A 72,089-nucleotide genomic window follows, 5' to 3' on the forward strand; every position below is an offset into this window, starting at 1 on the left:
TTTTTACAAGGGCAGATCTGTGTGGCAAGTGCATAACACTTGTTTTTTGCTTTTTCAGGTGGTGGCTGTCCTAGTTATTATTCCCTCTCTGCTTTTTGTCCACTAGCATTCCAATCTTCTTATAGTCGCTTCGACAGCCTTGACCTTATCTCCCTCTGTTGTATCCTTAAATCCAAGGGATTCTGGAAGGCAAAGACTACCCTCTTGAAGATTTTGATGGATGCACTCACATAGTTGGCAGACTATGTGCTGCATGCAGACTACACGCAGACTACGTACTGCATAGCATGCAGACTACATGCAGACTACGTACTGCATAGTATTTTATTTTCCCCGCACGACGCAGAACCCATCATTGTGCGCACACTTCCCCACCAAGCTCTTAGTTCTCTAAAGCAACCTGCTCTTGCCTCAAAAAGCAATGCACTGCCCTTGGAATTGTAGGAGACATTTTCCTTTGTAGTGTCTAATTTGTCTTCCCTGTGCATCTTTAAAGACGTTTCAACTTCCAATTTGCTCTCCACGTATTCGTTTCTATCTGCCTTGCTTCCGTTTTGGCTACCTTGATAGTATTTCAGTCTCCACTGTTCTTTCCGTATTTCGTGCCGTGAGCCGAAGCGCCTCATCACTGCAGTTGAATTTTACTCCACCCAGCGCAAGTAGCGCGTCGCTGGGAACATCATAAATATGGCACGTGCAGTTTTCGTGGTTTTGTGTGCTTAATATATATATAAACTAATGCAATGACGACATGCAAACATAGTGAATAAAGCCAGATATCACGCATTCACAGCAATCTCCTTACAAAAAGCGCACGCGCGTAGAAATCCCGTTCCGTCGCAAAGGAAGTGTGACACCGCATATGAGCCGTTGCCGTTCATAACTTTCTCCGGAGTAGAGGAGTGTGCAGACTCGCAGAGAAGCCACTCAACGGAAAGTTACCCCAACAGGCCTCTTACGCAGTACAGATTCATTATGTGGCATGCCTTGATTTATTCGCGCTTGTTGGGTACAGAACAGGCAGCAAATGACATATAGAGAATATTTTACGCATGGGCGCAACCGCAAGATGCGTCTATAATAAACAAAGTTACTCCGTTCAACTCTTGCCTAGTTCTACGCTTGAGAACTTTGCAGGGGCTAAAATTCCATGGAAGTATTCTTAGGTAACCGTAATAAAGAAAATAGTATCATACCTAATAACATAAAGCGATGTGTGATTTTACTTTCATAAAGGGTGTAGGCCATTTACATTGTGTCTTGCCTGAAAATAGAACAAGTGCACATTAGTTGTTTTAAGGGGGGCGCAAGTAAATGTTTGTCTTTTTTTATACCTTTCAATTTAAATATACTCTTTGTCTTTTGTTAGCATGCGCGAAACAAAAACACTTCAAATATAAATTTTATGACGGTTATGTAGCCTTTGACGTAAGGACCATAGCAGTAATGTGCAAACATTGTTCATTGAGTATGGCTTCGCGGCGTTGCAATAGTAATAGGGCCTGCAACCTCTCACTCACGCAGAAGTGATACCGGTATCCGAAGATGTTCTCTCGTTCTTCGGTACTTCAACTCTGCCAGTTGGCGGTGTCTGAGATTTGTCAGCGAGAGTGTCTGAGATTTGTCAGCGAGACTGCGCGTCTGCAGCATCGACACCCCAAAATATTCGTTCGCAGACCTTGCCCATGCCCCTTCGGTAAACAAGAGGTATTGAAAGAACTTGTACCAGTACCCCAAGCCGCCTTATTTTCAAGAAACGTTAAGCTGAAAAGTTTTTTTAGTGTGTGCTTCTTTATCCTGAGATGCTTATAGACTCGTCATTGTTAAAGAGCCGATCAATTTTATTGCAGCTCATTTTCTACAAATGAAATCACCGTCAATAAGGGGGGAGCTTCTTTTTACTTGAGATGCCTCCCTTATAAACCTTAGCTCCCAGCGTAGATTGTGAAGCCCCGTATCGCGTAGACGCAGCAAAGAAAGTCGTCGTGGTCGAGTATTTGAAGAGCGAAAAATAACCGGCGTAACAAGCAGCCTTACGCTTCCCGGAGGAGTGGCCAGTGCAGCGAAGGCATTAACATGACTTCTGCAATTGCAACGCTGTTTAGGTGAATCATGAAAATAAGCCACCAGGTTTAAGAAAAACGTTCAGAAGCCTTCATTTTGTTGCAACATAAGAAAGACGCTCTGCGCTAAAGGCGCGACAATGGCGGGGGAATAAAAGAAGGGCACAGCCTGCGTGCTGGCTATCTCCAGAGATTTTTACACGGGAATTTTATACAGACGCAACGTATATAATTTAACAATTCATCGATCGATTGATTGATTGAATAAATAGTTGATCGGTCGATCGATCGCTTGATTGATTGATTGATTGATTGATTCATTGATTCATTCATTCATTCATTCATTGACTGATTTATTGATTGATTCATTGACTGATTGATTAATGGATCGATGGATTGATTGATTGATCGATTGATTGATTGATTGATTGATTGATTGATTGTTCGATCAATTGATTGATTGATTGATTGATTGGTTGATTGATTGATTGGTTGGTTGATTGATTGATTGATTGATTGATTGATTGATTGATTGATTGATTGATTGGTTGGTTGGTTGATTGATTGATTGATTGATTGATTGATTGATTGATTGATTGATTGATTGATTGATTGATTGATTGATTGGTTGATTGGTTGATTGATTGATTGATTGATTGATTGATTGATTGATTGATTGATTGATTGATTGATTGATTGATTGATTGATTGATTGATTGGTTGATTGATTGATTGATTGATTGAAGGGTTTAACGTGCCGACGCACGTCAGATCTGGCGCGCCGTAGGGGAGTGCTCCAGAATAAATTTTTCCACCTGGCTATCTTTAACATGCGCCGAAATCTTGCCTAGATGGGCGTTTTTGCTTTTCGCATTCATCAGGAAAGAGGCCGCCGCGGCCGCAAGGAAACTGACGATCGCGCACAAAATATCGTTTTCTTGCACCTACCGGCCACAAAAGACAACGTAAGTAAACTCGTCACGCGTGTACGGTGCTAATCAAATAGAAATGGGACGGAAATTCACCTCGCTACCCTACCCTTAGACGGAGCCCCGCCAACGCAATGAAAATTACTTGCAACGTGAAACACTACCGTTATCTCATACGTAAGCTGAAAACTGAATTTTGAAACTACAACCTTGTCACTGCAGCACGGTACGCATCCGCACGCTCTGCCGTGCGGTAATTAACAGTTGCTCGTGTAAGGAACTTCAGAAGCTGTACTTGTGCTCAGCCAGGCGTGAAATAATGTAATGGCCAGTGTGGCCCCAATACACCGGTACACGACATAGAGGTGTGCAGCTAACCACGTGGAGCCTGGATAGAATAAAAGAAAAGAACTTTAAAAGAGCGGTTGTAGCAATGGCTTTGCCCTCCGCCAGTGAGAAGTCCTGCCTCAATCCGATGACGACGGGCTTTAACTAGCAGATACCCAGGCTGCCTAACGCCTGCACACGAAAAGCATCTTCGAGGTAGTGTGCGAAAGCCTGCTAACGCACCTAAAAAGGTAGGAACAAGGGAGGAGAAGACGTGTAATGCACGAAAGCGAATACGGTTGTGATTGCCTGCATAAATGGCTTCGCCCACAATGTTAAAAATTGCAGCCAGGCAAGGTGTGTTGTTTTAATGTGCGCACGCGTAAACAACCAAATGAGAATGCAAAGATGCACTACGAATCATCAAACAAGATACGCGGAATGCCAGACCGAAGTAATGTATAGCATTCAATGACCATGCAGGAAAGTCTAGGTAGAGAAACCGGCCGTGTTGAAAGGAATGCCTGCCCGGCACCACGCGCATGACGTCAAGGGCATGGCGCGAGGTGCGGGTCAAGAGAGCGCTTTATCTTCACTACGCTACACGTGCGGGTGTAGCAGATTGTCCCACATCCTCCCCTTTTAAGGAAGGTTACTGCTTGAACCCTGACGGAGCCGCCTCTCTGGATCGGCTGGCCGCGGCACGGTTCCAGGTTGGCCGCCTCAGTCGAAGCGATGGTATGGACTTGGTGTCGGGCCGCTTCTCGTCCTTGTCGCCCTGGTGAAAGATGTTGCCTCCGCTCGTGTCGTCGTCTCTTCTCCTGCGAGCGTCCCCTCGCTTCTACTTCTTGGCCGTGGCTGTGGGGTCCGGCAGGAGGACCTCGTTGCTCGGAGTGTAGTGTGAAATCTGCATCGTACGCGATGGTCTGTGCTGCTGCTCTGATGGTCTGTGCTGCTGCGTCATAGACGCCCCTCGCACGGCGGCACGGGCCTCTTCACTATTTTCCAGCATCGTCTCCGGGACAGGCAGTCGGCGTCGGAGTGTTTCCTGCGGGATTTGTAGACAATTGTAACGTCGAACTCTTCGAGGCGCAAGCTCCACCGCCCAAGACGGCCGAAGGGGTCCTTCAAATGGGCGAGACAAAACAGCGCATGTTGGTCTGTCACAAACTTGAATGGTCTACAAAACACGTGTGGGCGAAATTTTGAAATGGCCCATATAATTGCGAGGCAATCTTTTTGAGAGGCTGAGTAATTTTTCTCCTCCTTCGACAGACCACGGCTGGCAAAGTCGATTAATTTTCGCAACCGCTTTGCTTTTAGACAAGAACGGCTCCCAGGCCTATATCACTGGCGTCGGAGTACATTTCCGTTCCGGCGTTTTCGTCGAAATGAGCGAGCACGGGAGAGTATTGCTGGCGTTGTTGCAGCTCGCAGAATGCTTTTTCTTGGGCGTTTTCCCAGGCGAAGGGGGTGCTATCTATTGTCAGGTGCGTGAGTGGCTCTGCAAAGCGTGCGACGTTTGCGACGAAGCGCGGATAGTATGCGCACAGTCAGAGAAATCTTCGTACGGCCTTTTTGTCCTTCGGTCTGGGGAAGTTCGCTATGGTTGATGTTTTCACTGGGTCAGGGAAGACTCCTGCGGTGTTGACGACGTGTCCCAAAAACTTGAGTTCCTCGTAAGCGAAGCAGCGCTTTTCAGGCTTCAGCGTTAACCCCAACTTGCGAATAGCCGCCAGTACAGACTCTAATGTTGCAAAGTGTTCGTCGAATTTTCGGGCGAATACCACAACGTCGTCGAGGTATACGAGACAGGTGTGCCACTTCAGGCCAGCTAACACAGTGTCCATGACTCTTTGAAACGTTGCTGGCGCCGAGCACAGCCCAAACGGCATCACCTTGAACTCGTATAGACGATCCGGGCTTATAAATGCAGTCTTCTCTCGGTCTATCTTGTCCAGATCAATTTACCAGTAGCCAGTCTTAAGATCAATCGATACTTCGCATGGCAGAGGTCAATACTTCGCATCAATACTTCGATCAATATCAATCCCTATTGAAAATGTGGAGTTGATGGAAGCCATCAAACATCAACATGGTGGATTATGGTAATGGAAGGCATAATGGCATGCTGGATAATGGATGTCCGCAGGGTAGTTGACGGCAGGACGGTTGACGGCAGGACAGTTGACGGCAGGACGGTTGGCAGCAGGACGGTTGGCGGTAGGGCGGGTGGCGGCAGGGAACAGGGTGGTTGGCGGCTAAACATAAATTGTGTGCTCTCCCTGTGGCCTTGACAAAGGTGACAAGCCACACACGCGCATGCCAATAACTTGAGTGTCATGAGTGTGTTGTACAATAACTTACACAAATACACAGCCAGACCGCATTACTGTCAGCTTCTTACAATGAATGCAAAAAAGCCAGTGCTTACTCATCCGCTTTATTTTTTTTTGTGTGTGCCCCGCTTGCCCCGCCGACTGGCCTCAGTAAAAAAGCTGCGCAGGTGCTTGCGGACTTGTCCCAACCGGTGTTCCGCCAGGGGCCCCGCAGGTCGAGGGTGCTCCGCTATGTACTTGGCCAGGAAGTGTGAAAATATATACATATATATATATATATATATACATATAAAGTTCCTAATCCACACAAATGCAGTCCATAACTTGTTATTTTACACATTACTGTAAAATGAACAATTTTTTCAGTGCTAGCTTGAAGCTAACTATAATTCGAGAAGTATCCAGTACAGTGTACTCGTCCAAAGAGAAAAATTTATTCAAGAAAGAAGTTTGTGCACAGTCCTTCCTGCACATGAATTGGGTGCACCTAAGATGCTAGCACGTTCTGCAGCTGCAAAATGGGTTTTCCCACAGCTTGCATCTTTTTTTGCATCACAATCAGTGACTGAAAAATTACAGCAACTAAACTACAGGCATTTTTTGCTATCAACATTACCAAAGCAGAGCCATGCCTGCTTACACAAGTGTCACAAACACATTCCAGGGTTCCCACAGCTCAACGTAGGGTCAAGTTGCACTGTTTAACATTTTGTGTTAAACGGACAAACAACCGATTTTTGTCGTGTATATATTATCTATCCCAACAGAAAGGGCATCACTTAAAGCACCTTGACGAGAAACGGTTTTGCTGATAACGCCCTAGAACTTTTTAAATTCATTTTTTTTATCTACGAGCCGTATGTGTCCCTCCCAAAACTAGTGCTGGCAACCATTACATAGAGTAGCTCGGCAACAAACTTTTGTCTGTATGCGAAATAAGAAACAATTTTTAAAAACTTGTTTCCAGCTAAAAAAGTTTGAATCGCAGGCTTTCCTGTTCCTTTATGTGTTTTTTTAATGCAACGGTCTATTTTGCACGAATGCGCCATCTGTTGAGATAGACGAAGGTAGAATTTGGCTTCACGTTGTGGAGGCGGGAAGTTCGATCCTCCCCGGTCGCGACGTTTTTTTTTTAAGCTTCCGTTGGCGTATTTGAAAACTGAAATCAAATATTTTGGCAGAACAAACGCCTCTGCCTCAGGCAGAATCGTCAAAGCTCCTTCGCTGGGTCTGTTTACTGAACGCTGCCGTTGATTCTGGGCATGGAGGCTCAGTGAGCCACACTCAGAGCAACCCAGCGGCGGCGGGCGGCGTTTCTCAAAAAATTTCAAGATAATGCTAAAAAATACATATACAATTTAAGCTTGTACAAATACTTGTGTTAAAAGGTTTCCAATACCTAAATAAACATTTAGGCACTTAGCGTAGCTGCTAGGTTTGCGGGTCACGTGACAGGGACACATATTGTAGTGCCAAGTTTCGACACTACGAACCGCCACCCCTCGGTTTTCAGGAAGTTTGCTGCCAAATTAAAATTATTTCCGCCAGTTTGTTTAAAAATTGCTTGTGGTTACCGGGCTATATAAAACGCTGGCTTTCATACGAGCTAGAGAACATATACGCGCAAAAATCGGTTGTCTGTTCCTTCAAAAACTGGCAATGATGGAGGCATGATGCTGAGACTAATATGTGCTGCAGAAAAAAATATGCATTTAGTCAGCATGTGTGGGCAGTATGAGCCGGAGTTTCACAAAACGTACCTTTCGTATTTTGTCGCTGCTTAAAATGGGCTGTGGCGAAGGAACAAAAACACGAACAACCAAGAATGGCTGAGTATATTTATTTACACCATCACAATGCAATTTGTGCTTCTTATCTACCCTCCTTCATTAATGTACAGTTTGTTTCGATGCCCCTGTACCTGAGTATTCAGCGCACACTAAATGTGGTTGTAAAATTACCAACTAGCCATAAAACTTTGGTAACCTCCTTAAATGCTTTAAGGCAGAGGCCTTTTATGCGTCAAGTAAAAAAATCTGGCCTTGTTGACCACAGGTAGTGTAAAACCCAATAAAGCGCAGTGCGTGAGCACGAAACAGCTCAAGGGAGTAGGCACGCTTAGCTACAGAGAACAGTGATTCTGACAAAGTAGTGATGAGAAGTGTATGCAAATGTGCACTTTTATAAAAGTAAAAAAAAATTCTTCGGGACATTTAAACTCTCATATTGCCAGGTGAAGACGTAATGCCCCTTCTGCTGCAAAATGCTGTGCTGGACAAAGACTTACTCTTGACAATGTGGACCTTCTCTGGTGTGGCGACACACTTGCCACTTGTGCCCAAGAGGGTGCGGGGAGCCTGCCCGGTCAGGATTCTCTGGGCTGCTTCTTCTTGCAGCCACAAGTGCCGCGATACGTCTAGCACACACCGGGCGTCTGACGTGCTGCGCATGATGAACGCGAACTTGTCGACGCTCATGTAGGTGGCTGGCCCAATTTCCACCTGCAGTGGTAATCCATTTTCATGGTTACTACACAGCACAAAAAAGAATGATGTGAACACAGGGCCATTGTGGTAGAGAAAGGGTCCACAAAATGGGTGACAGAGCAAACAACATAAAGCATGTAAAAGATGCTTGAATGAAGCGATATGAGGCCACGTCAGGGCGACTCGCCTGTCACCCTGACGTGGCCGTGCGCACAACGCATACCGAGCCGGCCTGCACGCGATGCGGCCAGCGCTGCACCATGGCGCTAACTCCGCTCGTAGAACGACGCCAACAGGTGCAGCTACAGTTTTCTGGCGCTTGCCCGAATGGAACTTATCGTGCAAACCAAGTTATGCATGCGAGAAAGGGGATGATGCTGTGGTGAAAATTCCCACAATATATAATCATGCGCGGTAGTCGCGCCAGCGACGATCAGTATTCTGCCACGATGTTAAGCCTAAAGTTCCTTGCGGGTGCCAGCTGCGGACAGAGCTGGCTGATCCAAGCGCTTCGAAGTTGGTGCCACAGAAGCATTCTCTCCTGCTGGCACAAAGGTCAAGTCCCGCCCACACGCCGTGTAGAGATTGGCGCATCGTGAGCTATCCTCGTTCGCAGACGCCTAGCATGCCTCGAAAAGGGCGCCTTTGATAAGTGCGCCTTAAGGAAGGTTTGTGAAGCGCAAAGCAGCCTTTTCTCATTCTGGTCCTTTCCGAACGCTTACGAAAGGCCTCCTTATGGCATAATTTAGGTATGCTTTCTGAATACAGGGGTAAGGAGCGTCTTTTCCCAACCAACGTCACGACAGCTTAGCTAAGGTGGCAAATTTTGTGCATTATCATGAGAAATTGATACAGCTGTAAAGGACGAAGCGCTTTCTACACACAAAAAAGGATCACATCTGCATTCAAACTGGGTGACATGTGATGCGCCCAGTGCCAGTACCATGGCGCTCCCTCCCAAGGAATGAGTGATAAAGGCATGTGGGGCAAGTTTGTTGCCACTTGGCAAAATGTAACCACCCGCAAGAACTAAGTTCAACATGCGAAAAAGGGGATCATAGTGAGGTAGAAATTTACGTAACGAATAGTCATTCTGGCTAGTCGAGAAAGTGCCGATCAAATATCTTCCATGATGTCAAGCCGGGGACCAGCCACTGACGCCTCTGTGATTCAAGGGCTTCAAAACTGGCAGCACAGCAGTATCCTTCCCCACTGGCCCACCCAGGTCCCACCCACACGCTATATGCAGATTGGAGAGTTGTGTCAGCCGTGTTTGCAGGAGCCCAATTTGCTCAGGAAAGGGTGCCTCTGATAAGGATGCCTTTACACTTTCGTGACGGCGGGAAAATTGACATTTTTAGGGGTCCAAGAAAACATTTTCCTGCTGCAAAAGAAATTGGTTAGGCACTAATTACAGGAACAAAAAATGCACATTTCACGGCCTTTCCAATAACACAAGTTTTTAAAATGTTTTCATGCATCATAGTTGCAAAAAAATATCAAAATCAAAATTTTTGCCAGGTTGTCGAAGAAAATAATAAAAAGGAGTTGTTTATAACAAACCACCGGTAGCACAAAAAAATAATGTATTTATTATAGGGAAACATTTCAAAAACATGCCCCAGAAAAAAATGTAGACTTGCGCGCAATTGTTTGTCAGATATTATAAAATTTCAGCACGCGTGGCGATCCTGCCTGGCAGTGAAGCCCAACCTCCAATTTGAATGTGCAATTTCGGGTGGTTCCCTGGAAAAAATCTGGCGGTTTGACATTATCAAAGGCACGCATTCGCCCCCATGTAACGTAAAAACATCTTGTCAATGACTGACTTTTCATTTACGGCAAGCACAGTATTTGGGAAAAACACGCAATGCAGAAAAACATGCATGAAGTTGAAAACGAAACTCTGTGGTTGGTGCTTGTTGCCGTTCACTGTCAGTTATCGTTGAAAACATAAAGTTACACTTTATCTCCCAAGGTATCATACAAATTGAACGAGTCTGAATAGGCACAGTCTTGAAAGAGTTAAGGAAAGTTTTCGAAACTTGTAACGGCCTCTTCTCATTCTGGTTCCTTTTCAAACTTGTACAAAACCCTGCCTCGTAGCATAGGTTTTATTTCTGAACACAAGGGGTCAGACAAAGTATCAGAGTGAAGAAGCAGAGGGCACAGGGTGACTTTGGACACAGTCGCTTCACTGGACACATGCAGTTACAGCCAATAGAGAAAGGATGATATTGAAAAGGCATATTTGGCAATTCGACAAAAATGTTTTTGCATTTTCTACACCATGAGGAGTGATTAGGTGCCCTTGGAGACCTCTATTGGCCACACAGTTCAACAGTGCAAGTTAATGCATAATTCGAGTCCAGTTTACAATATTTGCACACGCTTTGCTCCTTTTTCTTTGTATTCATATGTGCGTACAGTACAAGTTCTTACAGCAGCCTACAAAAAAAAGTGTCAGTCAACTTGCCAGTAAACGAGCGTTGAAGAGGTGCAATTGAGCTCTTGCTCTCCAGGCCAGCGCCAGCGCCACCCCGTACCGCAGCTGTGGCTACAGCAGCTACTGCAAACACAGAAAGAATGAATCAATGCGTATCATCTCGTCTCACTTTCGTCAGATTTAAAGCATGCCCTTAGAGACACAACAGTTAAGCTACTATGTCACCAACATAGTAGCTGCAGATCATTAAAAAATACTGCACAGTATTATCAACGCTGGTTTCCCAGAAAAAATGACTACAATGCAAGTCATTCATACTAAGGAATGTTTAAAAAATAAATAAGTGCAGCAAAAACACAACTACTGTTTCTTCAGTGAAAAAAAACGAAGTCAAGAGGGTTTTCTCTGATAAACTTAGCTTCACTTAGCATGTAAGAATTGCAAGTGCCCGTTAACATGGTTCCTGCATCCAATGTGGGCGCTATGCTATGGAAGACAACTCCTAGTTCAACATCTGATCCCGCCTTTTTATCGCCTGCTTCTGACCGCACAGGGTTTTCATCCAATAAATGGGCTAGCTGAGCAAATTCGTTGACAAGCTCCAAAATGCGCTCGTCACTGATTCCCAAACATTGGAATCATCCACCGATTATTTTTAAGAAAGCTGATGCTTTTTCTGGAAGGCCAGAAGGTTTCTTTTATTTTCTTTTTCCCTAGCAGAGGTATTGCCGACAATTCTTGAATGGCACCAGTCATTCATACTGGTTAAATTTTAGGTGAATTCGACACCATCTTCAGATCTTCAATTTTCGAAGCTACCACCTGAAATCATCAGTTCACAGTACCTCATTTCTCACACAAGTGCAGCAATGGCCTACAAGTTCACTATTGTGGTGTGCATAAACAGCAAATAATTCATTGTTCCGAAGGCTCAATTTCGGCAGTAATGTCCGGGGGCAGAGAGTTCAACACACCTTAAAAACTCGTACCGAGTGATATTAAGCATTGCCCAACTACAGATTCACCTTTCTCTTGGGCGAGCTAGTATCACATAATTGTTGCCCTTTTGGAGCTTCACTGGCACCACACTGCAGCCCTTTTGCAATACACATTTCGTTCCTGTTTAGCTGTTGAAGCCCGAAAAAAGAAATGAACGGAGGAGAGTCATAAACAATATAGAAATCTGAGAATGCACTGCAGCCTTTGTAGACATTTTTTTTACAAGTGTCCACAGTAATGCAATGGCAATGAATACACTTAGCCATTCATACAAAAGACCATTCCTAGTTTGGACTGCATGTTTCAACTAATGTTATGAAGCGTAACACTGAAAGTTTTGTCCACACTGTCAAGTGCCCACATTAATGAGACAAGGCCACAGGATAACATAAGTTTGTATAAAAGACTATTGATGGCTTGAAAAAAGTTTCAAATTCAAAAATAAAAAAAAGGCTGAACTGAATAAAACGTCTGAACTCATCCACCTGCAACACTTTAGAAAAACTGATTTGAACAATCATAGATCACTGGTACTGAAGATTAAGAGAATGCCACAACAGAACATCTTCAATAAATTAGTGACCAGAGAAAAACACCCCTGTAATGACAGTTGGCCTCATGCCACAGCTACTCATGATAAGTTCCCAACCCTAGCTTTTTGAAGTGAAAAATAGACCTTGGCCTTAAACTCAGAGTAGTAGCAATAAAAGCACAACTAGCCATGATTCATATAACTGTCACTAAATAGATGATGTTTGGCTACATGAACTACATTCAGCTGATGACCCTAGCTTGAACCTAAATGAGGTGCCCCAACTAAAATTGTACCCGAGTGAAACACCACGCTCACCTGCTAGTCCCCGGGCCTCGGGCCGCTCGGCAAGGCTGGTGGGCGGAACTGCCGCAGCACCCCGACCTGCATAACATAATGAAGTGGCCCCCCACGACGTACGTTAAAGGAGTACTGACACCAATTTTCGGCGTTACTATTATTGCACAGTTCGCTTCCTTTACTCAACAGAATACCCTGGCTGAAATATGAGCGGCCTGCGACGCGAAGAACCCACTATGGATCTCATTTGTCACGCCCACGGAGACGCGCGCGGAGCGGCATTCAGCAAACGGACATCAGCGTGACATCACCCCGTGAAAGCCAAAAAAAGTGACGCGACAACGCTCGTCAAAAAATGACGTCACTTCACGCACACGGCCCCGCGAGGGCCGAACGGGCACCGGGCCATTCACAAACGGGTGCACATAGCCAGAGCTAGAGGCATAACTGCTGCCCAGAAAGGCACTGTTTGAAAAAATGTTCCACACATGGGAAAGGAAGCGATAATATAGCCCGGAATCACAATAGAAGTCGCCATCAGGAGTTTTATTGAAAGCAGTCATCGAACTTGTGCTGCAATGGTAGGCCTAGCACCTTCAGGCAGCTCAGCCGAAACAGCATCCCCACCGGCCTCCCCAGTGTTTTGACATCCGCACAAAGCGGTTAGGTCATGCCGGGATTCTGTCATATGCGCAGTTCTGGATGAAAGTGCAAGAATTTAAAACAAGCAGTTTTCAGGCCGTTCAATGTAATTAATTATTGCGCGCTGAAGTATTTGAAGCGCTGTTTCGGGTTCGCCAGACCATTAAGCATCAATAAAAGCAATAAAAGTGGAACATAACATTTTCGTGCCAGTTCCCCTTTAAATTCTGTGCATGAGCGTAACATCACGCTCACCTGCCAGTCCCCGGGCCACGGGACACTCGGCGGGGCTGGTGGGTGGTACTGCTGCAGCACCATCACCTGCATAACATAATGAGGTGGCCCCCCACCAAATACGTTAAGGAATTCTGTACATGAGTGAACCATTAGGCTTACCTGCTAGTACCTGTGCCTCGGGCTGCTCAGCCAGGCTGGTGGGTTGCACTGCTGCAGCACCATCACCTGCATAACATAATGAGGTGGCCCCCCACCAAATACGTTAAGGAATTCTGTACATCAGTCAACCATTAGGCTCACCTGCTAGTACCTGTGCCTCGGGCCGCTCAGCAAGGCTGGTGGGCGGCACTGCCACAGCACCATCACCTGCATAACATAATGAGGTGGCCCCCCAACAAATTATATGTTAAGGAATTCTGTACATGAGTGGACCATTAGGCTCACCTGCCAGTCCCCAGGCCTCGGGACACTCAGCAAGTTTGGCGGGCGGCACTGCTGCAGCACCATCACCTGCATAACATAATGAGGTGGCCCCCACCAAATGTGTTAAAAAATTATTTCGATAAGCGAAACACCACACTCACCTGTTGGCCCTTGTGGCCAAGGGCACTCGAAGTCGCTGCTCACTGGCACTGCGGCCGCACCACTGCCTGCAGAACACACCACAAGCAATAATAACAGTAAAATATGTACTGCGAAAGTAACAGATACAACACACCACTCACACAAAAGTGATGGGCCGTCTTCATGCGCAACCGAAGTGCTCAAAGGCACACAGAATTCGATGCCTGTAGAGCGAAAACAAAGAAGCACTTAATTCAGCCCCACAAAAGACTAATGGTTATGTTCAAAGAGGATTCACTAAAATCGAGCAGCGCTATATTTCATTCCTCTGCAAAGGTTGAAGTTTTAGTATAAAGCTCCAGCCCCAAAGGGGGTTGAAACCAAACCACTTGAGGACACATTTTAAAACCAGCCTATGTGAGTTTTACTCACACAGTGGGCTAATTAAGCTACTATTCGGATGTACTCCTGGAAACGTGCACGGCCGTTTCATTGCTGCAGCCAAGGCATCCAGCTCTCATTTGTTAAGCTTTTCAACTAGCAAAGCGGTTTCAGACTATATTTTATGACAACACGGGACAATGTTACAGGACCAAGAATAAACAGAACCAAATATGGCTGCAAGTCCTACACATGGCATATGAAGCTTAAAAGCTCTGTTTGTGTGTCGTCTCTTCGCTTGCAGACTACACCTGATGGCAGCTTCCTAGTGAAACAAGCGACACCTTTGAAAAGCAATAAGCAATCATTTTGTCAGAGGTGAAAGCACCAATTCATGAACACAAAAGCCTATAGTTCATACCGCAAGCTGCATGCAGTACTGTGGAGGCTACATTGTTGTCAATAGAGTGCCCACTGAGGGTGCCTAACTCACCGCGAAGGAAAGCGAGAATAGGTGCCGGTGCCTTGTGTTACAGAATCCCACGCAATATGATCTACCGAAAATATACCCGCTCGGTCACTTTCAACAATCTGCAGCTGCTAGTGGGTGTACACTGCACACGCAAAGCATGCCTTTCAGATGTCTTTCACCAGAAATAATTCAGATGAGTTTTGAATTGACAAACATACCTCGATCATCATATGGAGGCTCGTCCAGCTCCTCAATCATCTCTCTTGGGAGACCTGAGGCTGTGAAAGTTGACACAAAAGGTTAATACTAGATCTCAGTAGCCACAATTACCAAAACATTACCTGCATCCAGTGATGGCAGAACAAACTCTGCCACCACCTCGCCGGCAGGTTGTCGGCATTGGCACGCCGGCACATGAGAGCTTGTACCAGCAGCCTCTGCAGTGACAACAAGAACAGAAATTACAGTATGCGATGAGCAATTGCATAACCAGAACTAATAGAAAAATTGAAAAGAGCACATAGTAAAATAGCTGTCCCTGGTAATTGTAAATGATGAAAGCCCCATTACTTTTACACTCCTCCAGTTGGCTTTTCATGGCCGCTGACATGCACCAGTAACCGTATTAGCAGGCTAACAGTCATAGGCGTGACCCCCCTTAATCATCTTGGGGGGGCGCCAAATTTGCCCCATGCCTTTACTCAATCGAACCTGTTTCGTAAGGGTATGACCACGCGTGTTTTCACGGTAATGGCAGCCGAAGAACTCTCACGTTACCTTCCAAAAGCTGTTTACTTTCAGTCCGGGAAAGGTGGGGATCGACCTGACGCAGGCTGTTGTGAGAAACACGTTATCACATAATTTTAAATTTTCAATCAATTGCGTAGCTTGTCCTTTTTCTACTTTTCCTCGTAAATAACGTGCGCAGCACTGATCAAAAGAGCCACGCAAAAGCGAGTTTCAGAATAGACCATATTAAGTTTATAAATTCATACGCATTTCTTCCATTTCTTCTCAATGGATCTTATAAATTCTTACACATGGGAAGAGGTCAGGAGTTGGCGGTGAGGTAACGGGGGGGGGGGGCGTGCGCTGCGGTAAGACTTCGCCCCCCCCTAATCTATAACCCTGCGCACACCTATGCTAACAGTGACCTGCCAAAGGCAAACGCAAGAGAAACTAACAAAAATAACCAGTCAAGCTTAAATAAGTGGGGCTATTTAAAATGTAAGCCCTTGTGTACGGAATAAATATCATTCAGGTTTTTGCGACCACCAGTTCACTAACCACAAAGCCGAAAGCCTGAATGCAACACTGGCGGTCTTTTGGCTGGCTCACTAAAAGACCGGAGCAGCTGGTGTGCAAGAAAGAATTGGAATTTGGCATGGTACTCCTCTTAGACTTGGCAGTGGAAAATAAAAAAAACCTTTTCTCGTTCACATATAACTACAATCACTGGAGACCGCAAGCTACCACCACTTGCCGAGTTGTCTTAACCTGAATCTTTTGCTCTCAGTGAACAAAATAGCAGGTAACGCATTGTCACGTTTTTATCATGTTCCGCCAGCACTTTCAGTCACTATAGCATCCCGTTGATTGTGGGGTATAATGCGCCAACGCTACTCAGGCGATGATACGCGCTGTAGTGGAAGGCTGTGGATTAATTTTGACCACCTGGGGATCTCTATGTGCGCCGAAATGTCATACACCACTATAGCATGCTTTCTTCTGAAAGGCAAGAAAAAGCACTCTCCCTTTAAACAAAAATGCAGCTCTTGTCCTCTCTACTTTGTAATCACTGTCCAAAAGTTTTCACTGCACTACATACCAAGAGACTTCAACTAGTATAGCACAAAGTCCTGCTTGGCCAAAAACTTAAACTTCGTCTATGAATAGCAAAAATATCTCAACAGCAGCTGCAAGAAAAAACAAAATCCCGCATAAGGGTTGTGTGAATTTCAGTGATGTAAAGAAAGAATGCATGAGAGGTTGGTTGTACACACGGGGTTGCTTGGACATCTTTTATAAGCAATGACACTCGAACAGTCGAACAAGATGCATGGAAATGCGTAACAAAATTTTCAATGCAGAAAAAATAACACCCAATAAATTGTGACAGTTTAAATTTAGTCATGCTACAGATTAACCAAGTGGCAATCCTATGCATTGTCTTTATAAGTACAGTGTACTGCAGAATGGCATTATGCTTCAATGTGGGAACATTACCAAGATTTAAGGCATAGTTACCTATTCTATCCAACAGCACGTTGGTTAGCCGTTGAACCTGTGCCTCAGCTATGTCCAGCTTCTTTTGAAGCTTTTTCATAGCTTGTCTGTCCCGCCGCAGTCGCGCACCAAGGCGAGGTCGTTTTGGCTCTGCTGTAGACTGTAAAATATAAAAGCAGACGCAACTAAAGCCCAAATGGTGTCCTGTAATTCAGTTTTACTATTTGGTTTGCGATTATACCTATTGAGACACTGAGTATTTGTGATAATAAGCATGGCAATCAACTGTACTTTTGCCAATGTAACCACCACGGCTTCTTCACGAAAAAGAACATTGGATCTCACTACTTGTTGCTTGATGAGGTTAAAGTTTGCAGCTGCAATTATGTAAATTTTTTGTTGCCCATTCCCAATGTTACCTAGAATTTTTGCCTGATTTGCTGGTACTCGAGCAAGCCACTACAACCTGAACTGCCATGCAATATTCAATCAACTGATCCAAAATAAGTGTATGTAATAACCATGGCTCAGGCACATGCAACTCCTCTTTTTGTTGTGTATTAAAATATGTTATGAAAGAACACATACCCTCGCATCTGGGCTTCGGTTCAACTCTGCCATGATATTTTAATGGAGAGCTTCAGTGGCCTCCTTTTTCATCTTCTTCGATTGCTTCTCGGTGTCCTTGGTCTTGAAAAACAAGCAATAACTTTGCACTGATACTAACATTGTTTCCTGGTTGGTGCCACAAGTTTTCTTAGCAATCACCCACGTCCTGATAATTGGACACCAGCATGTCTATAACCGTTTTTAGTCACGCTTTTTAGCAGGGGAAGGAAAAGGATAAAAGAGGCTCTAACCAGCCTTCACGTGAAGTTTCACGTGATGTGAAATGTCATCTTAGAAGGTCTCCCAGTCTCTTTTGTATTTTGCTCACACTTTACACTTCCTTCACCTTTACTCACATCTGTCACTGCTCCAAACAACCGGTGGACATCGGCTCAGCCTTACTGCAACATGAGTTTTGGTACGCCAGCCTTTCACGACCACTGCTACAATGTTATTGCTATCGACCCCCAATAACCACTAAAAGCCCCACAACTTTGTTGAGGTCGCCCGTGAGCGGCTATGCGTGGAGAACAAGTGGATCAAAGTTACCGTGCTGGGCATGTCGTGATCGACACTTAATTTAAGCAAGTCCTCATGGTCCCAAGTCATGGCCTGTTCGTAAGGCGGTGCGTGGCAGCTGCCAAATCTCTATAACACATTTACTCTGTTTTCTAATGAAGAGCTTCTCTCACTGCCACACTTCTCACAACCAATGTAGTGTCTACAATCCTCTCCCGAGCCTTTCTTCGCGTTAAAGAAACAAGTTTTCCAAGTGTAATTTGCAATTACACATTGTTAAATTGCCTTGCAGAGCGGCCAGCTGCCCTTTTCTTGGATGCAGCTGGTGTGGTCGTTTCTGTTATGCCCACTCGAAGAACCCTCGGGAACGGCTCCCGCATGCCTTTGGCCTTCAGCCGAAGTGAATCCAGGTTTTCTGGAAACATGAGGGCATCGACTAAGAACTAAAATCACACAAAAAACCTGAAACTCACCCACTTATATTTTCTGAAAGGTGACACTAAAGACAAAATGCAAGTTGCTTTAGACCTCACTGAGAACACTCTTATGAGCAACCTTTCTAAAATAAGGTAGCAAATAGCGAAAAATGAAGACAGCTGTGGCTGCCACTGGGTATACCATGCAACTTACACCGGAAATGGTTGACATTGCATGAGAAGTATTTTAACAATACGTCTTCAGAAATTTATAAAATCTCAACTGGAAGTTTTTGTAGTGCTGTGTTTAATCATCGAAGAACAAAATGAAAGCCAGAAACCAATAGAGCCCACAGCGACTCCAAACACTTGTTTTGCTAGTTTGTTTTTGGTTTTGGTGCCATACCTGCAGCAATATGCAGCCAGATAATTGTGCAATCTTTGTACAGTATTGTGGGCACAGCAACAGTATTGTGGGCACAGCAACAGTTGTTTTTATATCGCTATACATTGTTGTTCCTTCCTTTTTCGTGGCTGCATACATAAGCCACATTTTTGGTGCAGTGCGATTGCACAGTGAATACCATGCTTAAAAGGGACATGACAGGCCACAATTTATTTTATTAGGTTCCAGCAATGAGGAAAGCCAAGGAAGCGCATTGTTAAAACATGGGTAACAAGATGAGTGAAAGTGAAATAAGATTCTGGTGAAATACCAGCTACAACCTTTTGAAAAATCCAACACTAACCTTGGCTAGTTTTGTACATTCCCGGAGTTTCGAATCCTATATGCGTTGTACGAGGGGCAGACTTCCGGATGTGGAGTGAAGAAACTGCACGAAGCTGTTGACCTTCGCCCACACATGGCACCGAGGCGTACACTTTTAAACAGCATATGCAAGTGCTTGAACACTATGTCACAACATGTCCATTTCTTTCAAAAGTGCATAATGCACACGACTTCAGCCTGAGACGACGTGCTTGAACATCAAAACGAACGCAGTGGGCACGGGCAACTGCTTTGACCATTGAGTGAACCTGTTTCTACACTGATCGATGACAACGTGAACCCGGCCAATCCTAACTGATCACGCCGGGCGACGTATGAAATAAAAAAAAACAATTCACACTTCATACAACGGCCATTCTTCCTTCTCACGCCCGGCAAACGCTTCGCGAATTGAAACGCGAACAACCTCCAGTGACGAGAATGCAAACCCGCGGCTTTGTGCTTAACAAACCACAAGTTGTTGTCAGGATCCAAAGCGCCGAATAGGCTTGACATCAACGCACAACAATCTAAAAATCTTGTATGCTACGACATCTCTGCTTTTGTTTGCACGAAATGAACGCATGAGAAGTTAGAAGTAAATCTGTGGCATTTGCGTTAAATGTATGAGAAGGCGAGAGTACTTACCGGCGAGGGCGATGACGCGGCCGGGATAATACCCTTCCACGGAACCGTCTTCGTTCATCCAAAAAGCTTGAACCCTCTTCATGCTATCGAAGTCGGTGTCGTCATGCGGGTGAAAATTCCTAAATAAATGTACAGGCACTATTGCACGTAGCTTATCTTCATATTTGATATACGCCAGCATGGCTGTTCGATGACTACAAACACCATGAGATTTCAACGGATGCGCTGCGGGGGCTGGTGAGGGAACGAATTCGCTGCAGGGGCTGGTGAGGGATGGTTAAGGGGGCACCCGATGGCTATATATGGTTATACACTGCTTTTCTAAGAATTGCCAGATTTCCTTGCTTTCTTTTTCATTTTTTCACTAAACCCCACAGCGCTACATCTATTATAGAGGGATGTTACCAATGTCAGCGCCGCAGTACGCAGAGTAAGTATGTCTTGGTGCGCCACTGCTACCAATAAAGAGAAGAAAATTAACATTTGTTTTGGTCATACTTCAACAATAAAACTATTTAAAGCAAACAAAGTAATTAATTTTTGTTGCTGAAAAGTGCAATGGCCCATTGAGACGTGTGTGTTGGCATTGATAAAACGCGTTTTAGTACAAGAACTAGTGTGGAATAATTGATATTTCTGAATGTTCGATACAGCTTGTGATTCATCATTAGAACATGTCTTTTGAAAATTTGTCTGCCTAAAGTAGCTTTGAGCAGTTCCTGGGTAGCCCAAAACTGCTTCCCCCATAGAAATGCAGTGAAAAATACAAAACGGAGTTGCTCAGAGCAGGCAAATGTCAAAAACCGATCTCCACACCACCCATACAAAAGACACTCGAGCCCTAACAACTCATTCTGCCAATATATTCGGCTCATGGTGCAGCTTTGAAGCGTTTATTGACACCAGACTTGCGCAGAAATGCCGAAATATACAAAAAAGCAGATTGTTGTGTCCCAAGGGGGATAGTGGCAAGGCCAGGTACGTGCGTATGTGTGCATCGAGTGGTAGGTGTTGATACCTTTATCTCCTTTGCTAGGTAATATCAAAGTCCCTTAATAGGACTCTGGTAATATCTAGGTATGCGTGGTTTCTTCACGAACCAATTACTTGGTTGCAGCAGTTTCATCAGTATGACGCAAGGAAAATAGCTGCTCTCTAGCCGGAACGAAGACATATATAATATACATTGAACACAAAAATTCAGTTCCAGGTTTCTTTTCTTGGTGATTGGCGTACCCGAGTGATGAGGTGATGGTCACCTCATTCATCAGCCAGATGTGGTCGGTTTGCCCTCTAGCAGTTGCTTTGCTAGCGACTTCAGAAATAGGAAATACATTAAGTTATATTCGAGGCATTTGCATGCATGAGGTTTAACTATTACTGTTCATGCGACCTCCTGTTCAGTCTGTTCATCATTCTTGGTTTGATTTTGATGTTGAAATCACATGCAGCTATGAAAACTTTGTCAATCTGCATTGTTGTTTTCCTGTTTTCTTCATTTTTTGACAGACAACCTTTCCGACGTATATTATCTGCGTTCATATCGAAATACTGATCATGGTTATATTTCGCATAAAGTCCCTCTCTGATGAAGGGACTTTAATTTCGCAATAACAAATTACGGCGCCGTGACGCTGTAAGTGGCCTTATCTTCGAAAAAAAGTTCCATCATCAGACCTAGGCATGGGCCTAGGTGACGCGTTCCCACACCTCCATGTTCGCAAAGGAAAAAGGATCAAAGGTGCGCGTTCTGATGGTTGCCAGCTTCCGCTTTTGATTTGATCACAACCATTTATTTCTAACTAGGCATCCTTCGATTTTTAATGTTTTCAGCTGTACGCTCGCTTGTACTGTAGGCCACAGCACGAACATACGAGTGCACATGGCGGGACCTAACGTTAAGGCGTTCACGGGCGGGACCAAACAGAATGAGCAGCGTTTGCTGGGCCAGAGCCTTGCTTCAGGAAATTGACCTGAACAGTTGAACTTACCTTAATTTCTTGCGGACCCAATTTAAATCGTACAATTAACTGTCAGCCATTCTTCACTCAAGTATAAATTTAACTTTGATACAGAAGCAAAAAAAACATGTTTCAGCAAGCAGTATATTTTGCGAGGTATCTAAATATACTTTTGAGATACAAAAAAATAATTTTTTGCCAGTTTTGCAGCGCCCTCTGAACAAATTGGTTGGTTTCTGCAGTGTTAGTGCGTTTTTTTTTCTGTTGACGGGCCCGCGCTGCCGCAAGCATTTATTAGATCACAGCGCAGGCTTGTTGCATAGGCGCATTCAAATACTTTTGTTTTTCTGCGGTTGCGACTATGCGTATGTGCTTTACCATCTGACGCCTGCGGACACGACCAGCCATGTCCGACAGCCCTGCGAGAGCGCGGCAGAAACGGTACTTGGACCGTGACAGTTATTTTTATGTTCCGGCGTCAACAAGCTGGAAGCGGGAAAAGACTTCGAAACTTCAGCGCTTAGTGCGACCGCATCTAACGTTGAGCCTGCAAGTGACGCACAGGTCGTCTCCCAGGAGCACTCGGAAAGCGATGACGGACCTTCAAATGCAAGCAATGACGGCGGCGCGGCTGATGTCGACGAGGCACCATCAACTAGTCAGGCCGAAAACAATCAGCTGATTGACGAAGGCGACCATGACAGCGAGTATTTCGGCTCGGAGTACAGCTATGACAGTGACGATGAGAGTGACAGCGGGTTTTCGGACGTATCAGATGAGGATGGCATGCTTCATTCCCGCTTTGCGCAGTTTGATGACCAAACATTGAACAATTCCCAAGTTACAAGGTCGGGTGCTATAGCAGCCATTTTGTCATTTGCTGTTGCCCATGGGCTGACATGGTCAGCCCTTGGTGATCTAGCGAAGCTGGTCAACTTTCTTTTCGGAACGGATGTATTGCCGAAAAGCAAGTATTTGATTAGGCAGCTCTAGTCCAAGGAAACACAGGATATAGTGCAACACCAGTACGTTTGTGAGAAGTGTAAATCTGAAATGGAGGCACAAGGGCTGTCAGCTCACTGCCCCATGTGCCAACACACTGATCGAATTCAGACATTGAAAGACCGTGGCCTGTTTTTTGTTATTCTTAACATGGAGAAGCAGCTCAGCTTTCTTCTTGAAAAAACAAAAGCGGACCTTCATAAAAACCTCAACAAGCTTCAGCAGCCCGAAGAACAAATTATTGATGTGACCAGTGCAGAGTGCTACAAAAGGCTGCGAAAGGCAAGAAATCTGAGTAAGGATGACTTGACACTGCTCATCAACACAGATGGAAGCCCTGTGTGGAAGTCTTCAAAGACTTCTATCTGGCCCCTTCAGTTCATTGTTAATGAACTTCCACCCCACGTGCGCTTCAAGCATCCCATTCTTGCAGGACTGTGGTTTGGGAAGAAGCATCCCAACATGCAGTTGTTCTTGCACACATTTTTAAAGGTGCTCAATGGCATGCAGGCAATCAAGTGGAACCATGAGGCTCACACGCATGTGTCCAAGGTAGCTGTCCTGGGTTCTCAGTTGATGCTCCAGCAAGAGCAGCCCCGCTCAACATGGTCAACTTCAATGGCTACTTTGGATGCCCATGGTGCCTCATTCCTGGGGAGCACACTGAAGGTAAGCCATGTTTATCTTGCAGTTCTTTGGCATGGCCTGTGGAAAACAGTAAACCAGTTGCCTTAATATTTAATTTCCCAAACACGTTGCAAAACTTATTTATCGCATGGATAAATGCAAACAGCAACGCTGCCAACTTCACGAAAGCAGAAGGGTGCACTGAAGGGCCTGTTGATACATTTTAACTTCAAGAAAACAGCGCAGATGGCAGGACTAAGCAAGAAACACAGAGTACAGGGGCTGACAAACCATGGAGTGCGCTTTAATGCGGCAGGAAAACACACGTGAAAAGTGAGGAAAAACGAAGAAAGCGAAATAAAGTTTTACATAAAATGTTTTCAGAAGAATACTGTTTGTAAAAAAAATAGTAAATTCTGTGCCATGCTTGTAGTGAAGACATTGTGTGACGAGTTTTTATTTTTCATTTAAGAGAGCATGCGGTACATCATATATGAGCCACCAGAAGCAAGGACATCTGAGATGATGGTTCAAGATATGAAGCTGGCTCTTCGGTTTAAGGACACCATCGATGGCATCAAAGGGATATCTGCTCTTGTGAACTTGAAAGGTAAGCTAGCCTTTAATCTCCTTTTATCGGCTATAGGTGCGCTTACTGATTTTCATTGCATCATACAAAAACAGCAACCTGAGCACGATACAAATGGAAACATTCTCAATCCTGAAGGTGAAATTATTTAACAAAAGGTTGTGTAATTTAAATCAAGGGTATGACGGAAGCCCATTTGGTCGGGATGCATATTGAAGAAGAAAGGCCAGTACGCCGACCACGTTATTTCGAGGTTAAAGGAAATTACGTTTCGGCTTCCACACTGAAGCCTTGGTCATAATAAAACCCTGAAGGGAAATAATCGCCTTAAGTACGCATCACAACGCTGCGCAGGCAACTTGCGTAGATTGGCGGCAGATTTCTGGCGTTCCTATTCAGCGTGTGTTCCGTCGTCTGTATGTGAAGTGATTCCAGTAGCAGGCGTCAGGTGGCATTCCTTTTTTTTTTTGCGAGGACACATGTAGCAGACCAGTAGATTGTGTGCGATGTGGTATCGCAGTGCTCGGCAAGGGTGCTTGTCGACACGTGGTTCTTGTTCACATCATTTTGATGCTGCTGCAGGCGCTGCGCAAAGTTTCCTGACTCGCCAATATACACGTAACTTCATTGTGCACAAGGAATGACGTAGACAACTCCTGGATACCTCTCTGTCTGCAGTTTGTCCTTTACGTTTACAAGTTCATGCCTTAGTTTGCGAGACGGCACGGGCGCAGTTTGCACATTGTATGAGCGGAGTATGCGTGACAGAGCCTACCCAGCAAACCACTAACATCTCTGCGACGTCCCAAAAAGATCCGAACGTCTATGTCCCAGCAGTGTCTCTATTAGACATCTGTACAACGTGCAATATTTTTCTGAAAATTTTTGGAATTTGAGATAACGTTTCTGGTACCTTAATGTGGGACGTTATTTCAACTATGCTGAAAACGTACTCTAGATGTTGCTGCTGCTTCATTTGTGGACGGTATTTAGACATATTTTTCTGACGTTGTTCAGATGTTGCTGGTATGTCTGCTTGTTACTTCGTACATGTCTATCGCAGTTACATATTTTTAGCTATATCTGCTATACCTTATTTTCAAACTCTCCGCAGTCGTAACCTTTTCATGTTACCGGGGGTTTTGTATGTGTTTTGTAGGGGTTTTGTACCGAGGCGTTTTGTGCAAGTTTTGTTATCCCCCAATATTGCTTTTACAGAAATATAAATGCGGAGGACATAATAAATAAATTATCATCAACATATGCCTGAACAAAATTTGATGCCTAAAGGAGTTTTCATTCACTGAAACCACCATTTTACTTGGTCCTTGTGCTCGCTCTCTCCGATGTTTCTTTGCGCGCGGTTGAGATTTTGTGCTTGTAAGCAGCAGATCTCGCGTATGCGCAACTTTTTCCCTAACAAAAGATTTAAAATAGCGTAAACTAGCTCAAGGCGGGATTTTAAGTATAGTTTGTGATACCGCTCCGGAAAAAACATTGCCGGCGTCGCCCATGCATTGCTGTGCAGCTGGCCCCGTGAGGAGCGCGAAGAGCCTGAGCTAGGCGTCAGCCTCTGTATGCAGCAGTCTTTCAAACAAACGTAAAAGCCGGGAGCTGACAACCGACAACAGCGAAAATGGAGGACCAAAACAAATTCCAATCCTTCAGGGCTGTCGGCTTTGGCAGAAGGCCTTACGATTCCAGTTAATCGTATATGTAAGGTAAAACAGATTTGGCAACCTTGCCTAACGCTCGAAAATATTGTATAAAGTCACTTTACGTTGTCACGGCATGAGAGTGTGCCGACATGCACTATGGGGAACAAATAATGTAGGTTGGTTTCCAAACAACCTTCTGTGTGTATAGGCGCGTGCTGGTTTTATACCAGGGGGTATGCAGGCTTATTGAGTACGCAGAATGCAGGCTTATTGAGCAAGACGAGTAGCCGGTATTGCAAACATACAGTAAGGCATTTTTGTTCAAATTTGGAGGGATATTTTGGTACATTTGCCACAGCTATATTATCCCAATGTTCAGGTAGGCGTTATACTAGAACTGCGCTCAAGAGGAGGAGGACCAGCCGGATGAGAAAACTTTAACAGTAAAATCGAGCTGGTTAGTGGACAGGCTCCTCAGTCCCAGACGAGAGAGAAAGATTCATTCTTCAATTCACCGAACGTCACCCCGAGTTGCCCAGGATTTGTTCTTTGCGCCTGAAGTGGTTGGAAAACAATAAAAAGCTGCCTGGACTTATTCATTGGTTTCGAATTGTGTTATACTGAAAATTGGCATGTACACTATTTATTGCGTTCGTTAGCGAGTATATCAAGTTTTCAATACCGTAATCATGGCATAACTGTTCGGGTTGAGATTGAGTTCGTTACGATAACGATGGTTCGATAGAAATTAGGTGCGCAAACGCTTTCTTCTAGTACTGTGGACAACATTATCTTCGGCGTAGCACAAATCTCATTGCATTGCATATCCACACGAACTTTGTGAGCCTTGAAAACATCTCCAAACCTCCTGGGACGTTTGGGACGGTGGAGAAGAATGAATGCGTTGGGCACAGAAAAAAAAACTTTCATCTAACACAAGTCAACAAAAACAAAAGAAATGGAAAACACCCGTTTTTTTTCCTGCCGTGCGCCCCGCTGCTTCATACGAAGCATTCCACTGTTGAGTCTTCATAAGAGCATCTCAGAACTATTTCTGGGAAGCTTACGCATTTTCAATACTTACCAAGGAGCTCTGAGCACTGAAACTCTCAGATACGCTAGGTAGGACGCGTTACGCACGATCGTCTGAGCGGTGCTCTCTGAAAGACGTTATCGCTATCCTCGTGTGTTGTAAATTTGTGCGGGATAAAGCTTGAAATTATTCAGAGCTGTCGGAATCTAAATCAAAACACGCTTTTTAAGGCCCCAGAGCATCGAAGCGGGCGATTTCTAGCAAAGGCACTCCTGCCAGTCACAACCGGACGATCGCGGCGCGAATGTAGCAGACGACAGAGGAGCGGGTCCGTCAGACGTCACGTCCAGGGGACGCCACTCAAATATCTCACCGTCATTTCCCGCAGTGCCCAAAGTTGAGTATAAATTCCTCCCGCTAAAATAAAAACTACATAAAATACACTAAATGTGTACTAACGCTACAGTTCGAACTATTGAAAATTTTATTGTTGTATATGCTGTTTTGAGACCGCAAAATAACGACGGTGCTATAAAGCCAGATCATATGAGCCAATCCAATTCACTAGTCATGACCTTCGGCGTTCAACGAGTGCAACTGGTGCAACGGCCAGACGCGTGCTGCGCCGTTCAGTTTCAACGTGTTACAGGATGAAAGCCTTGAATGTTACTCAAATGTCTACTGTTACTACTGTGAATGAAAGAAGACTGTGTGCAGCCGTGTGAATTGTGTTGTGAACTCAATTACTGGAAGAGCTCAGCGAGCCGAAAGCGCGACGGCAGTTGTCACCGATGCCACGCTATTTAGACCGTTGCAGTTGCGACCTTGTTCATCGCCTTCCCCTCGTGAGTATTGTGCATTTCAACGTCATTACTAATGAAATATCACGGTTTATTAGTTTTGCCAGCATATCTCTGAAAAGGCATATGGGTTGTACGTTGTTGCAGCGTTGTGGGAAACGTGCCTTCGAAATAAAGCTGTGGCGTTACAGACAGGGCGGAGCGATAAGCAGATAAACACTTGCGCTTTGTTCACCGCAGAAGCACAACGTCGCATCTCATCGCGAACGCGGCCACAACACACACACACCCACACCACTTCGTTGGCTGGCCTGGCTGCAAAGCTTTGTTTGGACAGTCAGCGATGACACGACGATACAGAGCTGTGCGAGGGAGATGTGCTAAGCACTCTTAAAGGGGCCCTGAAAGGCGTTTTGAGCACACTAAATGAACTAGCACAATCGTTAGATTGGGTCGTCAACGTCATCTGTGCCAAGTATTACTCTTTTACGCGCAGCGGAAAGCTCACACTTTTGTTGCAAAGTTTGTCGCTTTTTTCTCACCCTTTCCTTCGTGTTTTTGGACGCCGCCATCTTCACATGTCTACATCATCGATTCCCAGATGTTCGTCATGAGCTAGACATCCTGCTATTGGGCGGCTTTTTCACGCACTTCCGGCAAAGAGATGAGTCGTCTGCTCAGCGTCGGCTCGCCGGCTGATCTGCCGGCGGAGTGCCGGAGTGCTTGGACATTTTACGACAAACGAAACAAGTGTAAACAAACGTTTAACCGTTTGTATTAAATGCAGCACGACCATAACACGACATGGATATTCCCTTATCTGAGTACGTTCCGTAAAGAAAGCGTTGAAGCCCCGTGGCACTTTTTTCGTGCAATCGCAGAGAACGCCCTGAGCCGAATGCCCGGGTTTGACGCATACATTTTATTCTACTTCAAAACAATCCAGAGATGGGTTTCGAACGAACACAACGTCACAAAATGCGTTGCAAGTCAGAACCGCGATTGAAAGACGATGGGTTGCCTCCTCCTGCCCGTCGTAACTTTGGCACTCACCTCGCGCGCGGTTTGCGGGGACGAACAGCAAGTCACTTAACTCCGGCGCACAAGCCGAGATGGCTTTTAGCCACGCACACTGCACATACCCCATGCGAAGTTGAGTCGTACGTCGCTCGAGAAAGATAACCCAGACCATGGGAAGCACTATCCACCTGCAGAAGCACAAGGTTGCATTGCATCGCGAAACAAAGACGTCCACAACACACACACACCATCGCCTCCTGTAATGTCAAACGCATCTCGCACTTCCCAATGGGAGTGGGTGGTACGCCTGCAGTGCCCACATGTCGCGAGGTGGGGCCCCGAGCTGAACCGGGAACACGCAACTGTAACTGAGTTCTACAGTGGTTTGTGCCTTGTTGTCAAGGCAACCGATGTTTGAGATTCTCAAAGAAGTGGCGCTCGCTCCAGCGCTAGAAAGCTCAGAGCCGCGGTGGAGCATGCTTTGCCAACGTTGCCGCTCTCCACCACGCGTCGCCCCAAGCTGAACTGGTCACATGATTGAAGGGTTTTGTGCACGGGTTCTGTGTCGATTTAAAATGTCTTTTTCACATGCCGCCGGCAGGAATTACGACCGCCGCAAAATAAGACCCGGCACCAGCGGGGCCACATCTGATACGGCAGTTTTTGGATAAACAGTGTCGGTGCATCAAAGGGAACGAGCGCACGATCTTCCCCGTACGGCTGCGAGTTCGCCGCCGATAAAAAGTCACGTGCCACCGATAGCAACTGCACCAACGAACACCGCGAAAGGGCAAGGCCAGGCCGCCGCACACAAGCGGCCAGATTTTTCGTTCGGTTTTCCAGCCTTAAGCGAAGTGCGGGATTCATGGTGTCAACAAAGCTTGCCCGTAGCAGACGACGTAGCAGCGCAATAGCGGAAGTACGTCACCGCTGCGGAGCGCAGCATCATGGGAGGCAAAGCTCGCGCGCCGTAAACAGCGGAGAGTAAGTCGAAAGGAGGAGGAAACGCGGAGCGACGATAATGCGCCGTTTTTGATTTACGATTTCTCAGCTAATACCCATCGCTTTAACAAAATTCTTGCGGGAGGAGATTACAAATACATTGCTTTATTTGGGTACATGTACATCCATGCATCGGCGGAAGGTATTTCAGGACCCCTTTAAAGCAAGGAACTTTCTCCATCGGAGGCAAATTACGGTCGACAGAAAGGCGGAACCGTGGATGCTTGTCGCGCTACTTGCCGCCTGTTGGAAACGCAAGCGGCCTTACGTAGGCACGCTATTTCGCTTCCGTTCGCCAAATGCAGAAGCGGCTTAACGTACGGCGCATGCGCAGTGAGAACGACGCAAAGAATAAGCGTTCGCTAACTTTTTGCATACGGTTGCGTACGTTATTCTAAAACTCTCTAGTTTCCGCCCCGTCCGCTCCATTGGCATACGCCTTCCCTCGAACCTACCAGTCGAAGTTCAAACTCCTGTTAGGCGTGCCTCAACAAAAGCAGTTGTTGGCGACGCGATCTTCAATGGATTTACAGCGCACGTAGACGAGAACATCAGAAGAGAAAATAGGACAAAGCGGTGAACTCTGAGTTTTATTCAGACACGAAAGACATAAACCGGGACACATCCGATAGGAATGGCAACACCATCTGACGTAAACATCATCTTGCGCCCTGCCAGCTACACCCGTTGCTCCTACTGGCTCCGCAATGCTGATTTGCCAAAGGGGACTAGCTGTGTGGAGGTTTGGTCCATACTCTTTAGCACAGTCTCGTTTCCCACTCGTGCGTGAAGGCACAACGCCTCAAAAGTGTCATCGGGATTTGTTTCCGTCCGCAGCGTTGAAGGCGCCTTTTGTACAGTCAGTAAAAAAACAGAACGAGAGATTGTGCACCTGAACGGAAAACTCTGATGTGCAGCAGTGATGTAATGAACACGAGTGGCAGGAATTGTTATTGTTATATCCTGTGCGTATATATTTCAGGGATTTGGGCAGAGAAACTCTAGATGACAAAATTTGTGCGATGATACTCAAAACGCCATGGAACGGAAGCGCCCAACCACTAAGTGCGCAATTGAACGGAAGATGATAGGTATAACATTAAGCGACAAGAAGAGAACGGAGTGGATCAGGGAACGAACGCGTGTTAATGACATATTAGTAGAAATTAAGAAATGGAGGTGGGCAAGGCATGTAATGCGAAAGAAAGATAACCGTTGGTCATTAAGCGTAACAGTGTGGATCCCTAAAGAAGGCAAGCGTGGCAGGGGGCGGCAGAAATTAAGTTAGATTAGCAGATGAGGTGAAGCTTGCGGGGGTAAATTGATCGCAGTTAGCGGAGGACCGGGATAATTGACGATCTATGGGAAAGACCTTTGCCCTGCAGTGAGCATAGATTGGTGGGTGAAGATGATGACTCATTCCTAAAAGAACGCAAGAAAACTCAGCTCAGCCTCAAAGAATGAAATTGTAACTTTTTTATTTTTAACACGCCGTTCTGCTGAATATAGCAACCTTGTTTTCGCGCAAGTTGGTGTCTCTTTTATGTCTAGCGCTGAACTGCAAATGCAACACCAAACTCGTAACGAGACTGACTGTCAACTTTCACTTGGGGAAGGCCTACTCCAATAGCATTGCTATACAGTCAATTCATCCCACCTATGCAATGAACAAAGCCTGCTGTATGCCGTAAAATTGAGCCAGTATCAATTGCAGATTGCGTGTATCATGTTTTACTTCACGTGCGTCTTGTTCGCGTCCTGATTATCCCGTCTACCAGTCATGTTTGTTGGTCGCCTAAATGCCACCTAAGTCTTTATATTTTGCATGTGCTTCATTGCTCAGACGAATATTTTTAAACTTGTTTATCTCCTGGTGCAAGCCAATGCCATCCATGCCCCACCCTTCACTGCATTGTAGGATCGTGCGGTGTGGCCTGATTAACTGTATATTGATGCAAAGTTGAATTGTAAAAATATTCGGCTAACTTGTGTTCAGGGCATAGTAGGTGCAGTAATAACCAAAGTGAGTGGGGGAATCTATTATTTTGGTTTCATTCCTACCTGTTTTTAAGCAATGCCGCAGCCACCACTGTCACATGTCTGTTGTTTAAACGCTAACGCCACTCAAGGAACATAAGCAAAATGCACTTTATTTAATGAAAGCCTGCCAACACAACTCACTACAACAGAATTCTAACCTCAGAAATTCGAATACAGTCGCAACTGGAAATTTTATATAGAGTTTAAATTAGGGAAGTGTATGTTTAACTTTGAGTGTGCAGTAAATATTTCTTGCACTACCTTGATGTTTCCTGCTGTACAACGTATATTTCAAATAAAAATGTAGGCCTAACAAGACAAGCGAACAGGACAACATGACGAGTTTTTCAGTGATGTGGTTTTTGAAGGTTTAGTTATGCATATATACCAACTAGCCCACCTCGCCATTGTGCTGCAGGATGTACGTCCATGGCAGAGACGCTGTCCGGGTTTGTGCATGTTTCCTTTTGCCACATTTGTTGGATATGGCTTCATCCGTGTATATATTGTCACTTCACTCAAAAAAAGTGGTCAACATAGACACAGAAAAATATTTCGCAAGTTCAGATGGTACCTGTAGCTGGGCTAAAATGTCCTCAGTGTCCCGATTCACGAAATATAGTGCGTATAAATAGTGGTACCTCACATTAGCAGTCATAATTTTAAGGTTGCCTTAGTAGTGCCAATGCTGGCATTAAATTACATAGACTCCGCTCTCTTCCTTTCCCCTAATGTTACACCCATCATCTAACGTTCTACGGCCTGCTAAGTAGTCCTAATTTCAGTTAGACCCTTTTATTGACCCTGGAAGTATCTGCCCCGTAGGTGAGTACTGGTAAGCTGCAGCTGTCATATACTGTAGTTTTCAAGGACAATGGTAGGCGGCCACTCTGTATTATACCAGCCTTAAAAGCTGTATTAACAACATAGATTTTCCTGTACCCATGCCTAGATTGAAGAACTGGATTGCAACGGAGGTGCTACTGCAACAGTGCACAAGGCGCCTGCTCAAGCTACTGTTGACGGTCAACTTGGCGCAGGAGTTCTCCTGGTTTGGGAAAAAGAGAAGCACCCTTTTTTCCACCTGCGAACGACATCCTGAATTGTGTGTAACTAGATATCTTCGTGTTGTTACAGACATCAAATTCTTTCATTAGACAATGTATAGGGCCCAGATTTTTATTGTCAGTCACATCCTGCGCAAATATCAACATTGTCGACAACCGGCGGCTTCTTAGTTTTTATTGCTAGAAGAGGCATTTAATTTCATTCAGCCTTTGGATCATGAAATTTCTACTCACTTTCCAACCAATCCCGTCCGCAACTATTTTGACAGTTTTTGGCACTACAACGAAGAATGAAAACTGTTCAAGAATCCCTACCATAACTGATGATGGAGGCATGCACCATAGAACCACCATTGAATTCTTTCCTTGCTTCGATGCATTTTTATTTTGTGTTATTGTTCCTTGAGCGCATCACTTGGTGTGAATCATGTAGTTGTGTATATCTGTCTTGTTGTAAATATTATTCAATCATTTCCGTGTTCCCCGTTTTTTCGTTTGTTGCCAAATCATATCACTTTGTGTGAAATATTGAAATAGTGTAACATTGTATTGTTTTCCTATCCAGACTTGAATAATTTGTTGCTAAAGTTTTTTGTTGTTTTATTGTCCTGCCATTTCGCTAAGTGTGAATTATTTCATCACGTAAATTACAACTGCTCTTGTAACCGCCGTACACTCATTTCTGTATACTCACCTTTTCTAGTGTCTATAACCATTTCCCTAGATGTTGGTTTGTTTAAAGTATCTCAAATTTTTATGGCACTCACAGCCACCACTCAACACAACGTTTGTATTTCCAAGGTGCTTTTGGTGTATTGTTCCACAAATTGTTCGCTAGATTTGAACTATTTAGTTCCGTACATTTGCTTTGTTTTTGTAACCACCATTCAATCATTTTTTTTGTTTCCACACTGTTTTTTTTCCACACTGCTGTTTTTCATCCATTTCACTTAATGTGAGATACTTCAAGTTGCATAACTATTTTGTGCTTGTACGCTGGGTTTACATGTTTGCTTTTTTTCTATTTTTGTCAACCTTTTTGCTGTGTTTGACTTATTTAATTACTATTCTTGCAAATATACAATGTGTACCCTGTGGGCCAGGGCAAATAGGAATCAAAATAAAGTGGTTGTATTGCGAAAGCATATTACATAATTTTGTGAAGTCAACATAAACTGTGTTACTGAACTCTTGTGTTTCATGTGTGCATTGAAAGCTTTCTTACTACCCAGCTGCACTTACTTACATCTAGGTTGGCAAGACTGTCATTTTATAGTTTATTTTTGAATTGTTTCCCTGATAGTTTATTTGCAGAAGGCCTGTACAGCCATGCTGGTGGTACAATTCGATGACGCTACTGTTGTTGCCTTAGTGTCAAGGTCACTTGTGCTGATCAGGACTGGTTTGCTGTTACTTACTGCCACTTGTTTTCGATGCGACATTTCTTGATTAGAGCAGTGCTTCATGTGCTTCTGCAAGAGTGTGTGGTCAGCTAGTTACTTCACATATAGGACTTCATGCAGTATGCAGCAGTTCAAAAGTGGAAACATTATTCTAGAAACCAAGTGACAAGTAACAGCAAACAGTGCTGAATAGCTAGTAATACATGTATTTGAAATATTATTGCCTACAACACGTAGGCAGCCTTGAAAAGGGGGCTTGCCAAACGTCCAGATAATGTATAAAGAATGTAAATTTCCATTATACAGGTTCATCTCTACAATATCATACTAACGTACACTAGTCATGAATATAACAAACTAATGCTTGTGCCGAAGACAGAAAAATAATGTAGAACAGACGTCTATAAACGTCTTGCATGCGTACCACTTCAAAATATCCATACGACGTACCACTAAGGTAACGTCCCGCAAACAGCGTATAAAAGTACCATGAGACGTCTACAGTACGTAATCCTTCGTGTTATTTGGATGGGTTTTTTGCAGTTGTGGGGACGTTGATTATATGTAACTCTGACCCCAACAGTACGTCTCCTGGACATCTGCAATGTCTATTGCTGACGTCTCCGGGATATCTGCACGACGTAACGTTGTTTGCTGGGTATCTGATGCCGGGCACGTACGGAATTGCTGCGTGCTTTTGAAGTCCGACGTCGGCAGCATGCGCAGGGCGAGGGCGTTGTCGCTGAACAGAGTTGATGAAGCCCTTAGGGTAACCGCACAATGAAATCTCGTAGTGAGCTCGCGTAGTCGTGAATTCCCGACTGTGAATTCATCCAATTCACGACTGAGGAAGAGGCCGACAGGCGTCTGGCATTCCTGGACGTCCTGGTGAAGCGTGATGGTGTGGGGCTGTCCTTTACGGTGTTCAGAAAGAAGACTCACACTGGCCGGTGCCTACACTTTAATTCGGTGCATCCGGCAGGAGAGAAGCAGTTTGTGGTGGCCTCCCTTCTCCGCAGAGCTGACAGGACCTCCAGCAAGCCAGAGGACCTGGTGGCAGACGATACGCGAGCTCACTACGAGCTTTCATCGTGCGGTTACCCTAAGGGCTTCATCAACTCTGTTCAGCGACAACGCCCTCGCCCTGCACATGCTGCCGACGTCGGACTTGAAAAGCACGCAGCAATTCCGTACATGCCGGCATCAGATGGGCTCTGTCACGCATACTCCGCTCATACAATGTGCAAACTGCGCCCGTGCCGTCTCGAAAACTAAGGCATGAACTTGTAAACGTAAAGGACAAACTGCAGACAGAGATGTATTCAGGAGTTGTCTACGTCATTCCTTGTGCAAACTGCCGTTACGTGTATATTGGCGAGTCAGGAAACTTTGTGCAGCGCCTGCAGCAGCATCAAAATGATGTGAACAAGAATCACGTGTCGACAAGCACCCTTGCCGAGCACTGCGATACCACATCGCACACAGTCCACTGGTCTGCTACATGTGTCCTCGCAAAAGAAAGGAATGCCACCTTACGCCTACTACTGGAATCACTTCACATACAGACGACCGAACATACTCTGAATAGGAACGCCAGAAATCTGCCTCCAATCTACGCAAGTTGACTGCGGAGCGTTGTGAAGCGTACTTAAGGCGAGTATTTACCTTCAAGGTTTTATTGTGACCAAGGCTTCAGTGTGGAAGCCGAAATGTTAATTTCCTTTAAACTCGAAATAACGTGGTCGGCGTCCTGGCCTTTCTTCTTCAAAGGTTGTCTAATGCTACAAGCAGCTAATGATAATGCTCTTGCCAAAACCTATCAAGTTTTTCCAGGTAGCGGAACAATGTAACTGTGAGGCTTTCCAGCTGATTCACTGTGCTGTTTCATTTAGATGTCAGCTCTAGATTGTGGCTAATGTTTGTCTATATTTCTCTTGCTTGCCAAACACCTGCAAGGACACCAGTGTAGAAGATAGAAGAGTGGACAAAAAGCAGGGTTTTAAGGCAAGTCAAGAAACGAAGTAAATTTAGAAGATTGACCATTCAAAGTGTAGAGACCGGCTCAGTAGACGATGTCTTAATGGCAGTTTAAGGAGTTTGTATGACTGGTGAGGTCTATACGCAGTGTGTGGCGACACGGCTAATAATTATTTATACATCAGTTTGAACCATTACGTACATACCTTCCTCATGCTTTCTGTTGTTCTGTGGTAAAGAGGGAAACAAATAAATGAAAGAATGAAATGGCAGAATGGAACATCAGTATAAGGTGAGAAAGGCAAGTCTATTTCAGGGCATAAACGAAAGTAAGCGCTTTTTCCGGGATTTTAAAAAATCCTGCACAACGCTGTTTGTGTAAATAACAGGTGGCAGCAAACATCTATTGTTTTGAACCTTCCTTAATGACAAAAGAATACGGGAGGTGTCTGTATGAAAGCATAGATAAAGTCAGTGGTGCACTTACCTCTTGAAGTTGTTTTGAGCTTGTAATTAGAGGTGTTTTCACAAAAAACAATAAATCCTATTGTCGAGAAATTCTATTTCTGCTTTGCACTCCCCCCCGCGCTCCCCCTCTCCACCTTATGAATGCATATTTCGAAATAGTTAACCGAGCTCTGTGTATTGACTGTGGGCTTCAGCATTTCATGACAGCCTGGTAGTCCGACTTCAGTCATCAAGACAGCACTATTTTGCCCTGCTCCTGCTGGGTATTTTAGCAACAGTAATAAGGTTATGGTGCAGGTGTAGGTCACAGAGAACTTTAACGGCATGCAGTATTTTATCGGCCATTTTACTCGTCATACGTGGAGTAGTTATTTCTTGCATTGGGCGACACGTTTAATGGGGTATTTGTTAATGACATTATTAACCACGCTGTTTTTTTAGGGCTAGATCTGGTCATTGCTCAGAGCGTGGAGTACATGCACTGCGTCCTGCAAGGTGTGTCAAAACAAGTCACAGAGGCACTCCTGTCCACTCCATACTCCAATCTCTGCTTTGACGAAGGTAATATCACATATGTTCTCTTTTCTTTGTATGGTGTGATTTGCTGCTGAAATGATGCTACTTTTACATTCCTTGGGTTATACATTTATTGGAGGTTATTTTTTACAGCTCTCACATCAACAGTGGCTAAAATCGATGCACGGCTCCTAGTCATCCAGCCTCCCCATTGGGTGACAAGGTTGCCACGGCCCCTTTCCGAGCGGAGCTACTGGAAAGCTTCAGAATGGAGGCATTGGATCCTGTTTTACGCCCTGCCATGTCTTGAGGGAATTCTTCACCTTGAATACTGTAGAAACCTGTCGAAGTTGTCAGAAGCTCTGCGTATCCTTTTGGGAGAAGAGCTCAGTTCAAATGAAATCGACAGAGCAGGTGACATCAATGTTTCAATTGTGTTGCAAGCAATCCGTTATGCGAAATGTTTTTCCAAATGCTTGTTGGGATAGATGGACCATAGTAACACAGTAACATGGTCATAATTTTTAGCTGCATCTTATGTTTGCAAGTGACTGGCTAGTGTTTTTTGGCATTAATAAGTTAACTCATTTGATATTTCAGCCATAAAAGCCATTGATGCCATTAATAATGGTCATTGAAGCCTTTGATTGGCCACTTATCACTGCTATTTTGAGTTGGTAGTATTTGGCAGATGGTCAGTGTTTGCCGTGTTGTTATAGTAAAGCGCAGGCTTTACAACTGCATAGCACTAGTTTCAACATTGGCTTTTTCACATTACGCCAGCCATGTGGAAAAGCCAGACACGCAAAATGCAGTATGTAGGTGTTAGGCTAGAACATTCGTGGTTGAAAACCACTTCCATAGATCATAATATTAATACTTTTATTCGTACTCAGGGCGACTGGAGCCATGTGTACAGGACTACAAAAGGCAGGACTGCCGATACTGGGGAGGTTTATGTGTGAAAACAACTTGCGCTTCTGCAGCAGGCTAGTTTTGCATAGGGCCACGCAAAGGAGATACGCCGCTGGCAACAGCCCACGCATGACCATGTCGACATGGGTATCAAAAGTATGCAACACAAGGAGGCAAGATATTAATCGACCAGATTTAGGGGAAATCCCCAAAATGGAGTAAGTTTGAGCAAATGAAAGTTTGACATCCACCTAAATGCAGCCATACGGCTACAAAGGAAAGCTATACAGCTTTCTCAGAAAGTTCGCAGTTGAAGAAAAATTTGTCCTGGTCCAGGATTCGAACCCGGGACCACTGCTTAACCGGAGCAGTCGCTCTACCAACTGAGCTAACTAGGATGTTAGTCATTTGTAGCGCGAGAACAAATTGATCGACAACTCGAAGTGAAGGACAGGTGTTAATCCACCAGATTTAGGGGAAATCCCCAAGGTTGAGTAAGTTTCAGCGATTGAAAGTGTACTTCCTCCACCTTGGGGATTTCCCCTAAATCTGGTCGATTAACACCTGTCCTTCACTTGGAGCTGTCGATCAATTTGTTCTCGCGCTACAAACCACTACCCTCCTGGTTAGCTCAGTTGGTAGAGCGACTGCTCCGGTTAAGCAGTGGTCCCGGGTTCGGATCCTGGACCAGGTCTTAAACTTTCCCACGCACCAAGCAGACCAAAGGTTTCGTGATGCCCATCACGTGAAGCAGGCAAGTTGCTGCTAAAAGCCCGCTCCAGTCTCATAAACACAAAATCTACTCAGCATTTTCCTCACGAGAGCACTAAACAGTCATACTTTATGGTCTTTGGGTAGGCCCATGAAGAAGGAAGAATCCCCCTCTGTTAATCTGGCTTGTATGTTGAGCACATCTGATAAGTTGCTGAGAAGTAACTTCAATGCTACGCTTGTATTTGGAACTAACCTGTCCCTTCCTGTTTTCATGTATTGTGCAGTTTGTTTTTCTGTCATTATTCTTAGTTCAAGGATAAACACAGAAGAAATCATGTTTATTTTAACTTCCATGGGACTGCCTCTAGGATGTACCTAAGGCGCTTTTGCCACTATATTTTTGCTTGCCAAGTGGTTCACTGTTGTAGCCAGTGCATTAAATCTGGGCTTGTTGGTTGCATGAACTGTACAACATAATTAACAGGGCAGTAAGGACTGGACTAAAGGCAGTGGCCCCACAGAGCTCATCTTTTTCCTCTCTTCTAGTCGTTACTCCGCTGCTTATGTTTCACAGTACATTTTTTGGGGCCTTTTTCGTACTTTAATTTACTACCACGTGTGGTTTTCGTGCTATTGATTTGTTGCTCAGCTCATGTAGCTTTGTCAGTATGATTCATCCTGAAATGTCTTACGATATGACAGTTGCTTTAACCTTATCCTGGGCGAAGTGTTCTGAATGAAAACACGTAAGAAAATGTTGCGAACTGTCCCAATGTACAGATTCATTTTTGTCAATGTTAGTCATGTGTAAGCACAGGCTTTGATGCTTGCCTGATACATTTTTTAAAGAACCATGCTTTTTATTCCATGCTTTTCAAGGAATCAAATGTTGGCAATCAGTTTTTCAAGAAAGCATGATTAAACTTTTTTTTGCCCATGTGTGGAACTGTGCTCAATAAATGTATTTTTAATGCATTTTCTTGGCTCATGCTTACTTAAGTTGCAATTACTATTTTTAACTATATGCATTGTAGATTACTGAAAGCTGGAATTGCCATAGAAATATATGCCGCAGCTACGGGATGCAGAGAATAAAATAAGGGTGGATATATATGCCACAGCTACGGGATGCAGAGAATAAAATAAGGGTGGATATCAATGTAGAATATTGGGTCCATTATAACTGGTGTGTTTTTTTTTGCAAATATACTCTGACCTGAATTGATTTAAAGTATGTGGCAGTACTTTGGTTGAAGTGGAATTAAGGCTACTGCATGAGTGACGTTCTGGGCTATGTGCACTTCACTCATCGAACAATACTAGGTTAATAAATGTGCTTGAAAGAGTGGGGAACGTTTCCTGCAGCTTCATACAAGCGTGGACTTATATATAACAATATTGGCGGAGTGGTGGATTCGTAAAGCTTTGCTGCATACGAAAGATTAAGTCCTGGCAGCGGGCCCCTTAAAAGCCCGAATCAAACATAAGCACAGTAGAAAAAAAATTTCAGTGCTTAAGCGCTGAAAATTTTTTTGCCTAATGCCTTTGCTCAAATTTGCTTGAAAAAAAATGCTTTAAGGCAGGCTATGCAGTTTGCTCTCCAGAAAAGAAGAAATGAGGGCACGTGAAACCTTCCAATATATTCAGATTACAAACATGTTCCTCGAAGAAGGTTCTTGTACAGAGTATGCCAAGGCTTTGGCAACTGCTTTGCTACTAAGGGAATAAACCATATGGTATTTGCTCAAAATAAAAACACCATGGTGAAAAAAAAACTTCCTGTTTTTAGCACGCAGTACTCTCACCGAACACACTAGAAGAAGTACCCGTACATTTTGTCCTTTAGGAACATCGCCTGAGGAGTGAAATCAAGGTCAACAGGCAAATTACCTTGTAAAAAATGTTCGCAGAAGCAAAAAAAAAGTGTGGGGATGGGGATAGCTCAGTGGAGGCTTGAACCATGGACTACTGCACGAAAAACGCGCTTATAACCACTGCGCTAACGCAGCGGCAGAGTTGATAGTAGAACATGCAGCATACAAAGCACAGTACTCGTCAACATTACATTGTCAGATAATCGATCTACTTTCTGTCGTTTTTGAGATATTCTAGCGTGATGCGCGTCCAACAAAGTTCTGTCGCATCGGACTCACAGGTGGGTCCCGTCTGCGTAATACTACCGGGTCGCCTTTACTTAACTGATGAAAGAGCCATCGTAATGAAATGAGGTATATGAGTGTCGAACAGCTTTCGGATAACAATCGATCGCTTGGTTGAATTTGTCTTCGGGGCATACCAATCGGCTGGATAGGCCAGGCGCTTGACGCGTAAGTACCGCGCGCACAGTGCCCCGTCCGCAACGAAACTAATAAAAGCAGAGCGGAAATAATGATTGTTTTGAGGTCGTGTTTTGAGGGCTCACGATAATAGGCAGTTTTAGCATATTGTTACCGTGTTTGCGCTACCGTTTACCGTGTTACCGGAAGCCGCTGGCGACGGTGAAGCCCGTGCCGGTAAGTTGCCGTTCGCAGTAAGTCTCGCGCTGCGCAGTCGACTCCCGAAAACACGGTAAACAGTAACGAAACACGGTAACGATATGCTAAACCGAGCGCTCTATTAGCTAGCTCTTCTGGACAAAGAAAACGGAGAAAAAATTTGACAGATCGAGTCACCCTTCTGATGTTCAGCTCGAGAATCAGAAACGCTAATCGAAGCAGAATGTACAGGCGAAGTTCGTCCTGCACATAATAAAGTCTGCCTTCCTGCCATACCCCTTACACACACTTTATCATCATCGACTCAACTGTCGATCTTTCCGTCACTTCCATCCGACATCACCATGCCGATATGTTATCCTTCCAGCAAGCGAGATTTACCATCGCGCAAGCATCTTCTGATGCGGACACAGCGCGCCTACCATCACATGCCTGTGTCTCTTCCATCACAGGCAAACAAAGCTCATTTGTGCATCAAACACCAAAAAGGTAGTTTTTGTAATTTTCTCGAAACGTTCGATGCCACCGCTATGTTTCTGTTGTTACAACCGCTTTGCTCTCGAATGAATTTTGGCTTGCACGTTGCCGTAATTCATTCGGAAAATGCATTTCCATCATCAATTCAGCAGTCAAGCTTGCCATCACACCAGAATCTGCCGCCATTGCGCCGCAAGCCTGCCAGCATAGAGGAAGGTGGTGGAAGACGATGGAAGGTGCTGGCAGGCATGCCATCATGCCTGCCAGCACCTTCCAGCGTCCCCTTCCAGCAGCTTCCATTACAGTTTCTTACGTACATCAAGCTTTCCGAGGCGACCATAAAACGCAATCAACCTTTCCAGCGATGAATCTTGGTGGTTGGTTGATGGAATTTTCAACAGGGATACTTCGCAAAGATCAATACTTCGCATGGCAGAAGTGGTCGAGGGAGTCCTTGATTCTTGGTAGGGGTACACGTCCTTTTTGGTGATTTTGTTCAGTCGCCGGTAGTTAACGCAGAACCTTAAAGTGCCGTCTTTTTTCTTCACGAGTATGACCGGCGCAGACCACGAACTTTTCAATAGCTGTATAATGTCGTCGGTGAGCAAGTTGTCGAATTGAGTCCGGATGGCTTCGCGCTCGTGTGAGGAGAAGCCGTACGGTGACTGTCGGATAGGTCGTGCTCCATCTTCGGTTATTATCTGGTGCTTCGCCATGGGTGTCTGACGTAATTTTGAGTTCGACGAAAAACACTTGCCGTAGCAACGTAGCAAATCCAATAATTTCTTCCGTTCTTCTTGCGGTAACGCTGAAATCACGTCGAAGGGTTTCGGAAGCTTGAAGGTATCTTCTGGTGAGCATTCAAAGTCGGTGACGGCGATCACGTCACTTGTTCCAGCGCCCCTGTTCCAGCGCCGCTTTCTAGCGCCCCTGTTTAAATGCTGGTATTCCGCGTTGAAATTAGTGACCAAAACGTGAGATTGGCATTGCTTAAAGCGCGTAATGCCTCTTGCGACGGAAACACCGCGGTCGAGGAGCAACCGTTGATCACTCTCTACGATAGCGTCGTTGTCAGGAACAGCATCTTCACAGTAAATCGTGATCATCAAGCTTGCCCGGGGTGACAGGGTGACATGATCAACGCTTATCATTACAGCAGCACGGTGTTCGGCGTTCGGTTCCGACGTAATGGACCGATCGGAGGAAAAGGTTATGGACTTGGCCTGTAGATCAATTATGGCACCATTGTCCATCAAAAAGTCCATTCCAATAATGACGTCACGGGAGCAGTTAGGCAAAATAAATAATTAACGCCGCAGGGTACGTTGTGCCGTCTATGGTGACGAGAAATGTGCACGTTCCACTTGGCGTCACGAGGATGCCTCCTGCTGTGCGAATTTGTGGACCGTGCCATGTCGTCATAACTTTTCTCAGCTTATACGCAAATGCTCCGCTTATTACTGAGTAGTAGGCTCCCGTGTCTTGCCATTGATGGACACCTTGACGTCAGTGGCCGCCTTCCTCGAGTTCCGGATGCGTCGGGGCGTCGCATCTCGGCTTGTGCGTGTTGACGGTGGCGCACTGTGCGTCGTCGTTGTCGTCGTCTTCTCAGCGGCAGAATCGGTCATGTCGGGTACGTGTCGTGCCATGTAGCTGTCGTCGTGTTCGGGAGTCTCGTGATGGTTAGGTCGAGTCGTCGGGACGAGGGCATGTCATGAATCTATGTCTTCAGCGAGTCGCTGCGTCGTTGAAGGGTTTTTATTTTTCCGCCGCTGTGCAACTTTACCTCCCCATAGATTCGAAGTACTGTTTTGGTGGTCAGCCATCCTTCGACGAGCTCGTTTCAGGGGTGTGTTGTTTCGACGTTCCAGTCACAAAGACAAAAAATGCCATTGCTTCAGTACACCCAGGAGAAGAACATTATCAGCATATGCTTAATTAAGTTTTGAAACTGCGTACAAGTTCCGCAGAATGGCCTTTCTTCGGCCAAACAATCATAATTAACGTTGCCCAGAGGATTCCCTTTTACGTATGTCTCGTACCCTACCCATTTCGAAGTAACCTGTGGCTGGCTTCACCATAGCCAGGCTGATGCTGCTCTACCCGTACCGCGCATCTCCCCCCACCCATACAAGCCGTTATCGCTTGATCTTCACGTAATGAGCAGCTCCGTACGCTTCACTCTGCAGCGACAGACAAACTTAGCCACACCCGCCCCACCTAATTATATTTTTTACGGAGCCTGGCTTTTAACAACAGTTGTCTTTCGTGGCTAATCGAACGCCGAAATTTTGGTCTGTGTGTACGTTCGTGCCGGAAATCCGCAGCGTGGCAAAAGTTATGGCAGTTCTTGCCGAAGGTGTTTATATAGGTGGAGACATTTTTAAACGTCCCAATCTGGTTGCAACTTTTCAACATTGTGGAGCGAAACAGAATCCTCGCGCATATCTGAGACACAAACATGCATATAGTTGTATTTGCAGTGTTCCTTTAAAAAACTCATGGATGTTCGATTTATCCAATAATAATTGAAACAAGCACTGTAGCAACAACAGCCGCGTAGCGCACCGCTGATGTGCTGGTGACGCCACCTTGCGGTTTCCCTGGCTGCGGACGTCCGTGCGTTTCCCAGGACAACAGCCAGGTGGCACCACCAATTTCGCCTACTCGGGTTCTCGTCCGTCCGTATCCTTTACGGTGCCGTACACGGTTCTTATTTTCGTTCTCCATGATATCACATGGCGAGGAAAGTTAACTCAAATGTGCATTAGCGCATACGCTGCGTTAAAGGGCCAATAAATGCTCAATAAAAGTTCGCTTTAACTAAAAGATAATTTTTTCTTAGCTCTCCCAGGATTTGTTCTACGCGAAAAGATATGTTATTTGGTGAGAAATAAGCAACAAAAGCTGACATTTCTCTTTCGCGCTTCCCTTTCATTTTTCTATTACGTTTTCTTTGAGTTGCAAAAAAGGAGTGGAGAATCGGTGTGGTCTACAGCGTAAATGGTTGCCACTAGGCGGCGCTAGGCGTTCTCACGCTGGCAGCAAAAGCTTTTTGCGTCTCCATGAAATGGCCTACCTCGATAACATTTCGCTGGCCGGGGATGCTGGCTCGGAATTTTGTTACCAGACCCTGATTGGCGACAAATGATAATGAACGCTCGAGCGGCCCATGTGCCCGCGTACACAGGCCACCCCACCCAATCGAGCCGCCTCCAAGCGTATCCCTGTGGATGACGTTTCCAATATCTTGTAAGCCAGCCTTTCGTTGTACGCGACGACCAAGAGGGTGCCTCCCCCCCGTCTTCCTGTTGGGTGATCAAAGCCTTCGCATATTCTCGGAGCGAGTGGATTCGGTATTCTTTTCTATCGGCCGTAGCAAGCGTGACATGTACACACACTTGCTAGCACCCGTGTCTTGGAGTCTTCGTGCGGGCGGCTCCTCCCGGGCCTAACATAACGCAGAAAATAGACGAAGCGGCGAACGCTTTCGGGACCCTTTAGGAAGAGCACTGGACAGAAGGGCACAAGTTCGCATCGGTTGGATAACCAACCACCTGCAGTAAGTACTCTGCAAATTTAAGTACAACAATGTGTGAACAGCACGCTGCAGGCTTTACCGAAAGCAACTTCCAAGTAGGAGGGCTCCACGTTAGACAAAAATATTAGGCAAATACAAGGCAGAAAAGTCGATACATGAGTGACATTTTCAGTGTTTCTTTACTTAAAATTTATGGATTCTTGTTATTTGCGATAGAAAATGAAATACTAAATTAACGGTATAAAACTGTCGCGCTCTGTTCAAAGGGCGTTCTTATAGCGGCGTTTCAGAAAGCAAACAGCAATACCCACGAAAGGTTCCACAAGATGGGATGCACGTTCGCTTGTAAGGATCGGGCAGTATGGCATTGTGGTTCAATATATGTTGAATACCTCAAATCAAGCGCGCCTGAGCCGCATGACTGCGCAGGCATCGAGGCACCAGACCTGGAGCAGTAGAACGCAGTAAATTTAAATTGACTTGAGCAAACCTCTAGCGTGTCACCTTGGGAGGCGCGAAACGGCAAAGAAACCAGAATGAGAGGTGAGCTGGAAACAGAAGTGAGGACTATACTTGACATGGGCGCCAGTCGACAATCACATTTCGGCGACATTTGCAACGAAAGGAGCAGATACGCCGCCAGCTTATTTATGTCAACGGTAAATGTGCCCAAAAAAGTAATGTGCCTTATTTACACATTCAAATGGTTTGAAATTTCACTTTGACGTTTGTGTGATCACCAAAACGTGGTAATAAAATAAATTGGGTGTAATTGTACTTGCTTCGTTCAAAGTATTACAATGGCGATGTACCCCAGAAGATTTCTTTCGCATAAAAACGCGTGTGTATTGGGCTTTTAATATTTGTGTCTGGTATTTTGGTTCGGATGTATTTATTCCTGGTTGACTTAAGGTATATTTACGGCTATGATGCCAAAGCATTTAATAAAACCAAATCTTCATTGAGGCATTTTCAATCAGACTGTCTAATTCTTTCTAAATTTATTGGGATATAAAACAGCTGGTTTCCACTCTACATCGGACGAAGGCACCGTCAAAAACAAGATTGGTTTTTCGAGAGCAACATCAAATTAGCACCTAAACAAAAAAAGTAATTTGACTTTGACAATTTTTTTTAAAAGATTCTCAGCATGTGCTCTAAGAGCTCCGCAACAAAATCAGATGTTTTAGAATTAGCTTCACTACATCCTACATTTAGGAACACGTAGGGCTGTGTCTATCACTAGTAAAATGTGCCTTGCATTTAACAGAAAAAAGCATCACTCTGAGCGAGTACTCAGCGGAAGAAGAGTTTTCTTCCATTTTATGTTGAAGGGCATTGTTATCTGCTGGGGCCGATAGTGCAAATGGAGTATGGAAATTTGTTTACGAGTTCAAAACGGAGAGGAGCATCGTGCCTAAGTTGCAAAAATAATCATCATTCCCCATTATACTAGTCAAAGCAAAATTGCCTGCTAAGCGCAGTGCGAAGCCATTTATTTTTGCCCCAAAAAACAATTACACACGGAGTTATCAAGGATTGTCACTTTTCTACGTTTGAAGACAATCGGTAATGTTTTCTAATTTTTTAAGTTGCAACGACGACACATGTTAAGAACGGCGGCGCATGGTGTAGGTAGATGCTCCATTACCGTCGCTCACTCCGACGTTTGTTCGACGTTTAGGGCCTGAAAAGCAGCGGACAAACCGATGTAGAGGGAAGATAAACTACAAACACGCGGATAGGAAGGATGCACACTGACAGAGTGCTAATTTTCGACTACATCTTTCTTGAAAAAAAAACACATAATAATATTTCCAAGGGACATAACGCAACACGGAAAACATACAAATATCATACCCAGCTTTCACACTCATCCCTAGTTCCGCGAGGGGCCACCAGGCACTCAGGAACGAGCGTAACTCTACGGACGCCGATCTTTTTATCCCGATCACAACTAATTTCTAAAATGTTCTATGATATTTTTTCTTATCACGTAACGTTTTTTTTTTGTGAAAACTGCAAATATACAAAATATGGCTTCAGTATAAAGTTTGCACTAGGTTCTCGAGGGGTTTAAAGTGTGGGTATTGCGGAGAAGCTTCAATCATTGCAAAAAAAATCTCGTGTTGTCTCCGAAGCAGTCAATGCGTTGACCCATAGGTGGGCACTCTTCTCGTCGTTCCATCAGTGCAGGTTCCAAATCAGCGCACATTTTGTGCCTGCATGCGTGACTGGCACCTTCGATGACAAATGAATAATGTCGGGCTAAAGGGAAGCGGTGGTTCGTGTCCCAGGTGACGTTACCAATCGTCGGGGTATGTTGGCGCCCGCGCTCTGTGCGAATGGGTTTGTGTGTGTGAGGTTGTGTGCTTGGGCGTGTGTGGGTGTGCGTATGCGTGCAGGAGTTTGGGTGTGTGGGAGCATGCGTGTGTGGGCGGGCGTGTGAATGTGCGTTGCGTGTTCGTGTGCGCGTGTGCGTGTGCGTCCATGTGTGTGTGCGTTTGTTGATGTGTTGTCCATGCGCGTGTGTGAGCGTGTGTGTGTTTATGTGTGCGTGTGTTTGTGTGCGATTGTGTGCGTGCGTTTCTGTGTGCACGTGTGTCTGTTGTCCATGCGCGTGTGTGAGCGTGTGTGTGTTTATGTGTGCGTGTGTTTGTGTGCGATTGTGTGCGTTCGTTTCTGTGTGCGCGTGTGTGCGTGGGTACGTATGTGGGTGTGTGTGCGTTTGTGCGTTAGTGTACGTGTGTGCTTGTGTGTGCGTGTTAGTGGGTGTGTGCGTCCGTGTATATGCACGTGCATGTGCGTGGCGCGCGTGTGTGTGTTTGTATGTGTGCGTGCGTTTCTGTGGGCGCGTGTGTGTGTTGTCCATGCGCGTGTGTGAGCGTGTGTGTGTTTATGTGTGCGTGTCTGAGTGTGTGTATTTGTGTGCGTGCATGCATGTTTGTGTGTGTGCATGAGTGTGTGTGTGTTTGTGTGCGTGTGTTGTATGCGTGTTTGTTTGTTGACGCGGTGCGCAGTTTTGACAGCGCATGCAACGGCGCTGCGCTGTGATATTTTCCAGAATGGAAATTGGAGATGGAGAGGAAAATCACTTGTAGCGCTCATGCGGTTTCGAGAATGCGCCGCGGCAGAACCAATGCGAGCGGCCATTCATAGTGGTGGCGTCTGACTGATCGCACCTCCAGATCTGCAAGAGTGCTTTTGTTTGTGTGTTTGAATTTTGGTGCTGTGCACAACACGTAGTGCACTTGGTTACCGTTAGCAGTTCTGGTTACAAATAGGCGCTGTCTGTCAGCGTCGTGCAGCGCGTTCCGGGTAAAGTTTCAAAACGTCACTCTGAGCGTTGGAGTGTGCTACTGTCTCTTTCGCGGGAGTGTGCGGGAGTGTGCGGGATTAGCACGGGAGTGTGCTACTGTCTCTTTCGTGGATGTTGTCCACTCGCCATTCTTTATAGAAGTTAAATTTCTATCTGGCCCTTCTTCGTTATGCACGGAAGCAACTCCTCTGAAGGCCGCTCCTTCACCACACTACGACGAGTTGACGAAGGTTTGCTCTAGAGCGCCTTCGCCAATGTAACAATGCGCTTCCTTTTTTTGTAACGCTCCCATTACCTTGACCACCTTGTCAATCGCCGTTTTTTACTGACGTGACATTATGTCTGTACCTCTACGTGGCCCGGAAACAGAGAATGTGGGGTGCACTTAAAGGCGTGTTGTGTACAGGGAGGTGTTCGCAATAATCGTTCCCGGAGTAAGGGACACAGTATCGGCGACATTGTAGTGTGATCCCAGCCTTTGCAGCTGTGCTACTTCCGTTACAAAGAAACAGTAGGAAATGGGCGGACGAGTCAATTTTATGGCCGTGCAGTGCTTTAATGGTGTATGAATGGGAGAGATCAAAAGGCCAAGACACCCGCGAAAATTTAGTGTTCGATAGAAGAACTTCCCTCAGAGGGCTCATGAGGGTACTCTAATTTTTTGTGGGGGGTGAGGTGGTGGAGTTAAGGATATTGGTGACTGGAGTTATTCACGTGTCATTGTTCTAGCACATTGCAGTGAACTCGTCCTGTCTAATGAACCTGCTTGAGTTACTTTGTTTTCTGCGTTCCATATTTCTGTATTTTAATTTTACTCTACGCTGCTAGCTAGCAAGTGAGAAGAAGGCAAATATGCTGGAGGACGACGGAAAGAGAACTCTCCAAGTAGGGAAAGGGCGTCCGAAAACACTACATGTATCCTATAGCCCGAAACATCAATTAAATTCAAGTTTACTACCCGTTAGTCTTTCGTTTCTACATTTTAAAGAAAAGCTTCTTACCTCTACCCGGCAAGTGTTCTTTCATGACCGTTGGTGTCAACAGAAAACGCCCGCGAACGAATAAAAAAATTTGGTGGCACCGCCTCGAATAGAACTTGGAACTATTAGAATAATAAAGCGAGAGCCCGTTGTCTTACCGATTTAGCTACGAGCCCATGCGGAAACATAAAGTCAGGTGGTGCACTCACCAAGCACATCTATGGATTTATACCGTGCATTGTCCATGAATGCCACGTGGCAGCGTCAGACGACCACTCGCGCGCTGTACGGTCCTCCCACGGCACATCTAGCGGCCCTGTGCGCGTTTCAGATGTGCTAAGAGTTACAAAAATAAAAGGAAGCTCACACCAACGCATGGCCTCTGACGTCTAATACGCCAATGTGCTAAATCCTGTGCCGTCCAGTGTTCAAGTGAAAATTTACCGCTTCTTTTCGTCTGCCCTCACGGGAAACGACGCATCAAAGAACTCATTAAAATATTCCACAATGGCCAGGCTATCGAAATTTTGTAAATCAGGAATTTCAGAACGCCAATAAGAGTTACAGCACCAAACTTTTTAGTTCGTATGCAGGACAATCGCAGGACGTGTGGAAGGTAGTCAATCGTAAAACCAGGCAGCCACCAAAAACTCTCTCAAAAGTAACTATTAATAATGTTGAAACAAACGGTATCGAACTCGCCGATGTCTTTACAATTACGTATTTTCCGTGGCACAACCGTAAAAGGAAACTGGCAATTACTCTTACAGGGAGCCAAATAAAGCTCACACTACGTTTTTAAAGCCAGTCACTAATAGTGAAGTTATTGCAGCGTTTGTGTCGCTCAGCAACAGTAAGACGGAAGATGCTTATGGCCTTCAAATCACGCCAATTATACACGCCATCTACGTAGGAGCACCAATTTTGACGCATATATTTATTGCTTGCTTTTCGTCCGCTGTGTTTCCGCGAAACGTGCAGTCCGCCAGAGTTACCGTAATCTATAAAAAGGGCATAAAAGACGATCTGTCAAATTATTGCTTGATTTCCATTCTTCCCGTCTTTTGCAAGAGCTTCGAAAAATTTATCCTTGAACGTCTGCTGGCTTTCGCCGACAAGCAAAAACTGATAACGCCTGCGCAGTACGGCTTTCAAAAAATAAATCGACCGAACTAGCTTTGCTTGCTCAAAAAGAACTGATACTAGACAATTCTGAAAAACAAAAAATGGTGTTATACTTTATTTAAATTTCACGAAGCTTTCGACCTCATCACTAGCAATATCCTCATTAAAAGCTCCTATACTAAGGTTTCCATGAAACAGTGCTTTTTTTATAAATTTCCTACTTACAATATCGGACACAATACGTCGACATTCACCGACATTGCCCAGTCGTAAAGCTAGTACCATCAGGGGTTCGTAAGGGGAGTATTTTAGGGCTGTTCTTGTTTTTAATTTATTTTAATGATATAGTTAAAATCGACAATTCTTCTGACTATATTTTTACGCCCACGACCAAAGTATGTTTTTCACTGTGGAGACAACCATCGTTTTAGCTGAGCGAGCGAATAGGTCATTGCAACAAATAAACAACTGGAGAAGTGAAACTGGCCTAAAGATCAACATTAATAAGACAAAGGATATGATGATTCACCCACGTAAAAAAGTGTTTGATCTTCCGTCGCTTGTAATCAATAACAATGCAATTGAAGCCTTTCGCCATTTTAAAACTCTTGGAATCATTTTCGCAGAAAATATGTCGTGGCACGACCACGTTACCAACCTTACGCAAAAACGTTCACGTACGGGTTGGTTTTTGCTTCGATACTGTGCATCGTTTCCCATTTCAGTGAATACACTTTTCTACAATTCTCTGTTTTCCTCGAGTATGAATTACGGCGCCCTGGTTTGGGCAACGACCACAGCTGAAAATATTTATAAACCATCGCGTTTACAGAAACGTGTAATCCGCATTATAGCCAAGGCCCTATACTATTCTCACCCTGCTGAACAGTTTAAAAAATTCACAGTATCCGTGTGCACTCTTTTTATACCTATAGACTGACCCGTTATTACAAGTCGGAAATAGTTAAGCACAACAATTCATTAGCTGAATTAACCGAGCTTACAAGGCACGAGCTTACAAGGCACGAAATGCAGAAAAATGGGAAGTTATTGTTTGCCCCACTAATTACGGAAAACAGATGTTAAAATTTCGCTTCCCATCGACAGTAAACGAACTGTACCAAAAACACACCCCAGATGTGATACCCAAAATGTTATTCCCAAAACATAATAAAATGCGTAAATAATTTAAAGATTTATTAAAAATATTTCTGTAAACCGAACCACAGTGCAGGTAGCAATATCCTGAGTTCATTTTTTTGGGTCATCTGAAACGTGCCAGTTCTTCTTATCGCGCACATTTGGTTCTCGCGCATACTGTGGTTTGGTGTAACGCTCATTGTCCTAGCTTTTTCGTTTATCCTTTTTCGTATCTTACGCATATTAAGTACATCGGATTATTCTTGTTCTCCTATCTTGATATTGTTTAGCTTTGTTATTTATATCGCAATCTTTGTGTGTACATTTGTGTCCACAAGCAGCTGCGTCTGCCAATTCAAGCTCAATTAGTGTATTTTAACGTGCTCCGCGTTTTAAATGCACAGCATTTCTTCAACTCACGATGTCACCCGGCGTTAGCGTGCCTCGGCGTCCGCAACATCCGTTCCAGGTGCGTCCTCTCCCCCACTCCTCCTCTCCCGCATCACGCTACCATCCTCGCTCTCAACAACAGGTCCGCACCCCTCCCCCTACACTATATAAAAAAATAATACTTACGGGCGCCTGGTTTCGATCCCACCACCCTGCGGGCGAAACGCAAGGTACGTGGTGCTCTACCCACTGCGCCACAAAGCCGACACAGAATGGAAGGCTACGAACGCGCCTTATATCCTTGACTCATTCAAACTACGTCAAGAAGCTGCTAATACAACGCATTCACTACCACCAACTCCCTAAACACTAAACGTTAAGGCAATACACCCACCCCCAATGCGACGCATTTACTCGAGTCCCCCTCGCGGGGAGATGGGCCCTTTTTTAAGATAGCCAGCGAGATCTTTTGGTGAGCTGAATTTGAGGGCATCAATATAAGAGCCAGGCGTGGCGAGGCGTTTCTTTTTCTCTCCGAACTTCACCGGTACGACGTCGTAGGGTTGCGTTGCGTACAGATTTTCTGTTACGTAGTCTTTACAAATACTGTTCTCAAACGACAAGTGAAAGAAGTATTTACGCTCGAACTGTTGGTAACAAGAGTGGCTGCGTGGGCTACAGGACCTCCTGCCACATTTCGCGATAGTGTCGACTAGCATATGCCGGCGCAGCTCCCGGACGAAATCCTCGCGCTTGGCTGATGTGTTGCAGTGGCTTACTGGCCAGATAGCCAGACGTTTCTTCCCCTTCCAAACCATTTTGAGGCGGGAAGACGAGAATGAGGTGGGATTCTTCTTCTGTTCAACTTTGGCGTACGCATGCACTATGTTTGAATCACGCCTATATGTCATGGTCCAGTTTATCGAGCTCTTGAAGGGGACGAGACGGTACATGTGACACCCTGTTGGAGCCTCCTTTGTCCAAAACACCCACTTCTGTCCCGGTGGCCTGCGAGGAGGCAGGTCGGAGCCATTCATGTCGCAAGCATAGAAGACCAAGGCGTCACTGATGGCCAGAGTCCGCCTGCCATTGGATATGTAGAAGCGACCAAAAGGAAGTTCAGCTGTTCCCCATGGACTCAGATCCGAGTACCAGCCGCCGAATATAGTTGTCCAGAGCAGAATTCCAGGTTTGTCAGGCCGGCCGAGCTTATCCTTGCGTCGCAAGAACGGCATTCATTCGCGGTAACTGAAATGAAATGGAAAACGAATCACGTGATGTTTAATAGTAGCTCTCACTCAGACTCGTTTTCCGCCGCGACAAAGTGATTCCAGCGAACCGCGAGCCGTTCTCACGAGCCAGAAAGATGTGTTCACCCAGCCCCTGCTTTACTCTATGCCTTGTAGTGGGCACGGACCCCCGTCAAGCCTTTTCTGGGCTTTTTGTCCTTGCCCCTAAGCATCGTAAGATGTTTGAATAAGGTGATTTGATTTCAAAACAAATAAAATGATTTCATTTGAAAATGCTGGGCCTACATCCCCAGGCCAACACCAAGAGTGGAGTATCCTTGTAGCGCCTCATACATGGCATCAATCAAATCCTACACGTGATCACGTGAGCTTCCACTAGGAAGCGAGGCCTCAAGGTATCCGATACCTTTCGTTTGATTCATGCTTTTGCCCTCTCGAAAGTCACTTGCGCCATCCTCTGTGATCTCGGAAAGGAGGACCCAAAGATGCTTATATAATGATTAGAAAGTGGGTTGACCTGGCCTATATTCTTCCCACGAGTGCGTCCACAGAGAGGCTGCCTAGCACGGGGCTCCACAACACGGTGGAAGAGGTGATAGGGGGCCATCTTTCTAAACAGATGCTCCCAAATGAGCAGAACAGCGGCGGGTCGCCGCATTATTCACCAGGTTGGCTGGCCAGCACAGATTGTCGATACGCCTGATGTACTCCCGGACTCTTCGCGACAACAACTGAAGAGGTTTCCTTTGCTTAGAAATATGAACCCATCACACGACGAGGGTTGCTGACAAACGCGGGCTCGAGCGCTTAGGACTACCCTCGGTTGGGATCATCCAGTTATCTGCGCAGACGCCACCCAATAGTGAGGGAAGCAATACGCAATCATCATGGCTACCTCCAGAACCAACTTCCTTGCGTGTACCTCACTGAAGACCCAAGGCACGACGGCAGCAAAAGAGGATTACATAAAAAACATAAAATAGCAAAATACGCCAACATAAATAATTTCACTACAACATAACGACATAGTTTTTCGATCACTCTCTGGTGACAATGTACGGACAAGCCTCAGCGAATCTGTATTGATGATGGATTTAGGAATATGATGTTCAACTATGTGACTTACAACCAGAAAGACGCCATATGCTTCTGCCATAAAAATACTTGTCGTTACATTTATGGTTCTATCTGCTTCAAAATTGGGTCTGTGCGCAGCACAAGACACTGCAGTGAACGGTTTAGAAGCATCACTGAAAACCTGTGCAGCCCTGTATGTTTCCAGCAGATACATGAATTGATGCTAAATCCCAGTTGTTGGTGTCCTGTACTAGAAGTTCTGTACTAGAAGCCACGGTGCTAGAAGTTCAGGGTGAGATGATTTGAATGTATCTAAGATGGAGACCTCATGAATGGTTACCTCGTTCCTCACTCACTGAGTGATGGGAACAGAAATTGATGGGCGGTTTAAAACGAGCTGAGTGGCAGATGTATCGTGAAAAACAGGTTTAAAATAATGGTTATCCATTGATGACATTTTGGAGGCATATTGGTCAACATTGGTTCGGTGTTATGATAAGCACCATTTCTCGCGCTCTGTATAAAGACTGTTACAGGACTGGAACGGAATTCGCCACAAGAGAGGCGAAGACCTGTGTGAAACACTGGTTCGAAAAGTTTAAGGGCTGTTTTCGTGGCTGACCCATGCACAACACTGCGTGGACTACGGCTGCGTGGACTACAGAGCAGTCCACGCAGCCGTATGCTTCACGCGTGCTAATCCCTGCTTCTTCATGCTGCAGGCTAACGGACAAGAGAAACCGTGACGTCATTTTCCGGGCCGGCTACTATCGACGTGGATAAGGCAATACAGAAGATCACTCAGCAACGTCACTCCAAGGGATTCCGGCTGCATCACGTGGTGTCTCGGGGGCGTGACCAAGGACTACATATACGGAGTCAACACCGACCAGAGGCACTTCAGAGCAGTCCACGCAACCGTATGCTTCACGCGTGCTAATCCCTGCTTCTTCATGCTGCAGGCTATCGGACAAGAGAAACCGTGACGTCATTTTCCGGGCCGGCTACTATCGACGTGGATAAGGCCATACAGAAGATCACTCAGCAACGTCACTCCAAGGGATTCCGGCTGCATCACGTGGTGTCTCGGGGGCGTGACCAAGGACTACATATACGGAGTCAACACCGACCAGAGGCACTTCAGAGCCGTCCATGCAGCCGTATGCTTCACGCGTGCTAATCCCTGCTTCTTCATGCTGCAGGTAGGCACATAGAAGAGCTGTGCTCTTTTTTCCTTTTACACTTGTTGCGGCTGCTGGACTGCTCTGAGTTTGTTTTGTTGTGCCCCACCTGCTTCCCCGTGTTTTCAAGGGTTTATATTCTTGCATACTTTGTCATAATGCCAGACCCACCACACCCGCTAGAAGAAATCGCGAGTGCATTGGGGGACAAAGCTCCTAACAGCATCAAGGCAGTGGTGAAGGTCTTGAACGAACTCATAGTTAAGTTGGTGGAAGCAACAACAGAAATAAAAACCGAAATACGCAACCTAGCCTCCTCAAACAAAGATGTAAAAGATGAGCTCGAAACTGTCAAAAATTCTCTGAAATTTTTCAGCGATAGTTTTGACGAAATAAAAGGCGACGTGAAGACTATGCGGAAAGAGCTAATAGTGGCGCAAGGTCAGACCTTGGAATGCCACAAAGAAAACCAGAGGCTAAACAAAGAACTCAGAGATGTCCAAAAGCAGCTGATTGAGCTCAACCAGTACGGAAGGCGCAACAATATTGAGCTGAAAGGTGTTCCCTCCTCTCAAGATGAGGATCTGCATAAAGTTGTACAGAACGCAGCTGCTACCTTGAAGGTTGACATGTCAATCCAAGACATAGATATTGTTCACCGTGTACAAACAAGAGGTGACGGCCCCTCCAATATAATAGCCAGGTTTGTCTCCCGCAGCAAGCGTGACCAGTTCTTGCTTGCTGCCAAGAAGACCAGGCTAAACACCGGAATGCTCGGCTTTGGGGGAAACGAACCCGTTTTCGTCAACGAGCATTTATGCCTAGAAAACAAAGTTCTGCTTGGGAAGGCCATCAGGACTAAGCGCGAAAATAATTGGAAATTTGCCTGGGTGGTTGATGGCAAGATTCTGATGCGCAAAACCGAGAAATCAAAGGCAGTACATGTCATATGCGAGGACGACCTTGAAATGATAACGTAGGTGCACACACAAAGCATCACCTTCTTTAATGGTTGCAATGCCGATGTTCAATCCAAGATGCACCGAAGAAGACATATCTGTTTTTTACACTAACATCCGCAGCCTAAGAAGAAATATAAACGACCTGTCTGCCTTTATTGCTCAACAGAATCATCAGTTTACCGCTTTAGCTATTGTAGAAATGTGGCTAAAAAAACACAAAGAAATGTCGCTTCCTGATTACACGATGGTCTCTAACCCGCGTGATTCGCACTCCCGTGGCGGAGGCGTCGCACTTTATCTTAAAAACAATTTTGCCTACTCTGTCCTAACAAAAATTACATGCTCTGTACCAGAGATTGAAACACTTTTTATCTTGATGGAACATGGTATCATTCTTGGCGTGGTCTATCGGCCTCCTAATTCCAGTCTTGACGATTTTCTTGAGAGACTTGAAAATGTTTTTTCATGCATCACCAGTCAATATAAAAAACATGCAGTCATTGTTGGTGACGTAAATATCGACACTATGAACGCATCCAATATAGATTACACCAACTGGCTCGAGTCCTATAATTTTCGTAATTTAATCACAAAACCGACACGTGTTACAAGTTGTTCGGAAACCTTAATCGATTATGTTCTAACAAACATTGATGCAGGTGCTGACGCAGGGGTTTATAGTAGTCCGATCTCAGATCACTATCCTGTTTATGTGACCATTCATGACTCAGGAACTACGAAACGTAAAATTACAAACCTCGCTAATAATCTGGATTATCGCGTGATACGCAAGCACCTCCTTTCACTGAATCCTGATCTAATATACCGTATTGATGTAAATGAAGAGTTTGAAAACCTCATTGAGACTCTTACCAACATAATAGCCAACAGTAGCCGATATACACGTGCCCACTCACGCGACAAGCCAATTTGCCCTTGGATGACTAAACAAATTCTAGATGTTATAAAAAAGAAAGATTAGTGGTATCATAAATGGAGACATAACAAAAGCAATGAATATTATCTCCGTCAATTCAAACACACCCGTAACAAGACTGTTGCTCTGATGAGGACTCGTAAAAAGGAATTTTATTCGAGTCTCATCACACACGCCTCTGGCAACACTAAGAAAATATGGAATACTTTAAAAGAAGTCATAGGACACTCCCAGAAGGTACACTTAGCCCCTGACAATGTTACTCAAACAACGGTTGAAACCTTTAACTATTATTTCACTAGTGTTGGCCCTGACTTTGGGGCCAAAATTTGCACGAGTAACACACACAAGCCTATCCTTACGCCAATAAGCAACACTTTTGTTATGGAAGACATTGAATTGAATAAAATAGTGGCGATAGTTAACAGTCATCCCAAAAACAAAGCCGCAGGCCTAGACGGTATCACCGCCCGCCTCATTCAAGAGAACATTGACATACTTGGCCCCATACTATGTAATCTATTCAACCACTCTCTCCTTGATGGTATATATCCATCACGTCTGAAAATAGCAAAAGTTACTCCTGTATTTAAGGAAGGTAACCGATCTGAGCCATCCAGTTACCGACCAATTTCAGTTCTAAGTGCCATCAATATTATTTTCGAAAAATTAATTGCAAAACGCGTCCACAAGTTTCTTGAAAAGTACCGTGTCATTTGTCTGCAACAGCATGGATTCCGCCCGCGATACTCTACATCAACAGCTGTGCTCTCACTTACGCAAATGCTTAATACCACCCTGCATAATAATAAACTTGCCGCTGTAGTATTCTTAGATCTTCAAAAAGCTTTTGATACAGTCGATCACAGTATTATGTTGGATAAGCTTAAAAATTATGGCTTCCGAGACAAAACCTTTCATCTATTTTCCAGTTTTCTTACCGACCGTCAGAAAAAAGTGTCCATTAACAATATAACGTCTTCACTACGATACATAACAACAGGTGCTCCACAAGGGTCCGTGCTTGGGCCCTTACTGTTTACCCTCTATGTAAACGACTTGTGTCAAATAATTTCTTCTGAAATGCTCATGTATGCCGATGACACTGCTGTCATATTCACAGCCGAAACTGAGGATGAACTTCAAGATAAAATGAACATAGAGCTAGCTGAAATATCAAACTGGTTTTCAACAAACAAATTGACAATCAACACGAAGAAGACTAAATACATGATTTTTCACTCTTCGAGAAAACTTTTAAATTACAGCATAATTAAACCGATTATTAACGATAATGCACTTCAACAAACCAGTTCCTTCAAATATCTAGGTATTATCTTTGACAGCAATTTAAATTGGAAGAACCAAATTACGCATGTTTGTTCGAAGGTAGCATCCGGATGCTACGCCCTTTTACAAGCTCGTGATTCTTTTGACGCAAACATCCTGCTTATACTTTACCATGCCTTTATCAGCAGTCACCTGACATATTTTTTAGAGTCCTGGGGTTGGACGTTCACTACTTACCTTAACCCCATCAGACGATTGAAAAAACGTGTGATTAGAATTATGAATTTCGCCAAATACAATGAACACAGTAAGCCTTTGTTTACTCAGCTACAACTATTACCTTTTGATCACATGCGTGAGGATAAAACGGCTCGAATCACATACAGCATAGTAAGGAACAATCATCCATTTCCTGTCTCCTTATTTAATAGTCCATTACGGCACACAAGAAATTTCAGCCATAACAATTTCAATCTTCCCCTTACTCATAATGGTTATGGTGAGCGACTTATACAGTACGTTGGCGCGAAAGTGTGGAATAAAATCCCTGTTGACCTGAGGAATGACCATAACTTCTGTAAAAAACTGAAAAGTCATTTTCTGTTGTTATATTCTCATGAGTGTCCCCAACACTAGAAACGTACTTGTTTTTTTTTTCTTTCCTTTTTGATCGCAGCACAATCACTTGCGTACAGTCGCAAAGTTCGCGGCCTTTCTTTTTTTTTTTCAAATAGTCATCACGTGTTATGTTGGTATTGGTTGTATTCATTGGTATTGGTTGTATTGGTATTGGTTGTATGTTGGTATTGGTTGTATTGGTAGTTACTGTAATCTGACAATATGTTTATACACTGATTGATAACAATGAGACTGCTTACAACTATGTATTTCCGAATTTGGACCCACAACTAGCCTTTGGCTAAGGGTCCAAGCACTGTTTGCAAATATTATGTACTTATGCTTGAAATAACCAATGATTGATTGATTGATTGAACACTTCCGTAGTCCAACCGTGACCCTACCAACGCTACATAAATTCGAAGCAGGAGGTGTTTCTCTGCACCGTATGACTGGTGAGATAGGACGTTCAGAATGTTCATAGTTTTTTGGGCATTTTTGTTTGAGTTGTTTTATGTGAGGGATGAATATGAGTTTTTCGTCAAACACCACACCAAAAACTTCCTTTTTTCCTGGAATTGAATCACCATTAAGTTTTACGTCGAGACAGGGTAGGAGGCCCCGCATTTTTGAAAATACAACCCCGGTACTTTTAGAAGGATTAAGTTTAAATCCATTTTCATCTGCCGAGCGAGAAATTTTGTTTACCCCAAGCTGGAGCTGACATTCACAAATGGATATGTTACAAGATTTGAAAGATATTTAAACGTCATCTAAATTAATCAAGCAGGAGATAGTTGGCCGCAGTGCCTGTCCTAGATAGTTCAACTTTACTATAAAGAAGTTGCAACTCAAAACGCCATCTTAAGGCACACCATTTTTCTTCACGTGAACGTTTGAAAGTGTTGAACCGACTCTGACCCGAAATGTTTCTTCGGACAGGTAACTGGGAAGAGTGTTCAGCATGTTACCTGATATACCGAAGGCTTTGTGGTTTCTAAGAATGCCGTAGCGCCATGCGGTATTGTATGCCTTTTCAATATCAAAAATACTGTCATGCAATATTGGCCTTGGACTTGGGCATCTTTTATATCGGACTCCAAAGCAACCGACTGATTATTGGGGGATCTTCCCGCCCTGAAGCCAGCTTGGCACCTCTCTAGAAGACCGTTGTACTGTAAGACGTACATGAGTCTGCTGTTGATCACCTTTTAGAGAAGCTTGCACACGCCGCAGGACAGGGCAAAGGGTGAGGAAGGGTACTTGCCTTCCTTAAGGAAAGCCACTACAACGCCCTCCCTCTAAGACATTAAAAGTTGCCCCGAAAGCCATATTTTGTTCTATAGGTGTAGGAGTGTCTCAAGAGTGTTTGGGTGTAGGTGTATCATGGTGTATGTAATTTTCTCTGCGGCGGGAGCTGAAGGTTTGCACGTGCTCAGGGCAGCCCTCAAATCATAGAGTGTGAATCCAAAGATGTAAGAAGATGTTGATCTTTCTTTGTCATGTAAGGCCTTTTTCTGTGCAGATGTTTTGTGTTGCATGAAGGTGTTAGTGTAATGTGCTGAGCTGGACACGTGTTGGAAGTGCTGTGCGGGTGTGTTAGCCTGCTCTACGAGTGTGTGCCCTGTAGTACTTGCAAGTGACAGGCTGTGTGTTTGCTGTCCTTTGAGTTTTCGTATTCGTGTCCAGAGTTTGTGTGTATCTGTGTATGAATGAATGGATGTCAAGAAGATGGGCCAACTCTCTCGTTTTGCTTCACGGCGCACACGTTTTCTTAACGCCTTCACCCAGTTTGAACAAAATGAGGTTACCCGACGTGGGGTACCGACGAAAGATACCGCACGCCTTGTTCTGGGCCTCTCACGCGCGCGTAGAGTCCTTATTCCACCACGGCCTCCTCTGGTTGCGCGGGGCACCAGAGGCGTGGGGAATGAACTTTTAGGCGGCGTCGAGGATGTGCACCGTGAGGAGTTGGGTATCTTCTTTAACGTATAGGAGTCCTATGGATGTGTTGTATAGTTTGGATGTCTCTGTAAATGTGTTCGTGTTAACTCTTGCTTCATTGAACCTGTTTTGGGGAGATAGACTGCATAAGCCTTTACCTATATATGTTAGTGAGGTGGGGAAGTGGTCACTATGATATGGGTCCGTACCCACGCACCACTCAAGACAGGGAAAGAGAACTGCAGAGCCAAATAGACAAATGTGTTTTGTCCAATGTTATGGTATGTATGCTGCTTCTTGTAGAAAAGGCATGCTTCAGAGGATGTTAAAAACTCCCCTATCAGGTGACCTCGGGAATCCGTGCGAGAAGAGCCCCAAAGAGAATTGTGTGTACATTAAGGTCGCGTGTTAGGATGCACGTTTCGGGTGGCTGGTCGACCAGCACCTCGAAGTCAGAGCTCGAAAGTGCAAAATCTGGAATAATGTAAATGGAGCATACCGTTATCAACCTATTAAATATTATTTTGCGGATGGCTACAGCCTCAAGAACGGGGTTAAAGGTGACAAGGTGGCATGCTAAGAATTTGCTGGTGATTAGGGCGACACCGCCAGAAGAGCGTGCAGCCAACTCTGTCTTTTCTGTATACCAGATAACTGTTCAAGATATTTGTGTGCTTGGAATTTAATTCTGTTTCCTGAACACACATTACACTTGGCTGATAAGCACGCATGATCTCATACACGTCGTAAAGGTTTCTAAGAAGGCCTTTGCAGTTCCACTGAACTATATTTTGTATTCCAATTATGATGTGTTTGAGCTTTTGGAGTGTGGCTATTTACGTAGGGCCTTTCGGGGCTTGCACTCTTTGGAGGGGTTTTTAAACTTCTCTACAGGTTTAGATGGAGGGACCCGCTCCTTCCTCTTTGAAGCAGACAGAGAAGGTCTCACATCCATGTCATCAGATTTGGAAGCGGTACCCGGTGGACCGGACTCCTTGAACTTGACACCCTTCCCGGAGCACCCCGGGTGGCAGAGGCGGTGCGTCTGCCGTGCATGTCATGCACAATTCAAGACGCAAAGAAGACAATCGGAATGTTATAAATAAATAATGCCCTTGTATGCTCAATTAAAAACTAAAGCTGCTCTTGCAGCCGCATCCCCCTGTGACGTGCAAGCGCAGAAAAGCAAAACGAGCAGCCTGGAGATGCTACCTTTCGTCGGCTTGGATCCGAAAGATTTTTTTGCCGGCGTGGTGTTAAGAATTTTGACGCCACTCAGCAAAGCAACATTTGTGATGACGCCGGAATTCATTTGTGCGTTAGTTTTGATGAATAAAACTTACCGTAGACTTAGCATACCTTTGTTCGGGACAAAAAACGCCCCTTTTCAGCGGTGCGAGGAAGGAAGGCCCGGTTCACGTTTCCCACTCCGGGTGGCGCTCGTATTTCGCAATCTCGAACTGCAAGTGCTAAGCTAACTTGCATATTAAACATGGAAGAGTTACCTGATAATACATATGAAATGCAACAACAACGTTAATTTAAGCTCGTACGTACTGCAGGCCCTAACCGTTACGATCGCTGCGGTCACGGGACCGAAAAACGGCGAAGTTTTATCCCCCTGGTAAAACCGCTGGACGAGGTTATTAAAAATTTCTTTAAAGCGTTGCCGCTCGCTAATTAGATGCGAAGCAACTTAAGGGCTCATGCTTTCGGCATCTCCGGTGGTGGTCTCGTGTAATCACGGCACAAAGACACTAGGATATTAGTTTTCCAATGCCTTGCTCTTGAAGATTCTATATTGGTGGGGGAAAACGCGCAATAAAAGCACACACCGGCATACTGGGATTAAGGCGCCTATCGATAGAGCGCTTCATTCTTCAAGGGCATTAGACGTGTATGACAAAGCTGTAACATCCACCCCCGACGGTTTAATTTTATTGCAGTTTACTTTTACCTAAATTTATCTTTTCCATGTCCTCTTAGTTTTAAGTAGCGACCTTCCACAAAGAAATCCCACTTCGACTTGTCTAATCTCTCTTATTCTTAGGCGCTCTACTTACCTTGGGTTCAACAAAGCAACTAAAGTTCGGATATACACACTTTCGAAAAAAGTGTGTATATAGAAAAAAGGGCAACGGTGGTTCTATAAAAAATCGGCTTGAAGTTGGGTAACTGCGCAGTAGCACGAAACATGAATTTTGCAACACAAAAACAGATTGAGAACTGCTGGAATGTGGCTGAAAATGCCAGGTCCACTTGATACACATGCGGGGAACCTTAGGAGATAAGCTTTCGCAAAAAGACGACCTTTCCTCCGAACGAAAGCTCAGTAGTGGAAAGCTGGTGTGATTTCCAGGTAATTATCATCGGTCACCACCATCGGATTGCAAAGCTAGCAACGTGATTTGGTATTTGACTTGCTGGGAGATTTTTTATCAAGAAAAGTTGATGGTAATGCAGCATGACCATAGGCCGCATGCTTTTTTTCAAGTGCAGCAGCCATGCTCCTGTCTGAGAAAACATAAACACCTCAGGTTGCAAAAAACTTTCCCGAAAATCTCAAGGTTGCCTAAGCGAGAAAATGTAAACCAGATTTAAAGGTGCAGTGCCTAGACTAACCACCGGCCTGCATGAGAACAACTACAACATAAAAAACTCAGCAATATAAAGCACCAATCACCCGTGATCAATTCTGTATATTGCCAATATCCATGTTATCATTTCTCTTACACGTAACGCATCCCAATGGTTTATCTAGACACTGCAGTTTTAAAATCAGTTCTAATTTTCTTCCTCTGGCTACAGTGAGAATTCTGACGATGTTTTCTAAGGATTGAGCAGCATACGTTTTTTTGATAGGTGCTGTGGCTGCTAAGCTAGACAAAAAAAAAGAATGTCACTTGTGGTTATGCTGCATAACCATTATATTTTTTGGTAAAAAGGCTCCCAGAAAGTCAAGTATCAAATGACGTCGTCAGCTTTGTAATAGGACAGCGTTTAAAAGTGAGAACTACAAGAAAATGACACCGCTATTCACTAGTAAGCTTTGGATTGGAGAACGGGTAGCTTTTTTCAATCGAAAAGTATTTGTGAAGGTTTCTGCATGTCTGACAAGTGCACTTACAATTTTCAGCCCTTTTCCAGTAATTTGTTTCATTTGTGCATTGTGCAATTCATATTTGGCACTACTACACAGGTACAGAACTTCAACCCGATTTGCCATAATACCTTCGTCGCCCACTACTTTTCCCCGAAAAAAGCATGCCGTTTGTGATTTCACTTCACCCATGCCTTGTGCGATAACTGTTCCGGCTGAAAGTCAAAAGATAACCTCAAGTCATCGGACATGAGTTAAGACAAGAAGACAGAGCTTCAAATAGGCTTCAGTTTTGATTCTGTACGACGATATTTTCGGAGGTCTAGAGTTGCTCCTCAGTAGAACTACGTATTCTTACAGAGTCAGCAACAAGTTTGGTATTGTTTGTTTTCGAAAACGTTAGGTGGAGGCGCAATGCAGGAGGCTCATAGAGCTGAACGCCTTTTTCATTTGTCACGCCACAGCTACTCGGGGATAGCTAGCTGGGCACTGTTCTAGTGCATTTCACATCATTCCTGAAAGCAGGGTTAGAAAAGCGAGCCTGAACATTGTAATAACCAGCAAGTGAAAGCTTAAACAGGTGCGTGATAGTAAACTGACAGTGAACGAGTTTGGTTTTCAACCTCAGACAGTTTTTGGCCATTCCAAATTTTTAGCTGACCATCAATGTAATTTAAATCATTGGCAAGATGTTTCTGCAACATGTCGGGACAAATTAGTGCCTCTAATATTGCCAAACCACCAGATTTCTTGTCAGAAAACTATCCAAAATTGCCCATTTTGAAACAGAGGTACTTCACTGCCGAACAAGGGCACCACACATGGTAACATTTTTTTCGTATCTGACAAACTGTACCGGGCAACTAAATTTTTTTCTAGGATGTGTGTTTGTAATGTTTGGCAAAAAATTATACTCCAAACTTGTTAAAGTATTGGCGAAGTGGTTTACAGAACTTGTTTCTCATCCATATTTTAAATGTTTAGACAAAAGAAGATTTTGTTAATTTTCTAATCTGCTCTTGTTGGAAAGGGCATCGAATAATCTGCATTTTCAGCTGATGCAGTATGGGCCTAATCAGTATGTTTACTCACAAATATTTTGTCGGACCCCAAAAATTGGTCGACTTTCTGCGGTAAAAAGAAAGCTACCGCCCTCTGTGCATGCCACATTCCGAAGTCTATCCTTGGCAGACATCACGGTCAGCGGCAGAAGTCGTGTACTTAGCAGGCATCGCAATGCATACGGCAGCTTCTGGATTTTCGGACCGTCTCAAGTGATTTGATGTTGGGGAGAGGTTGTAGTAGTGGGAAGCATCGTTTCATTCCCAAAAAAAGAATTCTTTTAACTCCAGCTTTAATCGGCTGCCATGGGACGAATTCAACCAAGCTATTTTTCTTAGAAAATTGTTACTAAAGACAACTGTTTCTCTGGTGCCTCATTTTATTCATGACTATGTTGGCTGAAGTTGTTGAAATCGCGACTGTGCGATAGCTTTTTATCAGTTTTATAAGAGAGCTTTAGCATAATTGCTTGTAGTATTAGCATGACAGGGCCGATCTGGAGACCATTTCGTGAGAAACGAGCGTTATCGCTGTCAAAATAGCTTAAAAATACAATAACTATCCACACATCAAAATATCCACTAATGCCAGGGTCCGTATGGGTGGCGTGGTTAACAAACCAGGTAGTTGTTTTGAAGGTTGGTAGGTAGTAACTCACAATGCGCCTTTTTTGTCTGCTTTTTAGTTTTTTTTTCTGAAGATTTTTCGGAGCCAGATTATAGAGAAATCGATAGATGATTTTTGAAGACTGGGAAAGAGTCTGAGAAATGTAAGCAATTTCGCTCACACAACCGTTTTTCTCAAAATCCACAAACCACAGAAACAAGCAACACTCAGTTTTTCAAAAGCTTTTGCGAAGTGATATCATTAGAATTTACAGCTATACTTACCAGTGCTTCTCGGAAGGCTTCGACACCGCTTTCATTCAGCAAAACAGGCCGCAGGGCAGTGTATCCACCCCTCTTGCATTTATAGATAAAAAAAGGTGAATATCACTGTGACATCGAAAGTGATAAGGTGTGGGGGACCAAGAAAACGATATAGAGGAGGCCATAAGGAAAACCCTCACAGGGCTCCAGCTTCACAAATGCAATTTTATAATTGCTATGTTCCTCATATTTTCACGGGGTTTAACAGTGGCTTTATTTTCAGGGTCTCTACTTCCACACTACTTTCATTTAGCAATATTAGAAGTGGAACTGGATCACAAGTTTGGAAAACGCTGAATTGGTGTAAACAGACAGCTGACAACGTCAGCACTGTTTCAGCGACAAGCAAGCAATAACACATTGAGTAAAGGGTCCATAAAGACTGAATACTTCTTTGTTTAGTTTGAAAGAACTAGCCTTTAGGTACTCACATTGCTCGCTATCAAGCGCGAAATACATTACGTAGCCAGAAATACGCAAGCAACACGGAATATTTTCAAATTTCGCACTCAGTCTTTGGCATGGGCCAAATATGGGCCACCAATAAAAAAAGTCGACAGATAAAAGTCTTCTGCCGGCCCTGCTACATTAGAGTTGGCACGCTCGCGCTTCCCCACCACGTCCTCTTAGGTGTTTTCTTGGCGTTTTCTGGTCATGTGTTCGCTTCTAGACTTCAGACTACTTCCCCGTCGTTGAAGGGAGGAAACCTGCTTCTCCCTGTGTTGTAGCCCACAAAAATGATTCAAACTAACATCAGGTGTCATTTTTCATAGCAAAAGTTGCCCCAAGTGAAGACAGAAGCCACACCGCAAATAGTGTGCTCTGCCCTGAACAACTTCTACCTACCCTTATATATTTAATTAGATTTTGTTTCGAGGGTAGGCCACATTTGGCCCCTCGCACAAATTTCAGCCTTCCGCGAAGGTGTCGTTGCACTCCTCCCATCAAGTTTCCGATCTTCTATTGCTCCATTTTTCGATTTCTGCTCTTAAAGCTGACCGGTCCTCCTTTTCTCCTGTCACCCCTTTTACATTCTCCCTGTCTCATTTGCCTTTGTGCTGTACAGAATAACTGATTTGCATGTTTTCATTTATGTTGGTTGCATTGCTCACAAAACCGGAGGATGAAAAAAAAACTTTTCCGAACTAGTGTTTGCCGTGCTCGGCATTATTTTATTCTAATATTGCCTCGAGGATGCTCTGTCGGTTGATCAAATCTGTCTGAATATTCAAATCCTCGTTAGTGTTCTCGCAGCTTTCGTATAAACGTTTTGACATATTCATAGTAGTTCAGGATTCCTTCACCTGCTTTATGTCTGTACATACCGAGCACACACACTAGTATGTTATCGCAGCATGACATGCACAGGCCGTGTGATATAAAAAAACACATCCAAGAGCCCCGCTTGCAAAAATATCAGCGTAATATTCTTCACCCACAAAGGTCCACTTGCTAAGCCGCATACTTCGCTCAAGAACATTTATTGTTGAAAGCACTGCTCTTGGACGTGTCAATTTTTTTATCGCACTACCTGGGCGTGTAGTGATAAGAGCACTGGACTTCCTGTACCAGCCATGTCCTTAATAATGTCTCCCAAAGCATCACTCCAAGTGCTGCAGCATTACAATCTAACACCATCGAACCATCTCCAGCGCCCTTACTGAAATGCAGAAAAAAAAAGATATTGCCACATGGCTTCCCTTTCGCCAAATCGCTCCTCTGAAAAGCACCTGCTTCATCACCTGGTTTGTCTTTTGCAAACTCGCTCTTGTCAAGTGAAAGTTCCTCTAACACACTGCTTCTCTCTCGCAAACCGTCTTAGGCATGCCAAAGATCACCGTTGTTGCTTTGGTTGAGGCTGCTCCTCAGGATTTGTCTCCTGTTTGCTCCCTATTGTGTAATCTCTAGCGTTTCATATGTATCTGCATGTGTCGCTACAACAGGACGGGAATCTCATGCAATTTAGAGGAAAGATGAAAACATCAAATATTGTATTTTTTAGAAAAAGTAAATACAATTAGAAAAGGTGGATTTAATCTATCCTACCTGATCAGTTAAATATTTGGTTATATTAGCTTTTACTGGCGATGACAACGCACAATGCTGTTGAGTATCCCAAAATACACTGGATATCAAATAACTGCATAAGTTTTTCCCTATAAAAAAGAGTTGATGGCAGGTGAATGATATACAAAGCATGTAGCTACAGTGGTACTATCATTCATCCCCATTTGCTTATAATAATTATTTGTAAATGTTTGAAATTTTATCCAAAGCATAGTTTCCTCCTTTGGATAAAAAATTTCTTGCACAACAGCTACAGTACGTGTTCCTAGTCAGCCTCTAAAAAAACACAAAATTTCTTAGCTATATTAACTATTAAAAAGTTCGTTAGATTTATTACCATTTAAAATGCATAAATGAGACATGATAGAATATGCTACCATTTATTTGTCATGTTGCTGAAAAATGTCACATTAGGATCATTCCACGCAAAACGTCCCAGCCCAAAAATCCACCACAGCCAAACTCATTGAATTTTTTTTGTTGTCTGTGGGCTCCTTTATATTCTGCAAACGTGCAAAATGTGGTTGTAGAAAAATTTTGCATAAAGAGTGAAACCATACCGAATGACAAAAACTTTAGAACACTCCACTTGGATTGTACTTTGATGTGGGACCATGACTAAAGCCGTGTAAGAATTTGTGGTGTTGTATTAGCGATATAAAAATGCAAGAAAAGGCGCGTTTTCAGAACTTTTTCACACAGGAACCACACAAACTTGGGCCGCAACATTCCCACCGTGCGTTGATATGGTCCTTCAGTGTCTACTAAAAATAATTTGTCCATTAAAGAGCGTACTTTTTAGGCAAAGCGTTTACAAAGACGCAAGAAACTGCGTTTTTGCCAAAACTCAGATCTTAAAAAGCACAAGGCCTTCGAGGTGAAATTACATGAGATGGCTCATTTGTGCATCAGCACTTCAGCTTTAATTTACACAATTTCTTTCGAGTAAATTTTGTTTGCCACGAGAAAAAAAGTTTCAAATTTCACAATAAGCCAGACTTGTGTCCTCCATGGAACTATATCCCCAACTGGGAACCCGTACGTGCCGCCGGCTTTTTTGGTGGCACGCATGTGCAAACGTGGCTCTTTGCTATACGAAGATGGTTTGTGTCGCTTGACATTACAAAAAATACAACGTAGACGGCTATAATCCATCCAGTCCCCCCCACTTTTTATTTTGGGGTTTTCGCACACTCACGTCATACAATTGCTGCTCGTACATTTCACAGCGCCGTGCTTGAATACAGAAACAATATTTGCCTCAACTAAAATAAATTCATCATTACTCTGACGGAACTTCGCAATAACAACCAAAAAGAACTTCGTGAATCACTGCTACCACGAGGACTACCATAAACTGCCGGCAGAATGGAACTTCTAGCCACGTCAGGCGGCAAAAGTGTATGTGACGGCGTCGGCAGCACACCTAAAAGTCCGGCAGCAACCGCAAGTCTCCAGAGATCATCTGAAAATTGCCTTCAAACCCAAAAGGACCTGTATGCCCAGGCTGAAAACGTCAAAATATATAAGAATAATTTGGGTTCCAAACTCAAAACTACCGGAAACAACGGCACAACGATGTTCACAATTCGTAATGGCAATACCAGTCAAAGCAGCGAAACAATTACATGACTTCAGAGCAGCTACACGTTCAACACTACGTGTTGCCATTGTGTCCTCCCCAATTCCTCACAAATTCAGGTAAAAAATGAACTAGGCAGCTTTCTTGGATGCTGACTACTCAACTGGTAAAGCACTCAACATCTGTCGGTAAAAAATGGATGGCAAAATAATGAAGTGGCAAAACATTTTGTTTGCAGTGAGAGGTATCCTGCGGTGAGTTTCTCTGGGCCAGGTAAACTGCGGTGGGAGGGGAAAATGACTCTGTGATGCTCCTTTCTCCGCATCAGACAGAGGTAGGGTAATCTCACTGATAACTACAAAACACTCACTCTGTTCCTGTAAGTGAGTATGCCAAAACCCAAATAAAACAAGTGGTGGACTGGGGTTTGCCGTTTAAGGTGTGTTTTTTGTAATGCCAAGGGACACAACCATGTTCATTCATTGATTAATTCATTCATTCATTCATTCATTCATTCATTCATTCATTCATTCATTCATTCAGAGTACCCCTAAAGGCCCTCTCGGCGAGGGTATTGCATATGGTAGAGTGGGCAAGACAACATTATAGAAAAATACTGACCAAAATACAAAACGAATTATAAGCAGTAATTAGCTGCAACGAATGGAAGAAACAATAAATCCAACCTATAGACATACCGCGTTGTGCAATCAATAAACAATCAGATAAATTGGGAACATAGCTCACAAAACTAACGAATTTGTCTGACACTTTTCCGCCCATAATATTGGCTGAAAAAGACAATGTAACGTAAAAACAAAGAACAGAGAACATAACAAGTGACCGTAGTGTGCAAGAGCTGCAAGAATTTCGTGGACTCTTTTTCGGTGGCAACATGTGCTGCCAAGTCATTTCACTCAACAATGACGTGGTATGAATGATTGTGCGGAACGAAGTCAATGACATTGCGGCGTTTAGCTTTATTGGGGTGATTACGGCATAAAAAGAGAGCAGAGGGGCTTTGAAAAAAACTTTTACGCAGTCATGGTGGTTATAAAGCTTGTGAAAAAGTGATAAGCGCGCATGTTTCCGCCGAAGGGCCAAATCAGCTAGTTCAGCAGGGTTTTTAAAGTTAGTGCATCTGGAAAATGAAAAATAATCATAGTAAATAAACCGAGCAGCACGGTTTTGCATGCATTCAATATTTGTTACGATGTAGGCTTGATGAGGGTCCCAAATGGCGTAGCATGCTCTAATTCAGGGCGAATTAAAGTGGTGAAAGCCATCTTTTTTTAACTGTGATGGAGCCTGTTTAAAATTACGTTTTAGCAACCCAAGCGATCGGTTAGTGCATGCAAGAGTAAGTTCGACTTGATGCTGCCATGTTAGATCCTGCTGAAAGTGAAGGCCAAGGTACTTGTAGGAAGATGTGAACTCAAGTGGCGCATTATTCAAGAAGTAATGAGTGGGAATACGGTTAGTAGCGCTAGTAAAAGACATAAACTTAGTTTTAGAAACGTTTAGTGACATGTCAGGTGCTACACCAGAGGTTAAATTTGTTTAGATCAGATTGCAAGTTTGAACGGTCGGAATCAGAGGAACGGTCGGAATCAGAGGAAACCTGAGAAGATGCAGATTTGGTAAGATCATTAGCATCGACAAGGAACGTTTAGCAGAGAGCCAGGTGTGCACATGCGTGCCACAAAAAACGCCGGCGGCACGTACGCGTTCCGAGTTGGGGACACAGTTCCACAGAGGACACAAGTGTGGCTCATTGTGAACTCCAAAATTTTTTGTCTCGCCCCAAGCACAATTTACGTGAAAGAAAATTTTTGAATTTGAAGCTAAAGTGCTGATGCATATATTGAGCCATCTCACGTAATTTTATCTAGACGACATTGGTGCTTTTTTGAGCTTTAAATTTGGG

At 44.4% G+C, this 72,089-nt stretch overlaps 1 protein-coding gene and 1 pseudogene across 1 annotated transcript; one reads left to right on the plus strand and one right to left on the minus strand.

Moving 5' to 3' along the window:
- The first annotated feature begins 23,164 nt into the window (after nucleotides 1–23,164).
- Nucleotides 23,165–42,897, plus strand: LOC144163829 (uncharacterized; annotated as a pseudogene).
- A 9,676-nt stretch (nucleotides 42,898–52,573) lies between these two features.
- Nucleotides 52,574–53,398, minus strand: LOC144163830 (alpha-(1,3)-fucosyltransferase C-like). Its single transcript, XM_077694522.1, has one exon. It carries the CDS (start codon nucleotides 53,396–53,398, stop codon nucleotides 52,574–52,576), a length of 825 nt encoding a protein of 274 aa, XP_077550648.1.
- Nucleotides 53,399–72,089: the final 18,691 nt, after the last annotated feature.

This window comes from Haemaphysalis longicornis, unplaced genomic scaffold (genome assembly GCF_048455015.1).
Source record: "Haemaphysalis longicornis isolate Haplotype H1 unplaced genomic scaffold, Haemaphysalis longicornis Haplotype H1 scaffold_13, whole genome shotgun sequence".
Taxonomy (NCBI): Eukaryota; Metazoa; Arthropoda; class Arachnida; order Ixodida; family Ixodidae; genus Haemaphysalis; species Haemaphysalis longicornis.

Coding starts and splice junctions, on each gene's coding strand:
- LOC144163830 (XM_077694522.1), bottom strand. CDS start 53,398: ATGCCGTTCTTGCGACGCAAGGATAAGCTCGGCCGGCCTGACAAACCT.